Consider the following 65,601-nt stretch of genomic DNA (forward strand, 5'->3'; position numbering starts at 1 on the left):
CCTCACTTAACTTGTTAAATCAAACTAATTACACACTAAACTAGCCTGTGCTTGATCTATGGACTGTTAGACTTCCCTGGGTTTGTCTCCGGGTCAGAGGGCGAGAGGAGGATAAAAACAATGACTGCCGAGGCGATCGCACTTGTTTGGAGGCACGATAATTGTTGTAAAGCAAATGGTTAAACTACACCACCGATGCTGGTTCGTTGGCCACGATGAAAATAAATGACCATAATTACACTCAACTGCAAACATCTGTGTGCAGGAGAGGGGAGAGAGCGGGAGAGAGAGCGGGGGGAGAAAGCACAACTCCATTAGCGTAATGCGCAGTGAAATTTCACTCACAGTGCAGAAAGTCGTTAAGTGCTCTCCATCTGTCTTTCTGAGTCGAGGAAAATTTGAGTACATTTATTATTTAAAATATCCTGGGCCTACCATTATCAAACTCAACTTGCGAGAGCACCTTACTGACTTTTACTCAGTCACGGCTCATTGAAATAGCTTGGACTATATGGGCAGTTAAAACGTGTTGAATTCAAGGGACTGACCTCCGAGCACTGTAATCCCACTGTAGTGTTTAAACCGAGCAGATGCTGTGAAGTCAAGTATTTTTGCTGCAGTTTTCTGTTTTTCCTGAGCTCTATTCATTTGAAAGTTTCAAATAATTCCTCCTAAATTGCGTTCATGCCAGTTCTATATAAAGGGAAATCATCATTTTGGCTTGTTATGCTTCAGGCATTGGTCTCCCAGTGAAGTGTGGTTAAATGAGTCTGAGAGTCTTTATTGCAAACAGAAGGTGTAAATGGGAATTCCTTGTTAGGACAGCAAGTTAAAGACAAAGTCACTTCAATAGCACTTAGCTGCAGAATGCCATCATGTGTACATTCACCACTCAGAGAAGTCAGGAGAGAATTGTAGATGCTTGCACAAACACTTCATTACATAAATAGAAGACATACAGGCATGTACATTTATAGTCAAGTATTTTTGCTGCAGTTTTCTGTTTTTCCTGAGCTCTATTCATTTGAAAGTTTCAAATAATTCCTCCTAAATTGCGTTCATGCCAGTTATTCTACCTGAATGACACCGCATTCTTAACTTAATACAAATACAGATCTTTCAAATCTGCTGTCCTTGAATCAGTCCACATTGTCCAGGACAATCTGCTGTTAGGCGCTTCATCTATATAAAGAACCTATAATATTTTATCTGTGTAGCAGCTGCAGAAAAAACATGCTATGCAGTGTCTGGAAAACCTGGCCAGTGCTACAGTGCATCTGCCCAATCAGCCCATGTGAGTCTGCTGTCTTTCAGCGGCTGCCAGGCAGCATCCTGCCAAATACACCAATGTTGCTATGCAGTGTACAAAGAGGAGTTTATCCACCTTCCGGTTGCATCCTTCAACTTATTAACATTCAGCTGGGGGGCTTAAAGGTCTATGTGATGGATGGATGTCGTTGAGGGGTCTGACAACTGATTAATGCCTTAATTATCTCCAGCGAGGACCTGCCACTCCTCCCAGAGCTGACAGAGTGAGCTGTGTGTGGCCTGACGAGTAACGCCGTGTTCGGGGCTCGCCCACTGCTATCTGCTCTACCAGGGTCACATTCATTTTCTTCCCAAAGAAAAATTTGCCATTTTGTGCTGAAAAGGTGTTTAACAGTGATGAGACAGTGCAGCAAGGTGTTGTGGGAGCTTTGCCACTGCAGTGAGTAAGACAGACAACTTTTCATTCGAATGTCCTCATCTTTCAGAGTCAGAATCAGAAAAAGTTTGTTGATGTCCGCATTGGGTATTGCTTTATTTGAAAGAGGACATACAGTAAATTAGTAAAAACTAGTATAAAATAGTCATAATAATTAAATAAAAGATAAGTAAATAGAAACCATTGCAGAATGCAAATGTGCAAAAGTGCAGGATTCCAGTATGCAAAACAGATTAGCAGTAAAACAACCATAATTTAGTTCAAGTAAACTGAATGTAAAGTGTAATGTGGGCAAACGTGAATTAGCAGTAGTTTAACATCAGTATACTGATGGAGATGTGGAGTACAACATGCATAGGATCCAGCTCCGCCACTGGACTGAGCCGGCCTTATGAATCACTCGGTTGAATCTGTTGGTGTCAGACACCCTCAGGCTATACTTTTTTGTGCATTTCCTTTAACAACGTACATAAATGGCAATACTTGTCATTTGGAGTTGGGAAATTAAACCATATTTAGTATCTAAATGACTTTTATTTTTAAAACATACTGATTTTTGGTTTTAATTGATGGATTCCAAAACATCCAAATTACAATTTATCTTTTAACATGATGTGTGTTCAGCCAAACATGATGAATATATTTTAAAACAGTATTCAAAGTATTCATCATTCGATTGTAAACCTAAAAACCTAAAAGAGAAAATAAGACCGTTCATTGAGGATAAACATTAAACCATCTATCTATCTAGAATTTTAAATTTGACATAACTATAATGTTTGTCAACTAGTCAAATACTGAAGGACCAAGCGCAGACTGGCATTTTAGGGAAATCATCATTTTGGCTTGTTATGCTTCAGGCATTGGTCTCCCAGTGAAGTGTGGTTAAATGAGTCTGAGAGTCTTTATTGCAAACAGAAGGTGTAAATGGGAATTCCTTGTTAGGACAGCAAGTTAAAGACAAAGTCACTTCAATAGCACTTAGCTGCAGAATGCCATCATGTGTACATTCACCACTCAGAGAAGTCAGGAGAGAATTGTAGATGCTTGCACAAACACTTCATTACATAAATAGAAGACATACAGGCATGTACATTTATAGCGACTTCAAAGTTAAGTGTTGCTCTTGACAGCTCTGTACAAATAGCCTATTCAGGAAGAGCTACACTTTCTTTAGAAATAATCTTTTTAAAACATGTATATCTCCAGATGGTATGGAGGCTGAGATTCTGCTTTACCAGGGTACTTCAGAGGAGAGTTGTCTTGTATTTCATCAAGAGCAAATTAGATGTCTTTTGTATGCAGGGTAACAGGTGCTGATACAGTGTGTGTATTGTGTGTGTTTTTTTTGCAGGTGTGTGACTGGTGCAAACATATTCGCCACACTAAGGAGTACCTGGACTTTGGTGCTGGTGAGCGGAGGCTGCAGTTCTGCAGTGCCAAATGCCTGAACCAATATAAGATGGACATTTTCTACAAGGAGACGCAGGCGGCACTGCCTGGTGGACTGTGTAACCCAGGACATGGGCCTGGTGGGGAGGGTAAGCTTGAGTGCGGTGGAGGGGTACAGCTGCTCACTCCAGAATCCTGGGGAACACCATTAACGGACCTACGACGTAAAGCTCCCTCACCAAGCACCAATTCTGGCTTTGCCCCTTGTACCTCTTCTGCCACCTCCCCCTCAGACACTGCTGCTCTCTACTCACCGTCCTCCTCCTCCTCAGCCAAGATCCCCACACCCAGACCCCATGAGAGCCCCACACTCCCCCCTCCACCTGTTCCCACTTTGCACCCACCAGTTGGAGTTCCCTCTGGTAGCCCTCCAATGGTAATGACACCCCGGGGGCCTATGCCCCTGCCTCTGTTCATGGAGCATCAAATGATGCACCAGCTACGTCCTTCGTTTCTTCGCCCCTCTGGCCACCCAGCAGGGCCCCACAGCCCACTTTCAAACCCTATGATCCCTGGTATTGGTCCTTCACTTCCTCCGAGGACCTTTGGTCCAGCATCAGGCCCCATGCACAGGCCCATGCTATCTCCACATGTCCATCCCTCAGCCAATCCCAATCATGGCATGATGCCTCCCTATCCTGGTCTCCACATGCCAGGCATGCCCCCTTTCAACATGATGCCCAATGGACATATACCCATGCCCCCAATGATGAATTTTGGCATGCCATCATTGTCCCCATTGGTTCCCCCACCAACTCTCTTAGTCCCTTATCCTGTTATTGTACCCCTCCCAGTCCCAATACCTATTCCAATCCCAATTCCCATGAACCCCAACACTTACAGGAACCCACCAGAGAGCAATGTCTCTGCGCACAGTGCTCCAGAGTCGTCAGAAGCTTCAGTTTCTGGGCCCTACTCTCCAAGTTCCTCTGGCAGTGACCGAGGGGAGCAGAAAATAGAGCCAGCCAGTGCAGAGCGTCTTTCTCCTGTACCTTCAGAGAGAAGTAGAACTGTGGACTTTACTGTGAAGGCAGAGGAAAATTCAGGCAACCAGTGTCTAACCAGCAGTCATAGACTTATGGATGGTGTTATTGATCTAACTGTGGGCCAGAGGTCATGCCAACAGCAGGTAATTCAGAGGATGCTACCTGAGGTCCGGGTCAAAATAGAAGCAGAGGCTGAATCACAGTCTCCACCCGCTGCTGGGCTGGGGAGGGAAGGGAGGGGCAGTCGTGATGGTGGGGACGGGGGTCTCTCACAGGGTCTCCTCAGTGCTCCACTGCTGGAAGGAGCCACACACACAAACACACTGGAATCATCAGAGCCACCATCCCACAACAACAGCCTTTCTTGCAATGGTGACCATCCAGTGAGCCAGCTAAATCCCTCCAGCTCCATCTCCAGCCTCACCCCACCACCCTTACTCAGCACAGCACGGACCCAGCCCCAAATCCAGACTAACCCTGGTACCCCATGTAATGTCATAGTCAATGGTACAGGGTGGCATCCTCTTCTCACCCCTACCTTTGAGTCTTTCCCTGACCGAAAAAGAGACGGGGTTGCAGGGGAGGTGGAGGAAGAGGATCAGCCAGCCAATGGAGAGCTGGAGCGTGAGGCACTGAAAGAGAACAATTGCTCTGTTGGAGACTGGGAGCCAGGGAAGCGGCGTTTAGCACAAGACGAGATGGTCAACTCAGTAGAGGGAAAGCCAGACCCTGACTCCAACTTGGAGGAGGGCGAGCATGCATATGCCCTGCCACTGCTGTCTGCCGGAGGCTGTGTGGTCATCCAGCCTGTGCCAAAGCCCGGCGCTGACAAGACGGCCATCCTGTCCTGTTCCATCAGTGCACCTTTATCAGCAGCCGGGAGCCCCGACCTGGAACCGCCACTGAAGAGGAGGTGCCTGCGAATCCGCAATCAAAACAAATGAGGTGAGTTCAGCCACAGTGTGCTCCCACACTTACACTTACATTTTGTATTTGCACACTGTACAAATATAAAGTCACACAGATTTATTCAGTAATATGTTTTAATTCCTATTGAGATAACTATACAAAAATTGGTTAGTTTTGATGTTATTGCCATTTAATGTTAAGTCTAGTACATCATGATCATTTTGAAATAGAAATAAAAAGGCTGATCAGAATCTCCCAACGTGATGCGTTATCAGCTTAATTAATATTCAATAAATAATAATGCTTTCCTCTCAAGCTTTAACTCCACATGGACAGGTGTACAGATGAGGTGCCCTGCACTCATATGGGCCGATGTTGAACAGCCTCTTAAAGGGTTACAGTGTTAATACATCCAGATGATGCAGGGGATTTCTAGGATTTCCCCAGCTCTCCTATGCAAGCACAATTGAATGTATCTAAATTGAAATTGAAATTTAAGACTGAAAAGAGATTTTTTTAAATAATTATATGGCTTATACAGCTGTTTCTTTAGCTGTGTGTTACTTTAACTGGTGGAATCCATATGTGAGCTTCAGAAATGGCAGGTCTTTCATGTAAGAGGATTTACTCAACACATTAATGACACATTTAATGATGTACTGATGTTGTTAATTAAATAAAATTGTATTAAAGACCAATTCAAGACCAATTCAAGTTGTGGTAACATGAGGCGAGGACTCTGAATTAGAGTAATTATTCATATCAAAAGAGGGGAAATTGTGAATACTGTTAAAAGAATCCTTGCGGCTGAGATGAACGGATGAATGGGCTGTAACCTTCAGACGCACAATTCCTGATCACTGATACCGGAGAAGGCTAAATCTATTTTCTCTATTTCACCTTGGCTACTTGCCTGCAATAAATCAAGACATTCATTATGAAATATCTAAAATATTATGTAAAATGTATGCAGTTTAATGGTTTAAACCCCTGTTGGTCTGAAGTGAACACCTTGTATCCTGCTTTTACATTTAAAGCTGGGGCTGCCTGCTTCAATTCATGCATCGACTTTGGGGTTGGGGTTGGGGTTGTGTGTGTGTGTTTGTGTGTGTGTGTGTGTGTGTGTGTGTGTGTGTGTGTGTGTGTGTGTGTGTGTGTGTGTGTGTGTGTGTGTGAGTGTGTGCGTGTGTGTGTGTGTGTGTGTGTTTGTGTGTGTGTGTGTGTGTGTGTGTTGGGGGGGGAATTTGCTCACCCACTGACTCAGTCTAAATCTCCTCCCACTCTGTTTCACAGATGGATGCTCTGAGGGATGCAGTGCCATCAATGACACTCACTTGTCCAACCCCACCTCCAAATCCCACCCCTCCCCACTACACCACTGCACACACACACAAACACTCACACACTCTTTGTTCTCGTCCTCACCCATCGTCCAGTCTACCAGCACCACAAATCGCCTTCAACGACTGATGAGAGTCCAACCAAACATGTTGATGTGTATCATAGCAGAGCGAACAGGACTTCTTTTGTCTGTGGGACAAAGACTCTGATGGACTGAACTTACAGATTTGATGTCGTGGCCAGCAGGATCGTTTCACCTTCTGAACTGCAGACTGTGTGTCCCTTGCAACAGGAGGACTTCACCCTGCTGCTTCTCTCCTCATTTGGATTCTCTCAGCCCACACTGTCCCTTATACCTTATACACCCTCCCCTATCAAAGTAGGTGCTCTGTTACACACTATAGTGTACGATATTCAGAGCCACTGTTGGGAAGCTAGTGAGGGAGCCTAGAGAGAGATGTCCATCCTTCTACGATAGGCTCCTTTTTAGGTCTGACCTGATGCCACACCACAGTTAATATCTCCAGCAAGTGTTGTTTATTTACCTCACACAACGTGTCACTAAGGGTAAGTCAAATTTCACAAAGTCAAGACTGTAGAGGCAGAGAGTTGAAAAATATCTATCTAATAATCTTCTCAGCCTGGACTTGTCCACAACCATTAAAGAAGCGTATTTTCCCCCTGGACACTGAGTGTTTGGGGGTAATTCTGATAGGTGGGAAAAAGACACATAAAAGTTAATGCAATGTAATTGAAGGACAATATGAAGAGCTTTCTGAGGCTAGAAAAAGGTCCTTGGACATTAAATCATCAATTGTGTTGAGCGTTGTTCCAACTGAATCAGCAAACTGGAGGATAGAATATTAACCTTCACCAGCAAATGATGGCGTGTGAGTGGAATCATGCGATCTCTGCCATGTTCCTGTGGCATCTACTTGTTTGCTCATAGAAATCACCAAATTTAAATATATATTATTATAGAAGAATGAGACAGAGTTGTCATGATAATCATTCATACTATTTAAATTTTCTCACCCTCTGGAACACAGCTTGTGTACTTAAACGTGAGTGAGTAACAGTAATGTGGGCCCCTGCTGTCTGAGAACATTTCAGTGCTCACTGCTCACCCATAAGAAGTGGGATGGCAGGGCAATGTGGAAACTCTGCCAACCTGCAATAGGTACTTGCTACCCCAGGCTAGTACTTAATCTTTTCTATAATACATTACCAGTGATGTTCCTGTCATGGGTTAGTTTGAGACTGACTGCACTGAATTTAGAGGGGGCAACGGAAAGCCTGCTCTTTCATGAATAATTCCTTTGGGATCTGTAAAAAAAAAGAAGCTGAAATAACACTTGAGAAAATATTTCCACATGTAACACACTGAAGACAGATTCTTTTTTTTCTAATTTGGGAAATCTACACATTGACGCTTGCTTGTCCACTGAACCGACCCTGCCAAATTAAACTTCTTCTCTTGCCAGGTCTTATTTGTTTTGAGCCAAACCTAAAGGCGGTGTTGTCCTCGTTTCAGCGCTGTGCTCTATGTGCAGCTTTAGGGGCAGTTCAGGTAAAAGCATCACAAAGTGTAACTGTCATCAAACCAGATTGATGTGATCCAGTTACACTGTCTCTTAAGCCTGTGAGCCGAGACCCCATCACACAAAGCCAGCCATTTAATTGACACTCCTATGGAGGAGGTGCATTTTACCAATGCGATACTTGGTGTTATCATAAGCCAAAGGCCTGGTGTGTTTAAACAAAACATGTCGTCTAGTTTTCATTAAGATTTCAACCGAAAAATTTGACCAGATAATTTATGGTTGCCAATTTAACAAAGCACTTATTTTTAAACAGGAATATGGAGGAGAGCACAAGTGAATGTCAGAAGCAGTATTACCCTTGTTATTTCTCTGCAAGTAAGGTTTTGGACTAAAAAGATGTAAGAGTTGAGAGAATCAAAATCATGTGTTACATTGGTATAACCTTGTCCTTTCTCACCTGCAGCCTTTGTTTTGCTGCAACCTGTCATGATGAGACACTGATGAGTCATTCTTTGTCCGAATGAAGCCCAACATTCACTCACACACATGCGCTTGTAATAAGAATACACACACACAATGCACATAGTAAATTCGGCTTTGTGTGTATGTGTGTGTGTGGCAGGTGCAAGCAGAAAGCCCAGTTGAGATTACAAAGTGTTGACTCAAAATAAGCAGTGTGCAACTCTATCTGTTGCCTGTTAGTCAGGCATTTAGGCTTAGCCCGCCACTTGCCAAGGCCCAGCTTTGGTGTCACTTTAAGCTTTTTCACGCCATCGCTCAAAGCAAAAGCAGTGAATATGTTCTTTTTTTTTAACAGACGTCTTTTGTCTTCTTTATGTTTTCCTGGTCATAAGTAGAAACACTCCTTTTTGTAGTTCTGTCACGGATTTCCATATGCATCTAATTTCTAAAGACTCGAAATTGAGCGAATGCACCCCTGTTGCAGAATGGCAATTTCTCTATCAAACCTCATCTGTGATCTTGCAAGTGAAAGCACAAAAACCAGGGATGATGTAACTTAGAAAGCTGACACTGTAGCCTCAAGTGTCTGTGCTGCAGAACAAATACATACTGTAACAAAACTAAACCAACACCACCGCCACGACTTTGGAGACCATGAGCCACCCAGCACACCCCACACTATTCTAACCAGAAACCAAAAAAGGTCTCTCATATTTTAACTATTAATATTTGTCATATTGTATTTATTATTGATATGCTTTTTGTACATTTTATTTCTAAAAAAAACAATATGTGTGTAACTTTTAAGAAGATGATTAGTCCCTCCAGGTTGCGAAAAACAATAGTAGCTACATCCCAATACACAACAGCACCACTGGTACAGATGTGTCCTATCTCTGATGGTTAAAAAGATTACAGTTTCCGTGCAGTTAAAAAAGAAAGGTGGAAAACTATCATCTCGGTCGTCCCATCTGTTCGCTGAGGAGAACAAAGTTTTCACAAAATAATCTGTGTCCTGCTTGCTCGTTACTCGGTAGCTCAGAGCCGGCAGCCTGCAGGCATTTTCAAAAAAGACAGAAGGCTGACTGTAACAAAGTTGTTATGATACATTTTTGTCCTGTTTAGTGGCAGAGATGAATGATGGTCTTGCGGGTAGATTGCCATAAAATGTACTGAGCCCGCTGATGTTAATTAGAGCATGAACCCTTTCCAACTCGGCCACTCCATTAGCTTTTCTCTAGCACCACCCTCAGGACAAAATGTCAACTGTACAAATCCAATATCCCAAAGTAATTGTTTAGATTTGACTTTAAGGAAAAGTTCAACATTTTCAGACATGCACGCATTTGCTTTATGCAGAAAATTTGATGAAAAGCTTGATACTACTCTTACATCTGTATGTTGAATATGCCAGCAGCTGGTTTGCTGAGTTTAGCATAAAGACTGGTGGAAAAAGCTATAGCCTGGCTCTTTCCAAAGCTTAAAAATAAATACCAGCATCTCTAAAAGTCTTTAAGTTAAGCTAAGCTAACTGGTTAATAGCTGTAGTTTCATAAATGTAATTCCCAAAATGTGAAAGTACAGTATTCCTTTAAATTTGCAGCCAGGACAAATGCAAGTTGATATGTTGACCTTTTCCTGACCTTTCTTCTGCTTCCATCATTAGGCCAAATTTGCCATTTTAGTCTATTTTATACTACTGGCTGATCTCCCAGTCTTTCTTTTAGTGGGTGAGGAAAGGTTTAGGGGCTTGATTTTAAACAGGAACTATCAGAAATCCATTGTATCTGTTTTTCTCCCTTCTTCGACACCTTTACACACACATACAGACACACACAGATAAAACTACATGCGTAATATGTCTGGTCCTAATGTGCACCATGTTCTGTAGCGTTAAAAAAGGCATGATGTCCATGTCGGAGAAAGATACTGAAGATAGGAAACCATAACTCTCGCGTGGAAATCCTGGACCAGTGAATCAGTCTTTTGAGATGATGAACTGACTCGTGACAAACCTCCAGCATTCCTTTTTTTGATGATAGACTACAGGCACCGGTCAGCAGCCTGAATTATGCAATGACAACTAACTCCAAACCTAATAGAGGCGAGTGGTCCACAGACAAAATAAAACATGACTGGACTTCATGTTACTGTTCAAAAACAACAGAGAAGTTGCCTTAACTCTTGCTTGTATAATCTCCACAGTTAAGACAATGATGCTTGCTTGTAAAGAAGACTCTCCCTTCTTTGTACAAAACGAAATATACCAGAAACAAACAACTTTGTTATCTTGCTTGTGTCAATGTATAGATGATCAGCTTTTTCTGTAACTTGTATGGACTGTCACATTTTTGCTAAGACGAATCCTTCCTCAGAACTTTCTCGTTCCTAAACATCCAATCTGTTCGACGTTTTAACTTGTGGTGGACTGTCAATATTTTTGTGTACATTTTATAATATTATTTATTGTTGACAAGATTTTTGCATTCGCAAATAATAACATGAAGACGGTTTGACCTGAGCATTATGTTTCAATGTAAAGGCCTGGTGATAAGTGAAATGATTTTTTTTTTATTATTGAAATGGAGAAAACGTGATCTTCTGGAGGCGATGATGTTCTGTCTTTTTATTATGACATTGTAACATGTACATAACAGGTGGCCAAAATTGCTTTGGAAAATTATCTTTTTTTGTGTTGTAACAGTATATTTGTTTTATCCAGTGAATTGCTCATGAAGACAAATAAATAAGAGGAACACACAACTCGGTTTCACATGGGTTATATGTATCTGTGCAAATACATTTCGCTCTATGTAAACAAGAAACCTACACATGTACAGATCAGACAGAACATTATGATAAGAGATCATGTTTACTAAAAATGTTATTTTTGCCCTGGTTAATGGGAGATTTGATTCATGATTTTACCACATCATTAACCACCTGCCAGAGTCAGCCGAAACCCGTGACAAATCCTAATCAATAAGTTGCCTGTGAGTTTCAAAGGCATCACATTTCAACAATTAAAATCCTCAATACAAATACAGAGACCAATATAAAGGACATTATTCTGTAAAAGCTGAGACAATTGGGCAAATTGCACACTTTGAAACAGTATAAACTGTTTTCTACAGTGGTCCATATTTGTTTAAACTATACGAACTTGTGAAATTCTGAAAAAAAAAACATTCAAAAAAGCTCCTCAAACACGAGTGACAGAAAACCCACCAGTCTGTACCCATGCTAAAATGTTGTTAATAATTAAAACACAAGCAATTAAGTGTTTAAACACATTTTCGAAACACTGAATCATTCATACTAGTTAAGCTTTGGTTATACTCCTTAAATATTGATGACCAAGACTGAGTGAATTGAAAAAAAAAAGAAACTGCACCAGAAGTAATGACTCCTTACTGAGAATTATCCCAGCAGTGATGCAAGTGATTAAGTCATAATTTACAATTTATATTATGTCCACTGATAAAATTTAACAATATGATGTTATTTATAATGGAATAAGCGATAAATCACCAGAAGACCTAATTTGGTGACAATAAATAGAAATACACTAATTGTAAATGACATGACAGATGTTATTCAACCACTCCAGCTGTTTTGAACTCTGTTAATGTGTTTAATTTGAATGGATTCTGACTGTCTGCAGATAAGGCAAGTGAATTTAATGGTTTACAGCACCATCTTCTGGCTTCTTAATGTATCAGCCCACTGCTTAGTATGGAGTTGTATACGCACTATCCTCTGGTGTTGTAGGACATCATCCAAGAAGACTGTAAGTCGCTTTGGATAAAAGCGGCAGCTAAATGAAATGTAATGTAATTAAAAGATATTTTTCCATCCATCCTTACTGTGGGCTGCCTTCGACAACCACACGTTTCTGTTGCTTTGAATGGCATCAGCTCTTGTCCCACTTTTTCCAAAGGTAGGAGGGGATTGGTGAGAGAGGCGGCGGCGGCGGACACAACAGTCCAAGACGTAGGACAAGTGGGACGAGGAACACATTTGCAGGAAATATCAGTGCGAAGATCGACCTAAGCTCTTCACAGGCGCCCTTTTTGCTACAGGAAGCTCGTCGGTCAGGCCTTTGGTGCTGGCTCAGGCAGACGCTTGTTCACACGCACCCACTTCAGTGGCAGCACCTTCTGCTCTGGTGTTTGAAAGAGAGAGAAATGCAGACAATCTGTCCTGCCAGTGACTGTGACCACATCCTGGACATATGTGACTCATTGGCATGTATTTGGTGCATCCACTTTGGGAGTGTTTGCAGCACGGCCATGATGTATGGGGTGACTTCTCAGCCACTGCTCATCTTGTTCCCCAGTGGGGCTTACAGACAGGGTCAGGTGGTCTTATAGGCCCAGTGCTTTGTGCCTCATGTGTGTGTTCTGCTGCTACATGGACAGCACCTGGGACCTGTGGAAATCCAGCCAGCTGTTTATCTGCTATGGCATGTAAGCTTAGGGGCTCCACTGTCAGCTCAGCATCTTCCTCATTTATGCAATCCACAGGGGGGTATGAGCCCCTCCACTGGGAGGTATAGAGCCGGGGCCTTTAATGCTCATTAAACTAGGGGGGTCGCAGACCTCTACTGCTCTGTTTAGGGGAGTATCACAGTGAATGACATCTGCTTGGTTCTGTCCTGATTGTCCACTTCCACCTTTGGGCAGTCGTCCCTCAGAGACGTGATCACCAGAGTGGTGTTTAATTCAGTGCCTGAGGAGCCGTCTGAGGGGGACGGACAGAAAACCATTAAAAAATGTAAACAATAAAATCCACAATAAATAAATGTGTATTAAATAAAAGAAGTAACAGTGTTAGATGATACATTTTAAAGTTTAAATGCACAGTGGCACCCACCAAGTGGTAACATGGGGTGAAAATGGTGGATGTCTGATCTGTGAAGTAATGCAAACGTGCATCTGCTGCTGTACCATGGTTTGCTTGAGCTTGTGTGTATGACTGGTCTATTACTGTGGCATTTTCTTCACATGCAAACCAACTGTTACAAAGAGAGACCCTGTATATGCATCACTTCCTGAGAGCGAAACCACATTTTACCTTAGATGGAACAAACCACTATGCCAGACCAACTGTATATTGAATAAGACATTTACAGTAAATGGCTACAAGTTGAATGAATCTTGCATTACATCAATAAAAATGACATCAGTAAAACAGCTATGACTGTAAAAATACAAAAGTTCACGATAATAGATCTGAGGGGATTCATCTGTGGTCCAACTGCTCCCTCTGTTGTGTGAAACAGAATACATTACATCTTTGATTACACAGACTCACACATAGACACATATTTGACAGACAAACAGAGTTTTAAGTTAATTAAAATGATCTTCTGAATGATCCCGGTGAACTATTCAAATTATCTTTAATATTATTATCAAACCATGATTTTTTTTATGTTGTATAGTTGGTCAATTTTGCTGAAATACATAGATTCGCACAAAACTGAATTGTAAATCTGGCATTGGGAGTGGAAAATTATCAGTGGTGTTGCAACAGGGAAAAGCAGCAAGTGCCTGGGGGCCCCGAGCTGAGGGGGCCCCCTGAGAACAGCCACATTAGTCCACAGCAACAACAATCGTGTGGGAACCCCTTATGATCAGCTATGTACTATGAACAGCACCATGGGTGGAAACTAGAGTGTGGATATAGGAACTGAGCCTGAAGGAACCTGATGGGACATGACGAGTTGGGCTGAGTTTAGACAAAATGTTTGAGATGATATACAGGTTTGGCACTAAGGCTTTCTACCTGATCTTTCAAGATGCACGTGCCTGAAATCAGGGAAAACATCGTGCTTGGGTCAGGTTCAGGCACAATAAACAGAATGCCTGTCGGGGTCTAGGTTCTCTCAGGCTCGGTCGGGTTCAGACAGAAAATTGCGGCCCGAGCCAGAAAGGCAACAAGGCAACATGCCACTAATTTCTTTTTGGTTTGATGCCTTTGGCCCAGAGAGTCCCTTGAAACGCTCCCACTAATTATTCTGTATTTTAATGTTGCTAATTCTATTATCATACATTTGATGGGTTAGTGAGGTAAATTCTTCTAACTTATGATTTGAATGAACTATGAAGTATTTAATCTGGTTTTATTATTTGATTTATTATCTATTGTGATTAATCAGATGAGCTGTGATGGAGGGCCAGCAAACAAAGGAACATATGGGAGGTGGGCCATCGACACAGTCTTTGATCTCACCTTAGACTATGTTCTGTTAGTTTGTTAGAAGTTACAATAAATGAAGGCAACAGAACCAGCGACCAGCTAAGTCAAGAAGTGGAGCCTCATTAATGTGGCAGAGATAGAAAGAACAGGCCAGGACAAGTGTTAATTTGGAATTCCTTAATAGTATGATACATTTTAAAGCCATGATTACAAAACTATCAGAGCTGGTTACATTTCATCCAAAGCCAAATTTGGTCCACTGAAGAATGGAAGGATGGCACTCAGGTGGTCCGCTCCTGTTTGGCGGTGAAGGTGGCCTCCATATGTTTTGTGCTATTCGCTGCCTTATTTACCATTTAGCATATTGGCCACATTAGGTTTCACATCAGGATAGCAGCACGTTTCCCCGAAAAGGCACACTTTGGTTTTGGGATATTTGGGCCACGTTTGCTTGTTCACAATTGGACCACATCAGGATGACAACCATTGTGTCCAGGCCACAAGAAGTGACCCATCATCGCCTGAGGTGACCCACATCTGTAAACTAGCTGGGAATGATACCAATGAAGAAATTAACTTTATTTTGAAACTGTAACTGAAATTCGTAAAATTGTTTTCTTGGCTTCAATCCTATTATAGTGAATTATTATATGGTGTTTTTATATATGATGTTAGCATGAAGGTATAAACGAGTCAAATACAGGTACAGAGCGAGAGAGGTGCAGGAGAACAGGACAGGACAGGTGGCTTCTGGGTAACGGAGTCCTCGGTGTGTTGCTGTAAGGGGGAGGGAAAAGACTTGAGACTCAGTGTTTGTGTAGATGTGAGTGAACGAGCAGGAATCCAGCCGCTGGAGGACTTTTTCTCTCCGAGCTAAACTCGTGAATGTGCTCTCGCCTGGAGCCTGAGGCGAGGACGGAGAAGAAGAAGAAGAAGAAGAGCAAGGAGGGAGGAGAAGGAGGAGGAGGACAGATGCGAAAATGCGAGAAGAAATCCAGGAAGAGAGCGAGGGCAGCTTATTAAAGATTCAGCGCGGGAGAACAGACGTTGTCGCCCGTCCCGAGCTGCGGCAGCACCGGGGATAGACTCCCGACTCCCCGGCGAATGGGCTGAACCGAAGCGGGCTTTCCTGGAAGAAGCGAGTCCGAAGTGTGTGTGTGTGTGTGTTTTTAAAGCGGAGCCCCAAAGGGAAGGGGAGGAGAGGGGGCGAAGAAAACGCCCTGCCGCCGCTGCCTGTTGCTGCGGTGTCCAAATTCAAACTTTATCGCCGAGTTTGGGGGAAAAAAATGCCTCCTCCATTGAACTGAGGGTGGAATTCAAATGTGAACTTTATTAGCTCAACCGCTGGCGGACAAGAGGGGGCCGCTCACTTTGCCACTTTTCACCGTGTGTGGAGTGTTTCCCTCGCGTTGGGAATCTTTTCATTGTGCACTGTATTCCTGTCGGAGGCGAGTTGGGTGGGCTGCGAGCCCGGGGCTGCTCCGCTAGGCCCACGGCCATTAGCCAGGAACAAAGAGGGTCCACACATGTACAAACTTCATTAAACTACTCCTGTCTCGACGAGGTTGGTGGAAACGAGCGCAGTCATGTCACTGGGCGCCGAGAGGAGGATGGAACCCCGGCTGAAGAAGCTGGAGGGCATGATCCGAGACCCCCGGTGCTCCGTCAACCTGGAAAGTTTGCTGGTAAGTCAAGTGGGGAGACACCTCATCGATTATGGATGATGCCATGTTGTGTAGTCGCTGAAACGCTAGACACGTATGCACACACACACCTCAGTAACGCTACACTGTTGGTATTTACATCCACTTCCCCCCTCTTGTTATTCCCCAGTTGTGACCTGCTGCGAGCTGCTAGCTCGCTTGTTTTCCTCAGGCAGACTGAGACGTGCATTGTAGCATAGTTTACTATTTTCCATCAGATTTCTGCAAGTTATACACCCCCCCCCCCACACTCTCTCTCTCTGTCTTGTATTTGCATGCTTTGCTGTACTGATGCATTGATTTGGAGGATCAGTCACAGTGAGGTCCTCATGGTGGACAGACAGTCTGCAGACAGGACAGGCCTGATGGACAGTGCAGACGGTGCAGCTCTGTGAGGCGAGTCCACAGATTAGGATTAACTAGCAGGGAGAATCCCCCCCACTCACAGTGTTTCTATGGAGACGTATATTTCTAATATATGTTGGGATTACTAACTAATTCAACTCCTGCGTTGGTAACAGTTGGCCCAGCAGACCTGGGTCCTCCCCCGGCCCATGAGATCCTCACACCCACTCAGGTCCCACTGGTCTCCCTGCACTGATAGATGATTAGGAAGTTGGTGTCCACCCACTGTTAAACAGTTGTTTGTGTATTTGAGTAACAAAACAAACTCACATCTGATTTAAAAAAGAAAAAAACCCACGTAATCATATAATCCTAAAATGTGTATTATTATATTACATTTAAAACAGCAAAATCACCGGAAAACATTGCAACAGAGCATGCTATCCATGACATTATTTTTAAAAAAAAATGAATTGGTACACATCTGACCCTGATTTTCGTATATTTGCTTATTTCCTTATCCCTAAAATATGTGTTTACATGTCCTTCCCATAGCTTGCGACCAGCCAATGAACAGTTGCTTGCTTTCACGCTTAAAATGTCTGCTGAGCCCAATGAATTGTCCTAATCTTCCAAATCTAAATGTAATTTTAAAGACCCAAGCAGTATACAGGTCCTGACTGATGTTTGTAGCATGTGAATGGTAGTAGTTGGTGCTTTGTTTTTGGGAATTTGTCCCAATGCAGTGGAAACAGGACTTAGTGCAATACTCTGAACTGTGTACTAAGGAAGTTTAAGGAATGTGCCCTTTGACAGATGTTTTTTGGTAAGTTTAGTGATGACAAAGCTGAATAAGGCGGTGGAAACATTCTTCCATTATACCAGTGTATCTCTTTGACATTGGGTAAAGGTTGGAAAGATGATCTTCTGACACTTCAGATTAACACTTCTTTGCCAAAAAACTAAATTCTGGCGTTGGTTCTGGATATTTTCTCCACAGGAACTAACAAATTTGAATTTAAGATGCAGTGCTTTCCAGAGCAAGCTGGAATCACTAACATTTGAGCTTTTCCCTACGCTGAACACTTTGTACTTTGTGCACCGTTGTAGCCAGCACAGTGTCACAGTGCCTTCTTTAGCTGTAAACTTACATGTGTTAGAGTGGTGGTGTTTGAATTTCTGGGCCCCCTAACTGGATCTGACAGAGGGCAAACACACTGTCAGGTCTATCTTAAAAAGCATCACCTCACCCCTTTTAATGGGCCCCATCTAGCTTGGGGCCCCCCTTGTCCGTCTCCTTCCCGGTTCCCCCTCTACGCTACTTAAGGCTCCCCTATTCTATTGCCTCTTCCAACATTGAGCAGAATATTTGCTAGGAGATCAGTGGTGTTTACTTCCTGCATGCAGGCCAGAGAGAGATAGAGGTGTTGAGTGTTTGAGACAAAAGTTGAGTGGGAAGCATGCGTAGGAGAGAACAGGCTGCAGTTTTCCATTTTTAGCCGCCTCAGCGCTGTCACTGGGATCAAGAAGTTTTGCTTCTCTCGGAGTGATTCAAACACACTTACGCACACACAGACACAGAGGGCTCAGAAATGTGCTTTTTTGCAGGTGGAATAAAAACATGCATATTTCAGGAACCACAATAATTGCAAACAGGCTCATATTTGGTACACACACGTAGCCCCTGCTACTGTGGCATAGCAACAGCGAAAAAACAGAAATAGAACTAGGAGAAGGTGCTTGTTTTGTTTCTGTGTCTTCTCCTATATAACAACTTATTAAGACAAAGTCGGTAATTAATTTCAGGAGCAGTGGGCTGACTAATCTGAGGATAAGAAAAGCTGTCTGGGAGGAATCTGCAGCGTCTATCAAGCAAACTCAGTGACCTTCCTTTGAAAACATTTATGAGCTAGTAAATAAAGCATAGTACTTCTCAGATAATTTGATTCAGGGAGCAGAGGTTTCTCTGTAAATAATGTCGTATTTAAAGACCCTCTAATTTAGTCCTGCTTTCCAGAATAGCTAGAGGAAAAAAATCACATAAATGGAGCTTTAATGCCTCCTTACACTGCAGTCAAAAAAAGCGACAAATCACTATATTGCCTCGATCAGCATTCGATTGGATGTAACCTGAAGTCTCAGCATTCTTCCCCCTTGTGCAAACTGTGGTGATCTGTTTTTGGCAACACGGCACTGCTGACTGAAGTTACTTGGCAGCTCCAAGCACAAGGAGTGATTGTTGAGGGCAAGCAAAAGAAAGGGCATTTTTCGAGATAAAAAAAAAAATACGGACACTTGATTGCAAGTCTCCTAAGTTGCCTTTCTGCCGTCCTAAAGGAAATGACCTCACTGAGTAAATAGTTGGCAGCTATATATGGGGCTCAAAGTCCCTGCGAATGACTGCACTTTCCCCTTTCACTTTTCAGTCTTATCTCTTATTCTCTGGCTCTGGCTCTCCCTCAGCCTACAGGCCAGCCCCTCCTCTCCAGCTTGTTAAACACACTGCAGGTATTTTAACTGTAGCTCAGGTCCAGGGCCTTTTGGATTCAGCTGCAGCCTGGGTACAGCCAGATAACTTCATGCACAGCACTTAAGGGTGAAGGATTATGGAAAGCTAAGAGTTGCTGTGATGTCTTCCAGATCCTCAGTCTGGGGCAGACCCTGTCATACTCTCATGTTCATTCAGTGTAATGCTCTCCATATTCAGAATTGGGGAACAAATCCATTTAGTCATGTAATACACTTATATTGTTTTGCTTAGTGTTAGTTCTCTTTTTCTTTCTCCCAGATTTGTCCACCCATCTCCTACAAGGGGTCGAAATATCTGACGATTTTATACCGGTTTTTGAAAAAGTTCCCAATCTAATGTCCTGCTAGTACTATAACAAAATGATGTGCACCCACGCTATGCTCACAGAACAGAATGATGCTTACTAATGGCTGTGCTAAATTTAAAAATTGTATCATATGCATGACGAGGAGCATCATTGGCAGATTAGGACTCAATGTCAGTGGCTCTACTACTTTTGCGATCATTTTCTACTTGAGTTCTGATTACTTACAACAATCTATCATTGTTGCATATGTTGTGTTATTAATTGACTGCTTATTACATCTTTCCTTAATATTTGAAATAAGTTCAAATCCGGTTTCAATGAGCATTTTGAAAACAATGTCATTAATGTAATATTGTGTTGTAAATAAGTCGGTAGGCTGGTTTGTGTCTGGATGTTCTGGACAGATAAAGATGAAACCAGAGTTCAGATCATGGATTGTTTGTTCATAAAGGTTGTGATTTTTTTTTTTAAGAAGTTGGCCGACCCTTACTCCCACCATCACTCATCCCACCCATCATCTCCTGACTGACTTTTTCCTCAATCCTCTTTGTTCCTTTCCATTCTTCTTATCTTATTGCCTCTCCCCCACCCGCCCACCCTTCCACGTGCAGCTCTTCAGGGAGGTGGGGATACCCCCCCTGTGTCCCTACCCTGATAGTCAACCTGAGTGTCCGATCTGTCTCTGGAGTGCAGTTGAGTTGCTCTCAGGCAAGCAACAGCAGTCCCAGCTTCAGCGTGCTAGCTGGACAGAAACACTGCCTTATAAGGCACTGGGGACGGTGGCCCCAGCCAATTTTTTTTCTGCAAAACAAGCCAGTCTCTCTGCTCCACACCTCCTCTGGTGAGACGGGCTAGTTTTGTTTTTTTGGTGGTTTTTGCTCCAGTCCAGTGAAGAATACCCGTGTCTTCTTGGTCTGGAAGCCCTCCTGGAGTCTGAAAATGAAAATGTCACACTCGACTCAAAAGTTATATATTGTCCAGCCATGTTTATTGGTCAGAACCAGGAAATGTATTAAAGTGCTTTAGTGAGCAGCAAATACTTCGTAAGTGCGTTTCCCTTAAGTTTTTTTCTGCAGGAGCTTTACCTTCTATTACAGTTTATTCTTATTATAGGGTTAGATGAGAAAATTGAGAACTTGACAAATCCTATGTTGATACAGACTGCAGCGTGTTAGTATAGATAGCTCGGACAAAGATTGGAAACCGTTAACCTGGGTCTATCAAAGAGTTGTTCACATTGGGCCTGAACTACTAAAGATTTGCTCATGTAAAACGTGAGATTTACTTTCTCGCAGATACTCTCCCCTATCGAGTTGCTTTGAGTTATATTAATTTCTTTGTTGTAGCTCAACAACACGTTTTTTTTGCCTCTTCTACTAACACCTCCAATTCCATGGCATTCAATTTCTCTTTGCGCTTGCGGTCACTCGGCTCTCATGAATGCTGCATGGCAGAAACCAGTAACGCATGCAAATTACTAATTTTAATACTACTGCCTCCACCATGTTTGCAGCTGTTATCATTTGCGCAATTATTTTTAGTAGATCACCCACAAAACGCCCTCAATCAAAACGTGCAATCTTTTACAATGCACATTCAATTAAGCGCTCTTTATTTGGGATCTTAGTAGATCAGGCCTATAGTGTACATCTGCTCCGTTAAGTTTTGTTTTCACATTGCAATTTACGGAGGGTACTTAAGACTTTTGCCTGCATGCACCGTCATCACCTACGCGAGATGCTTCTACCTTTACTTGACATTCATTTGTTTGTAGACAGGTGTTGTAAATTCGGATATTGTATTTGCTAACTAACAAAGTGAGCGAATACAAGAACCAGTTCACTTAGTTAATTTGGTTGCTTCTGCAATATATATTTTATTTCTACTAGGGATGGGCATAATTAATCGACGATCGATTAATTGATCATAAAGAATTTCGTCCATGACATTATTTTGTCTTCGACGAAATTCTGTTGCGTTCACTGCCAACACTGCAAAGCTATACGTCTCCATGAGCGCATGAGTAGGAGGTCAGAATACCCGAGTTGCCTAAACGCAGCACAGTGTTAGCAGCTGTAGGAAGCAGTCCGGAGTTCTACTCTACAAGCCCCGCTGGGGGACCGGCGGCTGGCCGCTGAGAGCTAGATGGATTTGACGGTTCTCGACCTCTCCGGTTGTTGTCACGTCATCAATCCCGAAACCCCTCACCCAGACCCGGGTCTCTCCGGGTTCCCTTCCCTGTAGACTGAGGGTCCGCGTGCGACATGAAGCCGAGCTCCGCAGCTAGCGGAGGCTAGCTCAAAAGCTAGCCTCTTCGGACCCGGACAGGGCCGGGTCTGGTGGAGGGGTTCCGGGAGTGAGAACGTGACAACAACCAGAGTGAGAGGTCGAGGGCCGCGGAGTCCAGCTAGCTCTCAGCGGCTAACTGCTCGCTCAGCGGGGCTGAAGAGTACAGCAGCGCATATTTACAAGTGTTACCCTTGAACCCGTTTAACTGCCACGAGAGTTGTTCATCTTGTAATAAAGACCTCAATGAGGAAATGCGCTGTGTTTTTTCTATTTTCACTGCATTTTAACAGCCCATAAATAGTGAATTTTAATATAAAAATATTAATGATTAATCGAAAATTCTTCATTAACTCTCCCGACGATCGATTAAGACAATTTAATCGAATGCCCATCCCTAATTTCTACCATCAAAATGAATGTCCTCAGAGTTCAAACATTATATCGTCAGAACTGAAGACCACAGCCAATCCTGTGAGTTCCTTCACTTCTTTTTCTTCTTCTGTTGCTTAATGATTTCTCAGCTTCCTGGAATAGGCCAAGCTATGCAAAAAAAAAGGTTCACACTGCAAATAAAAAGAACCATGGTTATTTGATCGTAACCGAGACAACCTCTTTTGGTCGGCCTAAAGTTTGGTTGTTTGGTGTGGACCTTTCAAACCTGTTAATTTGGTTTGGACTAAACTGAAAAGTCAGAAGGTTTTGGACCAAACAATGTAGTTGTAAGTTGAAGTAATAGTAAATGTTATTTCCCATTTCAAGGAGTTGATATTTTTACATGTGTCTATTTGTCGGTTTATTTTACACATGGCACTCAATTCGGTGGTGAGATTGTAGTTGATCTACTGCTGTCATTACACAGTACAACACACTGCTGTTAACTATTGTACTGGCACATTATGTCTACAATATTTACAAAGTAATGTCTTCAGTGAAAAATCGGGATCCTTGTTATTTTTGCATTAATGGCAAAAGGATTTCCCCATCCTGCAAACAAAAGCTTCATGGCAAACAAAAATCTAAGTACACACACAAAACATATATACACATACTTTACAGCACCTTGATTACACATTATATAAGACCTTGGACAAACAGCACAGGGCATGAGCAGGTCCAAGATCCACCTCTCAGGGATGTGAGATGGAATGTAAAAAATGAGGATGAACTTCTGCTCGAGAAATTAATGGATATGGTGCGTGTCCAGCAAAAACAAAAACATTGCTTAAGCTCAAATTATTATAACTAACGCTATGCCTCAGTTGAGTTGCCCATCTGTTTCAGTTGTATAATGAAACCTTAAATAAACATGTGACATCCACTGTACAAGCAAACCTGGAATAGGATGTCTTTGTGTTTACAGTGGTTCATGGTTGTCGTGTGAAAGCATATGAATACATCCTGAGATCTGTCTTAATCTGGTGGATCTCCATGTCTAGACATGAGGACCGTGGCTGAGGAGCTGGCCGTGCACACAGCAGTACATTCGTGAGCAATGCAGTGTGATTTTAGTAAAACCATTTATGTTAAGAGTGTGAATATAGCATTGGGCAATAAAACAGGACCAAGTGTGGAATCTTTGTGCATAGTTTTTTTTTTTAGAGTGTTTGACTTTTGAAGAACTTTCACTTCCCACATTGATCAAAGTAACGGGGATGTGAACTGTATTATTCAATGTCCACTGCTGTGGACGGTGGCTGCATGTGCAAAATCCTGAATCCTCAAGTCAGTTGTGGTCTTGTGCAAAGTGTTCACTTGGTTGTGTGTGTGCTTGTGTCTAAGAGTTTGATACCTGCATCTTAGGGTATTTTTAGTTCTAAAATGATTGCGTGAGTGAGCAGAGCAGAGAAGAGAAGTCTCCCACACATAATGCATAACTCATCCATCTGGCCTCAGCGAATTATCATTCCATCACAACGTGCTGGTGAAACAACCTCCTCCACACACACACACACACACACACACACACACTTTCTCTCACCCACATATGCACAGTTCTAGTTCTAGTAGTTCATGGACACGCATTTGTATTTATTTTCACAAGCAAACACATTATTCAATTGATCTTAGCAACACACAAGCTGCATCCAGCAGCAACGACAGAACAATAGGACACGTTAACAAACAGTTATGATTGTCTCTGTGTTCATACAGCTTTCATTTCCTTCAACAAACCCAAACAAGAACATTTGTACAGTGTACGTGTGGCAGAGTTTAGATGAGCAGTGTTTTGGACTTGAAGCTGGCAGCTTTAATTCAAATAGTTTGTGCCAGTGCTGAACATTTTTATACAAAGATTTAATCATGTTCTTACCAAAGGATCGAAAATGAAAACAATCTTAATGACATCAACCCTGGGTTATTTTTCACTTGGCTCACTATGACTATTCTGTTCTATGTTCTTTATTGCCCCAGGTCAATAAAGCCTGTGGTAATTTCAATTTACGTAATTAGTCTCCCCAGAAACTTTTTCGATAACTATTTTGATAGTACATTTATTTACAAGCACATTTTACTGAGTCCAGCTTCACAAACTTGAGTATGTTTGTCTTTCCTGCTCTTCTGTGAAAACAAACGGAATATCTGTTGAGTTTGGTCTTTTGGTCAGACAAATTATGACATTTTAATATGTATTTATGGGCTATGGTAACTTCTGATGGGCATTTACTGCAATTTTATGACCTCTTTAAACTTTATGATCAATTGCTTCATTGAGTAAATAATCAGTAGGTTCATCTAGTAGTGCCCAGCCTTTAGTGCTCATGGCTCCCTCGAAATAAGGCTTTTATCCAAATGTGACCCTTCGGCACAGAATTTGACCATTGACTGGAATTATGAGCATAATTAACGAGTGAGTTTTTACTGAATTTTTTTCCCCAACACCTATTATCAGGCAGCTTTAAAAAAATAAACTCCACACAAACCCTCCCCAGCATTTGTACTATATAAACTGATGATATACAGTATCATTTTATTACATACATCAAATCACCTTTTCAACCATTCTGATTTGTTTTGGGACCTTATTAAAAATAGAATTACATATTTTACACCTGATATTGCACAAGTTTTAGGTTGTGTTTGTGTTTATTTGGTAAAATATGGACAATAAACCCAGGACATAAAAGTGCATGGTTGGATGGCAGATAGAGCCGGTATTGATCACTGCCATAATTAATTTTTTCTTCTTTTATCACTTTTTTATTTCCCTCAGTGGAACATTTATTAACTTTTAAACAGCTGATTTAAGTTTAACATGCAGCAGGAGTTTACTGTCTCATTCAGTCCATGGCACATTCCTCACTGTACTTAATAATAAAGCACAGATGCCAAAAAAGCGTATGGCACAGAACATGGGACAGAAATCTGTCAAACACAAGAGTAAGACATAATCTTGTCATTCCCTGTGGAGACATTAGCAGTGCTATTTGTGGGGCCACTGCAGGATTCCTGCTGTTGTGTCGTTCTCGAGGAGTTTACGGGCTCAGCCTGGCACGGCCCCCTCTCTCTGCCTGGCCCACAATTTATCCCCACAACTATTTTTAAAACGGCTGGAATTCAATCAAAACATTAACTTTCTGCTCAATCCTTTTAAAGCCCAGAGCAGTGCTGCTTGTTTCTGTTCCACATGCCTAGTGATGAGAGGGGCATTGGCCTAGTCCTTTTGGGAAAGACTGCAGATGGAGCAGGAGAGGCTTTGAATAGCTGGGTGATTTATTGTGTTTAGCTCCTTTCAGGTTAACATCATCTCATTCCTGAGTGGTGCATCCACGTGGCTTTTTTATAGGGTGATTTAAAAAGTGGAAGCAGGCAAAGGGCGACCGACAGCTCTGTAATGTCAACAGCAGGTTGTGTAAATAAAATGGAAAAGGATAGAATGTGCTTATAAAACTCCTGCCTGCTGCTTCTCTGTAGCTTCAACTCTGTTCAACTCTTTGTATTTTGCAGGAGTTGCTTAGCAACCAGCCATAACCCATTGGCTGGATTGCAGTATAGCAGAGATAACATGCTGGAGTGCAATCTAATAGATACATAACAACTTATACTGATAAGCCTAAGTGGACAAATACTCCTATCAGTCCAGGAAGTAGCTGCAGGAAAAATGTCTTGTGTGTCAAAGTGTTCTATGGAAACTGACATCAGGGATTATAATTATCTAGATCGATTGTTACAAAAACGCTCCTGTTGTCATAATTGAAACTAACATGAGCGTGCACAAGGAAGGGGGGATCAATGGCTGTCTGGAGTAGGTCCAGATATGTCAGATGCATTAAAGTTTAAATTATGGATCGAGCTTTACACTTCCCCAGACACGTGTCTGTTATTTAATATTTATAAATAGCTGAGAAATGTCCTCCAGAGCCTTGTTGCCATTGTTTTTAACAGTAACGCTAATGGAAGTAGATTAGAGCAGCTGCGTCCAACTATCTCTCTGGTGTAACCCCAATGCACTGAACAGCTGAATATGCATGACCCGCGGAATCCCTGCAAACCTGAAATTAAAAAGGTTGTAATGTGGTTTATTAAAGTACTTAAATCGATAATAAAGCATATGGGAATATCTCCTATTTTCAAAAACAGAACGTCCTGCACACTTTGAATAGTACTGTCAGCACAGGCTAAAGGTTTCTGTTGACTTACATCCTCATAAACACAACTCAGACTGCCCCCCTTTTCTGTCTCGATCCATATAATCCAGATATTAAAGTTCAGCTGATCTGCAGAGCAAGCAAAACAAAGCTGTCACAAAGATGAACTAACATCATTCTCTGTCTCTTCTGCAGAGATGTATAGAGCCACCAGTCACCAGGGTAACATGTATTTATTTGTCCTTCCTCCATGCTTGATTTATCTTGTTTAATGTGGAGATATAGAAATGACAGACGGACGGATAAAGTGTCGCCATGAGGGCAAGTTTGCAGACTGGGGAATGTTTTGCTAATGTAGCAAAACATAGTGTAGCAACACAGTGTTTACTATGTAGATGGCAACTGTCAACAAACTTCCTTAGCCCTTTACTTTTTCATGTCCAAAGTTGGAAATTTGTGATTCTGATGCGAGTGCCTGCCATGTTGCTTTGTTGTCGGGATTGTAACACCTACAACCGTAGACTGTAACTATATGTTGATGATAGATTGCTGTTCTTCTTCACATGCTCACATGACCCTTTCCTCTCCATACACACAACACTTCTGAACAGTTTAGCGACACTGGATCTCTGTTTGGTTTAAAAGTGCGTCATACATGTTTTCCTGCCAATGCACTGGACAGAAAAGCAAATGCACCACAGCATCTAATAGACTTTAGCATGGACCCACAGGCTGCTGAGGTTTGGACCATAAATTGTTATGGAACCTTTTATTGAAATGATAATGACAAAGTGAATTTATAATAAACAAACAATCTTTCATTTCTCATAAAATCATAGACCTACATAAAAAGTATACTTACAGTTCAAAGGTGAGTTATTTAGATATACAGGTACAAAGTTATAGCAGCTGTTAAAATACAATCAATAAGAACATGTAAAATAGAGTCCTTACTTTGAGATGAGATAACATTTATTTTTAAAAGGATATACTTATGTTTTTGTAGATCAATTATAATTCGAGTTTACAAAACACACATATTACCATTATAATAAATGCTAAGAGTTTAAAGGTGTTAATAGATTATTTATTTAACTTGTGCTGAGTGCGGGTGTTTGTGTTTGTTTCTCTCGTGTAGCTTCACACAAGTGTTACAGTAATGTTAGTGGCAACTTCAGCAGCATCCCTGACCTCGCTGAGACCTCAGGCGTTTTCAGACACAAACTCCAGAAAATGGAAATTTTCAATGTCTTTCCAAGTTGACATCTTGGTCAGCGTATGTGTATAGCACCTCTATTTCATCCTGAGATGTTTGTATTCTGTTTTTTTTTAATTTTATTTTTCAATATTGCTCCCTTACCCTGCCCTAACCCTCATTGTGAATTCGGTGAATGTTTGCATTCCCACATACAGCCCTCCAGATAATTTCAGGAGAATATCTGGAGTTCAGTGCATGTCTGAAAGTAGCTTTACAGACATCATGGCCTAGAGTTTGCATACGCAGTATACGGCTATGTCTCTGAGGTTGCTTTGAAGAACTTGCAGGTAACAGATGCATTGCACACATAGTCATATCTGCAGCTGCCATGCATGTCCATATTTATTTGGCTGCAGACAAATGAAGTGGCCGTAGCAGAGAATGCAGGCTCAGAGGAAATGACTTGCACACAGGGACCAGCTTCATGACACACCAAAATTATCTGCCAGCCCCGGGGTGGGGTGGATCATTTCCTGTCCCGTCGTGCTCGGAGGGAGATCCTTGTGCGTGTGTGCGTTTTTTGCGTACGTGCACACACACTCTGCAACCCTTCTCCAACCCCCGGCGTGTGTTTTTTTTCCTTAAATAGTAGTTTTGTGTGAGGTCAGTCCTTTAATGGGGAAGTGAAGTTGAGATGATGAAACCGAGGGTGCATCTCACTGCAGACGGACTGCAGCCAAGCGGAGAATGGTGGAGGGAGCAGTAGGAGAGGCAGATAAGACGGAGGGAGAGTTGCAGAAATAGGCAAAAGAGACAGAGAAGGAAACATGAAACAAGTTGTCATGCTATATGTCACTGCAACAATGGGAGAAAGACACCAGTTTACAGAGCTGGGTCCGACTTGGGTTATTGTCTTCTCTGTTGTAACATTTGGCCTGATCTAATGTTCAGAAAGTTCCTCATTGATGGTTGAGGAATGCACAGCTGCCAGATGTTGATAGATGACTTCCTCACGCTTACAGACTGTAACAATTAGGGCTTTGCGTCTGTCTGCCTTTTGCTTATTTAATTGTTTCCCTACATCACCCCAGGTCCATTATAAGACGATTTAATGCTCCAAATAATCAGCTTGTGTCTAGTTAAGTTAACACACTGCTGCAGTGCTGTGGACCAGATCCCAACCGCTGCACCTGGTGGGGCTGCGTATGACACACATTCTGTCTGTGGAGTGAGAACTGGTGACATGTTATACACCTTTGACAGACTTGCTCACAAATCATTGCAATACCCGGAGCAAACCATGGTCTTTTTATATCAGCAACAGTAGAAGGTGCCAAATGCCAGTGGTGTGGTAAATGCAGTTTCTAACTACAGACTCCCCACCTCATATAGAGGTGGGTTCATCTCTCACACCCACTGCCTCATAAAGGTCACACAAACAGTGTGTTCATCATTTGTCAGCAGATGAATATCATCACAGGCAGAATCAAGAAGGCAACTGCAGATGGAAAAATTATTCATCGTGCTTCACTTCCCTCTCGCAGGGAAAGAAATCTGTCAGTTAAAACCATTTTCTTTTCTCTGCATAGAGTTGTTTATGCAATCAGTCAGTCAAGTTGGATGAAGGTGTTTGTTTAAATTCAGACTTTGCTGTGTGCGGTGGTGTGGAACAGTTTTTGTTCTGCACAGTGAAATATACAGAAAATAAACTTTTTAGACAGGCAGTCGGTGGTGTTCCACCCTCATGCTGCTCTCCACTGCCTTTAATGGCAAGGTTTAATGTTTGCCAGTTTTGTGTTATTTAGTATAGAGTATGGACCCTCTCATCAAGATGTTATTCAGAGAGTTTAATACACTGCAACAGAAGAAAACACATGCAAATAGAGGCAAACAACTGATCATTTATCAATACCACTTATGAGTAGCTGTCCTACTTCAAAAGTCACAAATCATTGATAAAGTCTTTGTCTATTTCATTTTGTGTTTGAATTTCCGGTGTAGCTTGGCAGCATCAGACGTTCACACTCTAAAAAATCACGTATACTTTGTCTAGTATTGGGTTACATAAAGCATCGAAAACTTTATTGAAATTGAAAATCATACTTCATCATATTTCACTTTTTGTGCATCTGCGTGTATGGGAGGAGAAGACAAGAATTGGTTGTGTATTTTTTGCACAGTGACTTGCAGTGTGGTGTTTTAAACTTTTATGATCAACACACACCTTTCGACGTAAAAAACACAAATTGTCTTAATTACTTACACTTACTGCTGTTTACTGGAAAGAGGTGATAAGAGCAGCTGATGACTCAGTGGCTCTGTAAAATGCTGTGTGACTGCACACAATCTGCTCTGGTTTATGAGTTTTTATGCTGCATCTGATGTCTTTGCAGAGGAGGAAGATATAGTGACGACAGGCGATTGCTTCCCACTGTTAATTCCCTTTGTTGTGATGTAACTGGTTGCAACTACTTCCTGATACATTACAGCCTTTGTCATGTGTATTTGTTTGCTGATTTTTCATCAAGTAGATGGTCACTACCATTCATGGTTTTAATGAGAACCAGAAACCTGAGATGATGGTGAGATGGCAGACGAGGATGTTAATGACATGAGGTCATGACTGATGATGTTTTTTCGTTCTCTCCATGTAGGACTCCATGAACGCCCTGGTCTTAGACTTGGACTATCCAGCACTACGCAAGAACAAAAACATTGATACCTTCTTAAACAGATGTAAGTAGTTTTTCTGTGCCGCTGAGAATCAGAGAGCAGGGCCGATGATATATAAACCCTCTGTCTTTATTTATTATTGAAAACATTATTAATGGTTTGTTTATTGATCTTCAGATGAGAAAGAAATAGGACAAATTCGTGACCTCCAGATGAAGTCTGAAGACTTTGACAGAGTTAAAGTCATTGGTCGAGGGGCGTTTGGTGAAGTCCATCTGGTGAGTATTAATTTTATTAATCAATCATGTGATGTCGATAATATTTAGTTTTTTATATAAAAAAAGGGAAAATAAACCAAGGCCCTCTTTCAATGGAAAACATTTAGAACCCTTTACTGGTGTCGCTCATCCATAGCAATGATTAAAAATAAATATCCAGACATATTTTAGCCTGAAAGATATCAGAAAATTAGATTGTAGTTGATAATCATAATAGACAACGTACATGACTCAAATTACAGGAAAATAAGCAGTGCAAAAAAAACCACAATAAAAGATCCAGCCAAAATATGAACAGTTGTGTGCACCACAATGTAAATACATATAATACTAAACAAAAAACAAAAAAAATTTGGTAATACCCACACAAATCCGCAAATGTGTATTTAAAGGATAATCGATTTCTTCATTAAGACCTGGATATTCCAATATTTTGGTTTTTATTTTCAGCTCCCTCTAATAGTATACTGGTAACAATGTGAGGGAACATTTCTCTGCCTGGGTTTTCAGGAAAACTACATGCAAATCCTTGTAATTGTGACTTTGTGCATACAATGCACTGCCTCTTCATTTAGTCCAATGAATCTAATACTCTTGTCTTCAACTGCCGATTCTGAGCCCAAAATGTTAATTTAGTGAACAACATTGATTGGATGTGGCATCCTGTGTTAGGATGAAACATCCTGACAGTAATGGCAGTCACTGACTACTCTCCCCATGTAACTTCATCAAAATGTTTTTCAAGGTGTTTTAATGTGAATCCTAATTTATAATTATTGTTATTGCCACAATGCAGGTCAGACATAAAGTCTCTCAGAAGGTTTATGCCATGAAGCTGCTGAGCAAGTTTGAGATGATCAAGCGCTCAGACTCCGCCTTTTTTTGGGAGGAGAGGGACATAATGGCGTTCGCCAACAGTCCATGGGTTGTGCAGGTATGATATTTCATAATTCACTACTCGGCTCTATGTTTTCAGATTGCGACAAATTTGTCTTTTTTTTTACCTTGATCCTCAAATTATATACAGGATAATAGTTCTGTGCAGACTGCTACATGTATATCTTGAATTTACATTTTATTATGTGTAATAAAATGTAATGAGAGCTTGTGCTTGCCCTGTACAGTTGTGCTGTGCCTTCCAAGATGAGCACTACCTCTACATGGTGATGGAGTACATGCCAGGGGGGGACTTGGTCAATCTCACCAGCACCTACGACGTGCCAGAGAAGTGGGCCAAGTTCTACACAGCGGAGGTGGTGATGGCCCTGGATGCCATTCACTCAATGGGCTTCATCCACCGTGACGTCAAGCCGGACAACATGCTGCTAGATGGACACGGACACCTCAAGCTGGCCGACTTTGGGACGTGCATGAAGATGGACGCTGTGAGTTAAAGCAGCATGGCAGGCTTCTGAAAATAAGTTGATTTCTACTGCTGCCTTTTTCAGGGCTTAATCAAAACATTTCCCCCACTGAAGAGTCTCAATAACATCATGATATGGGATTGTTTACAGACAGATTTGAATACTTAGCACCTTTGTTACTAGATTGCTCACTTTTTAGACCTGTTTAATTATTTTTTAAAGCACTGACCTGTGATCGAGAAGCATGTTGCTACCTAGGCTGAGACTGTGCAGTATCTGAGAGACGAAATAAGAAACATGTTCTGTTGCGTATAATTCTATTACAAGTAGATATAGCTAAAAAGTTCCACTTCTGTTGAAATTTCATCCTCGTGTCTTAAGGTTGTCTCACTTGAACTACTGGCTACACTGCCCCCTATGATTTCTGGTGGTATTGCTCTGTTTTGACTGTTTCAGCCGTGTCCAGAATGCTCCTTCCATTATATATTCTGTATACATATCCCAAGTCGAGCATAAATGAGCCTTTTAAGAGGTTGTGTTTCCTACTTGTACTGTAACAGCTGCATGATTTTCATTTGCAGAAATGCAAATGAGATCAGTTTTACCAGAAATTCTGTTAACTGAGTAGGAGAGAAGCAAACAGATAAAGTGCTGAAACCTGACTCATATTAGGATGTGAATGCGATATAATGACATAACTGGTATCCTAATCAGCATATTAAGCCATCTAGTGACATTTAGCAAGTTTTGGATCATGATTTAGCTTCTTTCCAGCCTGATGTGAGACTATAATATCACATTGGGAGTTTCTGATTTATACTGATTCCTGGCTTTGCTCTGCAGACCGGCATGGTGCACTGTGACACAGCAGTCGGGACTCCAGACTACATCTCTCCTGAGGTGCTCAAGTCCCAGGGTGGAGATGGTTATTATGGGAGAGAATGCGACTGGTGGTCTGTTGGGGTCTTCATCTTCGAGATGCTGGTTGGTCAGTAAACACCTCATGAAGTCCTATTGACTGGACCAAACCAGAATACAGAAATAGTTTTTTATTGAGTAGTTTCTACTGCTCACTTTCTGTAACTGCTTTTAGGTGACACACCGTTCTACGCTGACTCTCTGGTGGGAACGTACAGTAAGATCATGGACCATAAGAACTCTTTAAACTTCCCTGATGATGTGGAGATCTCCAAAGACGCCAAGAATATCATATGCGCCTTCTTGACTGACAGGTATGAAGAGTTCCAGGGTTAGCACACTAATGTTTATGGCGGGTTTGGTTTGTGATGTTTGAGTTTTAGTTTGGTCACTTTCAGAAAAGACTGTTGTTCATGTTTTCCTGACACCACAACAAAAGGACGTGTTGCTCACTGCTCACTGCTCAACAACTCATTTACTGTCTTTGTCTTGAGGGAGGTGCGATTGGGCAGGAACGGCGTGGAGGAAATCAAGCGACACCCTTTCTTCAAGAACGACCAGTGGACCTTTGACACCATCAGAGACAGTATGAAAATACAATTAACCCGATCCCGTAAAATTAGCCTTTTTGCATGACTCAGATACAAACTCCACATGAACAGAAGAAAAAAACAAGATAATTTATTAGTCCTCTCAGAGTTTTATTACACAGCACTTCCCTTTTCCAGCATTTCCCCCCTTACCCTCTTTCTTTCTCTGTCTGTCTCTCGCTCTCTCTCTCTCCAGCGGTTGCTCCTGTGGTCCCAGAGCTGAGCAGTGACATAGACACCAGCAACTTTGATGAGATTGAAGATGACAAAGGCGATGTAGAAACTTTTCCCACACCTAAAGCCTTTGTTGGAAATCAGTTACCCTTTGTTGGCTTTACCTACTTCAAAGAAGATCAGTGAGTCGTCAGTTTTTCCAGCCGTCCCCAGTCATCTTTGGCACCGCAACACTTCCACATACATCAAAAGATAGATTATAGATTTTTTTTATTCTCAGCTGTGGTCCTGACTTTGCGTTGATTTTGTTCATTTCCTTCTTCAGATTACTAAATGCCTCCAACAATTCCTCAGTGGCCCACGAGACTTCGAAAGGAGAGGTAGGTACTTTCACTTCCAAAGCAGCTGCAGCAGTAATACAGGCCGGCCCGAGCTTCTTAGGAAATAAGGCAGGCATCAGTTTACTTCGTCGCACTGAGAGGCATTAAGGATTATGAGGGAAATGACTCAGAAGAGGATTTCTTTCCCTGATCCCATGATTTATTAATACTTTTGTAGTATTTCTTCTGTTCTTAGCCGCATACAAAGACTTGAGCAGAAGTCAGTGTAAGTGGTTGAGCTAAAAGCTAATCTGGGGAATTTACTGTTTTACGTACTGATTTGAGTCGTAATAGACGGCCACCCACCACAGTTAGAGATCCAAGTTTTATTATAAATTCACTCTTGATCCACTTTCATTGCAAAACTGGCTTTGTTGTTAATGTGGTCTATGGAATCAAGAATTCAATTTCCTTTTTATAAAGTTAAGATCTGCAGAAATTGGCAACATGTGTGTCCCAAACAGTATTGTATTTATTTTGAGGGTTAATGGTTTTCTTGTCTCGTCTCCAGAAGTCGCGTTTTTTTCAAGTCAGAATCACAACTCCAAAAGAATGCTAATGGCGGCTCAGTGTCTGCTTGCTGCATACATAGGCAGCCCAAATAATCAGTTAAAAACATTAAAAGAAGCATCTAAGAGATGACTGGAGTGACAGAACCCGGTAGGGACCTCGGTTGACTGTTTTAAATCCCATCGTTTCCACTATGGTTATGTGTTACTGCTGCAAAATGTCCACCACCACTGCTTCAGGATCAGGGCAGAAGCACATTTGGCCCAGTCACCTTCGACGGTGCAGTAGTATCCTGTCAGTGTGTCCTCCCTCCCACTTCCCCACTGGCCCGCGCTCACTTTACACCTTCATAAAAAACACCAACACAAATAGAAGTTATCCGGACCTGTCCAAAGTTGTGTTTGTTTGATTCGCTCTACAATATATGAGGTTTTTCTGGTAAACCCACAAAAAGGAGTCCAGCATTTTGTGGACATTGTTCACCTGCCACACACAACGAGGGAGGCACAGACAGAATATGAGGGATAAAGTGGACCAAAACAAAACGGATTAATCATCCGACACCGTCAATTAGTAACTGAATAAATGTGATTGTCAGTTTGAAAATGTGTTGTGTCTGCTTGTTGTAATTGATTGATTTTTTTTTTCTTTTTAGTCGGTAGCATTGCAGAAGAAACTTCGCCACCTCGAGGTTCAGCTGAATAATGAAAAGCAGGTCAAAGACGAACTGGATCACAAATTCAGGTGCGGTAGCTGCTGCACTAACAACACAGTCAGAGAACGGTGTCTCTATAGTCAAGCGTCTTATAAATGTCCTGTTTACTTCCTGCAGAGTTGCCACCAGTCGTCTGGACAAAATCTCTAAAGAACATGACGACGAGGTAAATTAATGATGAAAGAAAATCTTAAGAGCCGACTCCGACCACTTGAATATTTTTGGCTTTGTTCTACTAATATATCCTTGAGCAACAACCCAGATTCTACAGTTGGATAATATATAGTTTACATCTTCTTCATCCTTTCTTATGGCCTTTCCTAAACAACAGTCTTTAAGTCGGAATGATGATTTCTAGTTATCCACACTTTAACATGTTTCGGTTAAATACCAATGTGTCATATCCAGTGAGGATCAGTTGGAGCGTTTGCAGAATTCTAATAGCCACATTAAAATGTCTGTCTGGTTTGGGATTAGTGTTAAACCCCAGTTGGATTCTCAGGAACAGTTGCTCATAAAGTTGTGAAATCACAGCACCGTGAAAACCAACCCTTACAGGACATGTTGAACAGGGTTTCTTGAACGATTTTAGGTGAGCGGGAGAAAGAACCTGGAGTCGAGTCTGAGGCAGCTGGAGAGAGAAAAGGCCCTGCTGCAGCACAAGAGCCTGGAGAGTCACCGAAAGGCCGAGAGCGAGGCGGACAGGAAACGCTGCCTGGAGAATGAAGGTGAGACAACCAGATAATGAAACTAAATGATTTATCAATCCAATGGTATTTAGTTTTTAATTACCTTTCGTTTTTTTAGTTCCTAATATGAGACCTTACAGTCTCTTTGCTGCAGGTTTAAAGGCAATAACCATATTAGTTGTATTAGTTATAGTCTGACAAGATGCCATACACTAATATGTGTAATACTAATAATGTGACGCAGCAAATTAGTTATCCTAAAATTAAATGAATTTTGGAAGCAGATTTTATGCTTTCTACAATTAATGTGTTGACAGGTTTTTGTTTAAACAGGATACTGTACAAAGTTGGCTTCTTGTGTGAATATAATACACTTATGTTATCTTTTGGTAATAGAAAATACATTATACTATATAAAATACTTTTATGACTGAGATACTGTGGATAACACTGCCATCACCTGGTCAGAAGGAATTGGGGAAACAATGGAACCAGAGGATAAGGGGAAACTCTGTTTTGTCCATCAGTTTACTTTCCTTTGCTGATATTCTGCAGTGATGATTTATTACATTTTTATTTGACTGTTGTCCTGTTCCATGATACTCAGACGCTTAAAGGACCTGTGTGATTTAGTAGCATTAAGGAGTGAGGTTGCTGATAGAGACCACTTAAACGTACACACCAGTCCAATAATGAAGGATTAATATCAGAATTGACTTTGCTAGAATTATGCATCCATGCTCTTTTCAAATGTTGGTGACTAGGTATACACATTTTAAACTTCTCAACTGAAGTCTCTGTTGTACATCTTAAATAAGTAACTTGGTGCATGCATGAGCTTTACCTAGAGACTTCATGAAAGCAGGGTTCATGTGTTGGTCTGTGTTCTTCTGTGTCACACAGTCAACAGCCTACGAGATCAGCTGGACGACATGAAGAGAAGAAACCAGAATTCACACATTTCCAATGAGACGAACATCCACCTACAGAAACAGGTCAGTGCTGCTCAGTGTTGGGTACTCAACGGGGAAGTTAAATGTCAAGAAATCTGTTCTTTTGTATCTATTTAATATATTTGTTGAAGTTTTTTCTTTGCAAATATTTCAATTTAAATGTTACTATATAAAGGAAGATAAGATTATATGTTGTTTCACTGGTACAAAATAGAGATATTTTGGAATAAAGCCTTGATATAAACAGAAATTAAAGGTAAAGAAGAAAATGCATCTGAACAGGGTCTTCTAAGAATGTGTTTTATATATGGCACTGGGCCCCCCCCCCCCATTAAAATATTATATCTGAAATATGTACACGTGTCACAACATACCATAAATGTTAACAGAGACCAAAAAAAGAGAAGAGGAGTAACTAAATGAAATACTTCTAACATTTTTCTTTCGTTCTTCTTCTATCAGCTGGAAGAGGCCAACACGCTGCTGCGGGCCGAGTCCGAGGCGGCGACGAGGCTCCGTAAAGCCCAGACGGAGAACAGCAAGCAGCTGCAGCAGCTGGAGGCTAACGTACGCGAGCTGCAGGACAAAGGCTGCGTGCTGGAGCGCAGCAAGCTGAGTCTGGAGAAGGAATGCATCAGCCTGCAGGCGGCTCTGGAGACGGAGAGGAGGGAGCACAGCCAGGGCTCCGAGACCATCAGTGACCTCATGGGTGGGTTAAACACACAGTTTCTAGCTGATCTAAGACATGCGCTGAGCTTTTTCCAGACGTTTTCCAGAGGGGCTGTATGTGAGAATGCAAATGACTGAGTCAGTTGCTACTGACATTTTCCAGAAAACTTTTCCTACCAGCCAGTAAAATATGAGAATATAGCAGGAAAATTACCATAAAACGCACTGGACAAAGTAATGCATATATTTTAGGAGGAAAAAGAGGTGTCTTACACGTAGAAACAATTGACAAACAACAATATTTAAAAGCTTTTGGTGGTAAGAACAGACTCCGGTGATGATGTGCTGGAAACAAAAGCCTGATCACCACAGTGGAATTTATACCTTATATCCTGCTTCCTGCATGTTCTCCCCTCTCTGGGCATTTCCCTGTTGTTGTCCGTCCCTAACAGTCTCCTGCTGCATTCTTCATTGTTCATTATGGTAAAGGCAAACTCAAAAAGATTTAACAATTACAAAAAAAGTCTTTGTTTGTTAATGGCTTGAATGATAGTATAGGATATTTTAAGACTAAATATATAATTTTTTAATTACCTTATTTTGACCAGAGTGCTACAAACTTAATTCCCAAGCACCTAAAAACAATAAACTAACAACAGTAGCAACCATATATGAATGTGAATGATCAGAACAACCTTGGTAATGAATATTTGGAATAAGCTTATGATCGCAGCCTTGCAGGCTGAAAATTGCACAGAAGCCTCAGCACCTCAGTGTATAAAATGCTATTTTGAGGTATTGCTGATTTGGTTTCTTGTATTTTTATGAGGTGGAAATTCTATTACACGATTCGTGCAGAAATCTCTGCCACTTTCATTTTCAAGTAATTTTCCTTCTGCCGGCCAGCTTATGTGGCAAATTTATGAGAGCAGCTAGGTTAGAGAAAGCAACACGCCACACAAACACTGAGGGCACCAAAGAGGCTTTCCAGGCCTTAAGTAAGAGTTTGCACTGCAGAGATGCTGTCATCAGAATCCATTCATCAAACAAACACATTTCCTGTGTGTGTGTGTGTGTGTGTGTGTGTGTGTGTGTGTGTGTGTGTGTGTGTGTGTGTGTGTGTGTGTGTGTGTGTGTGTGTGTGTGTGTGTGTGTGTGTGTGTGTGTGTGTGTGTGTGTGTGTGTGTGTGTGTGTGTGTGTGTGTGTGTGTGTGTGTGTGTGTGTGTGTGTGTGTGTGCGCAAGATTGATTTGAATGTTTTTGTTAGAGCCTTTATTAAAAGCCGATTGTCTGGAGGTTCTGCACAGAGCCACAGACAATGAGTCCAGATGTAAACAAGAACAATACTTCTAATAATTACAGATACAAGACTTAAGCCACTCTCCAAAGCTGTCGAGTGACCTAATGACCAGTGGCTCCGTTGCAGTGGGACAATGTGAGACAGCAGCAGACTGTGGTTGTCCCAGTCAGCTCCCAGGATGCATTCGTGTAATCTTTTCAGGGAGTTTGTTTACGTCAGGGCTAATAATTCATCCATGATCTGATTACAGCAGCTCTCAGGCCATTTAAACTGTCATATGAACATTTTTATCAGATTGTGTAAATTAAATTGAGGTCAAACAGAGCTCAGTTCTCACACCCAGGTCTCTGCGCACTCTGTGTTTGTTGGAGCGTGAAACTGCGGCAGTCAGCTTTCGTTTAGCTTCTGTCTGCTGCTGTAATATAATCTGCAATGAACAGCTCTGTCCAATGAACCGGGATTTTGGAGAAGAAAACATTTCATTTTAACAATGTAAACATTCAGAATCAAAATATTGCTTTAAGCTGATTTGTTTGTATAATTAGGGTATTGTGTTTGTATATAAACAAATAATAAAGACAGCTGTCTGGGGATTTGATTGGGTGGAAACTTGTTTTGCAAGCTATTTTGTTAGTTTAGTTTAATAGACTTGTGTTGGATGTTTTTTCTTATTTTGGAAATGTGCTTCTGACGATTATTCTTTTGAATTCATTTTTCAGGACGAATCTCTGGTCTGGAGGATGAGGCTCGTCAGCAGAGACAGAATCTGTCCAAAACTGAGTCTGAGAAGAGGCAACTTCAGGAGAAACTCACTGATCTGGAGAAGGTAAATCAAACAATCTGAGTGGAAATGACAACACGATTCAATACATTCAAATACATTCTGTATTGATTTGTGAATTTATTAGTCTTTATTATTTAGCATTTTAAGGAAGGAATGCTGGTGTTTCCTTTACACCAGCATTAAAAATAACATTATAGTATATGTTGTTTTCGTGATTTTCCCAACTAATTTTTTTAATTTTCGAGAAACTGCTTAGATAACACAATCACTATATTACATTACATTACATTCCAATTGTTTTTTATTCACCAAACCATTTTAGTTATTTAGCATCAATGGAAAACTCTTTTATTGAAGCATTCTGGCCTGTGTGGTTTGTCCTTATGATGTGTTTTACTACAAAGTTCCCTAAAGACTTTAATCTACACAATGATTCGATGATTGAAATCTCATTCTTTAGATATTATAGAAAGAGTGATGACATAATTACTATATAACTTGAAAAAAATAATCGTTGCCGTACTTTTAAGTCTATTGTTACTTTAGGAAACGCACATTAATAATAGGCTTTACTTGTATTGTACTTAAAAAACATGTTAACAAAGTGCTCCACAGACTAAAAATACATGCAGTGCCTACAAATTTAAACAGATTAATTTAAGACAAAGGGCAAAATAAAGCAACAAACAAACCGATGTTCCAAAGCTACTGGTAGTTTCTTTCGCTGAACAATTCAAGTTGCCTTTTTATCGCATTATAACATAGTTCACTAACGTTATAGATAAGATAAGGCCATTAAAATATTTACCATATACACTATAATAATAAAATATGATAACAACGTGATGTCAGGAATTCCAGAGCTTCTGAATGCCTCTGTGTGTGTTTTTGTGATGCCCAGATAAATTGCTCCCGGAGTGTCATTGAGTTCATCTCATCATGTCTCCTTGTTATGTCTCTGTCCAGGAGAAGAGCAACAAAGAGATTGATTTGACCTACAAGCTAAAGGTGCTGCAGCAGGAGCTGGAGCAGGAGGGGACGTCTCATAAGGCCACCAGGGCAATGCTGGCCGACAAGAGCAAGATCAAAGTTACCATCGAAGGAGCCAAGTCAGAGTCCATGAAGGGTGAGGGCGCTGACCTTTTGTTTCCTGGATGATGTTCTCTTCTTCACTTCATCAGTGTGTTGATGGCAACAGGCAATATATCTTGTGAAGGAGACCAATTCAGTAATTAATCAAACTTCCTGAAATTATCCCTCACTTTGTGCAAAAAGGGAACGTTTTAAATACTCGTCTCTTAATTCTGTACTTTGATATAATTAAGTAATGCTATGAGGCTGGCCATCCACTGGGCATTTGGTTATTGAAATTATGATATTAATATATATTTAACTAGGCGACCAGTAGAGCGCATACCTCCAACAAGGCGCAATAGTCTCCTTAAATTCAATCAAGCTGCACCAATTTTCGCAAACTCAGAAATATCAGTACCATTATATGTCCGATTTTTTTTTAAGATCCATGAATTATTTCCTGGGAAAATGTTGACAGACAATAATAGAACATCATTTTTTTAATAGTGTGAATAGTTGTAACATACTTTTTTGTGTACTTAGTATGACTTTATTGTTGACATATACATATATTGAACCTTTTATTGGACCTGTTGATGCGAAATCCCATCAATACAAGAAAATACATTTAAGAAAATGTTGCAAATGCAATATCTTCCAATGTTTAAGAAAGTGAAAAAAGAATTTCTGTCTCTACACCAAAATCAAGTGCGTTCTTTTCTGACCAACAATGCATCCTTTCACTAATAATAATATGTTCAGTTGTTTTTGTGGGATGTTTGCTTACAAATAAAACACAGACAGGTATATATATTTATATATTATCTTTTGCTGGTCTTAAAGGCTGCATTACATTATTTTCCCAGCATGTCTGCGTTCCTGATGTCCATTAGTCACATTGTAAAAACCTTAAATGAAACTCTGTGTCTTCCTCCCATCCTTATCATCTTCTCTTGTCTTTAACCCTGATGCAGAGATGGAGCAGAAGCTGGCGGAGGAGCGATCAGCCAAACTGCGTCTGGAAAACAGAATCCTGGAGCTGGAGAAACACAGCAGCATGATGGACTGTGACTATAAACAGGCTTTACAGAAACTAGATGAGCTGCGAAGACATAAAGACCGTCTCACTGAGGAGGTGCGTGTTTATGTTCTGTGCTACAGACCAGTGGAGTCTATGTTTAGATATTAAATGCCAGCTACAGAAAACAAATCTGACATCTTATGTAACAGCTTGTCAATTCTTAGGTTGAGAGGAATAACTGTTGTAGGTTAAAATGTAATTTATAAAAAAAAGTATTTTCAGTATTCTAAACAAAAACATTCCTTCAGGTAAAGAATTTGACCCTGAAGATCGAGCAGGAAACCCAGAAGAGAACCCTGACTCAGAACGACTTGAAGTCTCAGAACCAGCAGCTGAATGCTCTGAAAACCTCAGAGAAACAGCTCAAACAGGAGTCCAACCACCTGCTGGACATTAAACGCAGTTTGGAGAAACAGAACCAAGAGCTGCGCAAGTCAGTTTACATTCTACTTTTCTCTTTGTTCGCACTTCTCTCTATTCAAGCCATCATAGTCACATGCTGTGACCATCATGCTGCCCGAGCGAGGATGGTGAATAATGATTTGGTTTTGGTTTACAGAGAACGACAGGACACGGACGGGCAAATGAAGGAGTTACAGGACCAGTTAGAAGCCGAACAGTATTTTTCTGTGAGTCTTTACTCTACTCTGTAATTACCAATGTCAAATGAAAAAGAGCAGCTCCATCATGGTTCGGCATCTAACGTTAAGTGTGTGTGCTGCAATGTGCCATCAGAATGATGCTCCTTTTACTTCAGTAGCTAATGCACGTTGTCATGTGGATTGAACACATATTTTGTGAATTAAGCCACGTTTCAGCCGAAAATGCGTGAAAATTTTAATCTGAGACTAAATACTGGAACACGCTGCATCAGGCATCTTCAGCGTTGAAAGACCCACCCCAAAGATTCCTTTTTGATTTCAAAATTGCAAACTGAGATGTATAGAAACAATGACGTAGACTCTCGCAACCGCTTGCTGATTGGCTCTTTTCACCTGTGACGTAGCCTTTGCAAATTCATCAGGGTCCTATAACTTCTCGAGGAAAACAACCAGCATTTTGCCCGGCTACCAAATTAAAATATTGTAGTATGGATGAAGGTTGCCTCATTTCCCTTTTTCTTCAGATTTCTTAGTTTATCAACTTACCTGTGACTTTGCCTTTGTATTTATTCATTAATATTCAGGAACAACATGAATGCATTTAAGAAACTCTTCCTTCTCTTATTGTGGTGAATGTTCAGTGACTGCCATTGCAGACATCTGTGTAATAATATGTTACTGTAATATCTGAGTTTGAGGTGTATTTGATCGGTTTCCTGTGTTTCTCAGACATTGTATAAGACCCAGGTGCGTGAACTGAAGGAAGATTGTGAAGAGAGGAACAAACTCCACAAAGATGTCCAGCAGTCTGTGCAAGAGTTTCAAGAGGAGAGGTGCTTTAACTGTCTGTTAAATCGATTTTAAACAAATAAGACAATCCAATTTACTTAAATAGTTCATTTACAGCTCTGAATGAGAAGTTTATTTTCTCTGTTAGTGATTAGTAATTTTCCAGTTGTTGATTTTGTCAAATCATTTTCGATTTCTTCCAGGGACTCGTTGGCGGCTCAGCTTGAGATCACTCTGACAAAAGCGGACTCAGAGCAACTGGCGCGCTCCATCGCCGAGGAGCAGTACTCCGACCTGGAGAAGGAGAAAATAATGAAGGAGCTGGAACTGAAGGAAATGATGGCCCGGCATCGTCAAGAGCTCGGCGAGAAGGACATCACCATCAGTTCGGTGAGTCACATTAACCTCTGACTCGCGTAGGTAGATGCATGCTCAAGCTTTATGAAGACACAGTGGAAACGGAAATAAGTTCTCGTGTTGTGCTTGGACAGATAGCAGTGGCAGACAGTGTATATGTGGCTCATAATTCATTTCTCGCCCGTTGCTGCAGTTGGAGGAGGCCAATCGCACCCTGACCAGTGACGTCGCCAACCTCGCTAACGAGAAGAACGAGATGAACAACAAACTGACGGAGGCAATAGAAGGTGTTTACAATGTTTCAACTTTGTATATTACGCAAGCTAATTCTTTTTTGTCAAGGTTGACATCCATTTCTGTATCTTGGTTTCTTCAGAGTCAGATAAGGCAAAAGACTGGGAGCACCTGATCTGCCAGAATAAGAACATGTTTGAGAAGCAGCTGCAGTCTGAGAGGACGCTGAAAACTCAGGTAAGTCTCTTTTAACACCACAAGTCGCTGATGATGCAGGGGTGATTAAATCATCGGGAGGGGGGGGGACTGAGCTGAGAGCAGTAACAGAGAAGTTGACCAAGACTTTGAAAGTTGCCCTTCTAAAAAGTGCGAGAAAAATTAACCCTACACCTTCAAAATGCAGAGCATTTGATGTAGTTTCAGTAAAAGGTGAAACTGCAAAGACAGTGATGTTCTTATATGTCTAGGATAAGGCTTTTTATTTCAAATAGGTGTATATTACCTGATGTTTTATCAGTTTTACAATTATTTATTTACATGTATGACTTGCATTTACATTTTCAAATTCAGAAATTCTACGTAGCGTGTAGATTTGTGCATTTTTGGGTCCAATATGTCAAAGTATAAAAAACTATTGTCTGGTCATATCGGCAATGTTGTGCTGACAGAAAGTTACTAAACAATGACACAGGGAATATTTTTATGTGGTACAAAAAGGCTTATTCAAAAGAATGCATGTGATTTACTTTCAGTGTCTTATATACAGAACAACTTAATCGAGAAATTAATAGCTAACTTTAGGGTTCTGGATGCATTTTATTTCTCTGGGAAACACCTTCACCAGGTCCTGAAGCTCTTAACTACTTAACTTTAAAAAAAAAATTGAAAATGTCCTACTCGTTTCCATCTACAGGCCGTCAACAAGCTGGCAGAGATCATGAATAGGAAGGAGGTCCGTGGTGGAGGCAGTCGCCGTGGTAATGACACAGACATGCGGCGAAAGGAGAAGGAGAACAGGAAGCTGCAGCTGGAGCTGAGGTCGGAGAAGGAGAAGCTCAACAGCACCATCATCAAATACCAGAGAGAGATCAATGAGGTGCAAGCGGTAGGTAGCACAGCCACAGCCGGTCTTCCCACAAACTTTGAGCCTGTGCAGCACAGTGTCTCCTGTCCTCTCCTGTGTCTTTGACTGGAACTTGTGTCTGAGTCTGTTTTTTGATTTTGCAGCAACTGGCCGATGAGAGCCAGATGCGTATCGAGCTGCAGATGGCCCTGGACAGTAAGGACAGCGATATCGAGCAGCTGCGGAACCTCCTGCAGTCACTCAGTGTTCAATCAATGGACTCCGCCAGTGTCAGCAGTGGACCGGAGTTTGATACTGATGATGCATACGGAGGTAAGAGCTTTCCCAAAGATGTCAATCCATAAAGCCAACTTCATACCGTGTATGCTAAATGGATTTGCGTGTATGCTAAAATGAAACAGAAATCTATATATGTTTTAAGTTAGAGCCTTGGGCTTGTGAAGAAACAAAAAAATAGTTTGTGTGTTTATGATTATTTTACTGCGGCTAGTTTACTGACCTTCAGCTAAGATTTTTTTCAGTATCTGATTTGGTAGTTTAATACAAAAATGCAATGATATTTTTCCTATTTTTAGTGGAATATCAAGCAGCACTGTTGTAAACTGCTAATTTCTTCAGCAGGGGTTAGCAGGACATGTTGATGTGATATAGTAAACAAGCCAAGTTATCTCTAACAATGCTAACAACACATTGGAAATGCGCAACAAATTTCTGCCAACAATAAATGTCAAACCTTAGTTAGAGACTGTTGTATTGAATTTGCTCTCTCAGACTGACTCTGGGTCCAGGCTCCACAGCTGCCTGTACCTGTTGCAGACATCCTAGTATAATGATGCTCCACACTGTATACTGACTGATTTAAAACAGACACTAAGACCCGTTTTGGCCGGTTTTTACAGGTGAGAACTTACCAAAATGCATCAATGCGTTAAGATCGGATCACTCAAACCAAATCGGGAGGTGGTCTCAGACGTATGTGGCTACTTTCGTTTCGCTTTGTGAACTACAAAGTGCCTACTCTGCTGTCGTCCTTTGACCCGAAAACACAGTGACATGGGAAACTTCTACAAACTCAGACTGGGGAAAAACCAAATAATTTGGTCTTTGTAAACAAATGACATTAGTGAGTATTTGCATATAGAGCGGGGAAGTGAGATCAGATCACAAGTGGTAGCAGGCGATTCATTCAGGATGCTTTTTAATGTCAGGTGTGAACCATGCAGTCTATGGTGTGAACAGACCTTCTTAGCGCTGGCCACCTGTGATTGGATTTCTCAGGATGGATGTTAATCCCATTCCTCTGAGGGGTGTCCGACTGAAATTGACTTTCAGGGGGCAGCCCTAATATACAGGTTTAGATCCATGTAGGTACAAAGCATTACACAGGACCGCAAACGACCAGTTCACTCCTATGATGTGAAAGTCGAGCTCCCATTCAATTACAAAAACAGCAATAAAGGCAGTTAACCTCTTTGCCTTACTAATTTACAGTGAAACTGGCAGATCAATGTGCTTCAATACGATATTTCACATCTCGCACTCTCTCTTCTTTCTGTCACTAAGAATCGAGACTTGAAGGTTGGCTCTCTCTCCCTGTGAGAAACAACACCAAGAAGTTTGGATGGGTGAAAAAGGTACGGATGAAGATAAGCAAGCAGCTTGTTGTTGTATAACAGAGCTTGTCCTTGAGACACATGTTTTCTTACAATACCTGTTCTGTCTCTAGTACGTTGTCGTGAGCAGCAAGAAGATTCTCTTCTACAACAGCGAGCAGGACCGAGAGCAGTCCATCCCCTACATGGTGCTGGATATAGAGTGAGTGTGACACCTGACTTATCACCACTTTCCCTTTATGCATTGAAGTGATGTTGAGTGTTGGATTAAGATGCTGCAGTTTGTTGTGTGATGTTTTGATAAGAAGATATAACAAGACTATTTTCCATCACACAGCAAACTCTTCCATGTGAGGCCTGTCACTCAAACCGATGTGTACCGTGCAGACGCCAAAGAGATCCCCAGGATATTCCAGGTCAGTCAAAGCTCTGCTTTAGTAAAGTCACCTTTTAATAAATATTATGTATTATTTACCAAACTTCTGAACATCAATTGACGTTTGATTGATTTTTTAGTGTCAAACCCTTCCATCCTCTTCTACATTCTCCAGATTCTTTACGCCAATGAAGGGGAGTGCAAAAAGGAGCCCGAGTTTCCTGTGGAGCCGCTGCCCATCGGAGAGAAGTCCAGCTACATCTGCCACAAGGGCCACGAGTTCATCCCCACGCTCTACCACTTCCCCACCAACTGCGAGGCGTGCACCAAGCCGCTGTGGAACATGTTCAAGCCGCCTCCTGCTCTGGAGTGCCGGCGCTGCCACATCAAGTGCCACAAAGACCACATGGACAAGAAGGAGGAGATCATTGCTCCCTGCAAAGGTAAGATTTGCACAGATATGCAACCAAAGGAATTGCTTTAAAGTAAAATTGGAGCTGCATTAGTGCAGCTTTAACATTTTATCTCATGTTGCCCCCAAATTTACCTTTGGGGGCAACAATCAAGCAAACAAGTATTTTTGGGGCTTCCTGTGAAGTCATGGGATATCCGGGTCTGTGTAGATTATTTAAGAACACATTTTAAACCTTTCATTACACAAAGACATTTTGTTGCTGGTATAGGTCCAGGCAACATTTAAGATAATCTCTAGTGGCAGAAACTTGGACTATGGGCAGAAAAGGTCTCTGGTTCGTCTCTGGTTCGACTCCACGGATAAACAACAAAAAGACCAACCTGGATTGATCTGTCCAAAAATCCAAGAGGATTCTCCCTACCCTGTCTAGTGCCCCTGAGCAAGGCACCTTACTCACCAAACATCTGCTCCCCGGGCGCTGTACACAGCTGCCCACTGCTCTGTGTGTCCTGCACCAGATGGGTTAAAAGCAGTGGTTAAATTTCCCCTTGCATGAGTGTGCTTGTGCATGTGTGTGGGATAAATAAATGTATCTTAATCTTAATCTTAACAACTATCTTCAAATTAATACAGATGAAATAGAAAGCCGGTAGCCGATGCAGTTTGATCAATGTGTTCGGCCTCTTTTGCTCTCCACACAGATCTTTACTGGTGGGCAACCAAAGCCTACTCAAATGTGATTGGGCAAACTAGAAACACAAACCAGAAGGCTCCCAGCCTTTAAGTCTTTGTGTACACATGCAGAATCTGTTTATAGTGATTAATCTGATACTAAAGGTAACAGAAAATTCCTCTCCTTAGTAAACTACGATGTGTCAACGGCCAAAAACCTGCTGCTGCTCGCCGTGACCCAGGAGGAGCAGCAGAAGTGGGTGAGCCGGCTGGTCAAGAAGATTCCCAAGAAGCCTCCGCCGCCAGAGCAGTTTGCACGCTCCTCGCCACGCGCCTCCATGAAGGTGCAGCCCAGCCAGTCCATGAGGAGGCCCAGTCGACAGCTCCCCACCAGCAAGAGCAGGTAGACGTGCAGAGGGGAGAGTGGGACTGGATGACTGTGACATAAATAAATACAATTTTAAAATAAAAATGTATTCTTAGTGACATTCACCAGATTGATATTGGTCCTTTATGCATTTATGTCAGATTACACATGGGGTCAGTAGTGAGCCAAGAATATGTTTTCTCATCTAATACACACTAATTCGAAAATACTACAAAATGGAATCATCTTTCAGGGTGTAATGGTGCAGGGGTCACGTATTTGCTTCTTAGTTAAAGACATATAAATTATGTCAATGATCAGTGTTACATTTGTTGGCTTTGAGAGACTTGTTGGTGTAATGTGCCATTATCTATTATTGATTTCTCTGGAGTTATATCCTCTGGTCAAGGTAAATTCTACTCTGGCACCTCTGGCTCCAATTGTCCTTTTTTGGCCACTATTAGCCTTCGGCCATTTCAAAAATGCCTCCTGGCCTGATTCGCCGACCCCTAATAACATCCCATCTTCAGTGCATCCACTTACCAGAAAGGTCAAACGTTCCCTAAAGCAGTGTTCGTGTCGCCATAATTTTTCAAGTTATGAATATGATGAGTTGTTTTTTTTCTTTTCTGCGTGTGCATGATGTTTTCTTCACACGTCCACGGGCCAGTGTTGTTGTGTCCCTCAGGAGCATCCTTTACGTGACATTAGAGCGGCTGCCAGTATCTAGTGGGTTTACAGATAATGCAGTGATTGTTACCTGGCCATCAGAACTCATCTCCCCTTTCAGATTGGACGCCTTTGGTCTCCAGGACTGGCACTGGGCACTGGATGATATCGATGATGACTGTTCCTCAATTCATTTCTGATGACCACATGTGGTAACACCGTGTGCAGTGTGGTGCAGTGGTTTCAGTTTCAGTGGAGTTCAGTGTTTAAAGACCCCCTGCTGCTTATGCTACATTCACACTATTACTTTTTCATTCGAAAATGCATCAACTCTGCTACAGATACGCCTGGAGACATTTGGAATTGGTGCTGGTCCCTTTATAGTGTGAAAACTTTGGGGCAGCACTTTTGTCAGCACTGACAGAAACGATGGCATAGACAATTATAACCACTTGCTGATTGGGTCTTTTGAGTCACAACGTAACCTTATGATAACATGACCCTCTTCTAGAAGAAAACAATTGGCATTATCCTTGGCTACAAGTGAAGAACGTAACATGGATAATCAATTACCAGCGTTGCTGACCCTGATGTCTTTGTGAACACTGCTTACACGTGAGGAGATGAGCTACTGGACCAACCTGTTGACACTCGCATGGCAAGTGTTTGTGAGTGGACTGGTGATGAGTTTTCAGGTGTTTTAGTAAGGGATTAAAACTGATACATAGCCCAAAAACTTGCGTTTACAGAGATCGTTTTAGTTTGGAAACGCCATTTTTCAAATGGAAACCTAATATTGATGTAGCCTGGTTTCCTTACATGAGATCCATAAAAGTGATGTGTCTTCGGGGTGATGTCTGTCCACAGCAGCTACAGAAACATACATCTTATATTTTTCTGAAGCTGCTTGGTACCAATTGGCTCTTCCCTGGTCACATTATCCTGTTGACTTGCTTAAAAACGCCTCTCCGATGTGACCTTGCGTTCTCTGACCTCGGCCCTCGCAGGTCAAACGGCTTGAAAACGAGCCGAGGAGAATCCAACACTGGACACTGGTACAAATGACGACTTCCCCTTTCTTTTGCTTCCTTAGCCACACGTTTTCCTGTAAACAACTTGTTTCCTGAGAAAAGGTGTTTTTCTGTGAATGTGGGGACACAGTCCTGGTTGTCTGTCTGTTTGTGGTGGTGGTGTTTTCTCACTTACTGTACGTTTGACCCAGTGCATGTTACTTACATGTGAAGGAAACATTTGGCTGCTCACATGATAACTGGGGTCACTTCACTACTGGTTGTTGAAAGGGAAGCATTTTCCTCTGGGTGAGATTGAATTCACTGTTGCACTGTTTTATAGGTTAATTTATCAATTATTTTTTGTTTTTTTTGCACATGCACTTATGCGACTTATTACATCTTCTCAGAATTTTAAAATGTTGTTACTTAATTATTTACAATAAAATTGATTAAAATAAAATATTCTATAATTTGTCCTATTGCGCCAGAGCCTGATATATCTGTGGTTTTAGATTGTTGCAAATGTGTTTGCTGATATGTTTGTGAAGAGCTGTAGTTTTCAAATTTAACTTGATTAACTGTTCTTTTAGAAAATTTAAAGGATATCTACCAACAAAAATGTTAAAACAGATTTCAGCCAATATATTAAGATTTTGCTCATATGATATTTATATTACAAGTCTCAAATATGATTAATGGCCTATAGAAACCCAGAATTGGTTGGGCTGTACTTGATATCTAAAAAGTGTCAGAAGCGTGGAATTTTATCATGGCCAGAAACAGAATCTCTCACACAATTCACAGTTGTTATTGAGTTGGTATCTATGAAAAAAAGAGGGCTTTGTGGTTTCATATTGACAGGTGTGGATGTGTTAGGTCTGTGAATAAACCAGGGAATCCTGCAACGATTAACTGTAGAAGGTCTGAAGAACGATGAAAGGGAGAACGAGTGATGCAGTATTCTTCAGTTGATGTCATTTAAATCTTCAATCTTCTTGTCTTCTCGTTCAGGATTTGCTCGTACTAACCCTGCATCTGTTTGTCTCTCCTCTTCCAGTTAACCTTGCTTGGGAGTGTGGTGCATCTTCGAGGTGGTGGGATGTGTTTCCTCCTAAATCAAAGACTGTGTATACAAAGCTCTGTTTGCAGATCAGCACACTGAACTCCACATCACTTCTACACAACCCCCACCCCCCTGTCCTGCTTCAGCCTGTGACAGTCACAAAGTCTGTTTTTCCCATTTCGTCGAACTTCAGCCGTTGAATTGGGAGCTGAAGTCTTCTCCCAGGCCTGAGACGAGGAAAAATCGGTGTCTCTAAAGGGAGGAGGCTGGAGGAGCCCACGCAACACGAGAGAGCTCTTATAAACTCGACTAGGGCTGACAAGAAGGGGATATTCTTACCTCAACACTTCTCACCAAGACACGCTGCCTGAGTTAAGGACCCAACAGGAAGACTCTTGATTCCACCTTATGGAAATCTCGTGGCCAAATAAGAAACAAGGACATTTTTGTGTGTTAAATGATAAAGGTTTTAATGGGGGAACACTACACTCAGAAGATAGTAAATTCTGTATTAAGTTGACCCTACAGTTGAACTTGATCCTAGATACAGTATCTGTACTTATTCAAACTCTTTAACATTGATTGTAGCTTCCTGCTTCTCACCATTCTGCTTTCAGGGGCGTGTCCACACTGGGTCGCAGAAACTTGAATGAGGTACTTTAAGCGAACAAGCTGTGACTTCTGGGAAAGTCAGTGAGGCGGGGGAAGGAGTGTGAGATTCCTCGCGGATTCCTCGCAGACAACTCCTGGAGTGCCCCTCATTCAGATTTCTGATTGTGGCGCGCTCTGAATCACTGGATTGCTGTCGTTTGTCGTGACTCCAGTAACGGTTACAAGTGAACACAATCCTGCTCTGAATGGCATTAGATGGAGATCCTCACAATCCCATAATCAAACCTGCACTGTGGGTTTTGAGGGTTGTTGTTTACTGAATTCTGGGGGGGGGGGTGCACCGTTCATGCTTCTCTGATCCGAGCTCGGCGCCGTTGTTTTTTTGAATGTACATCTGGGCTTTTACCAGAGATGACACACAGGCATTGTATTACTTCCAAATATACTTGACTGAAGCCTCCTTTCATCACCAACTGCTCTGAGTGAACCTGCATGTGTTTTGCCTTTTCAGGCCTCACACTTGAGAGCTGTCACCCACAGGCCTCCACCTGTTACACCTTGTTTTTAAGTCATTCCTCACAGTGAGAAACAAGGGGCATTTATCAATGAGAAGCAGAAACATTGAAGGTATGCAAACATGTCCCATCAGTCCAAATACTGAGCAGCACTATTCCATTGAAAGTTTTTTTTTAAGTGTTTGTCCTGATATTTTTGTATTAAAAATAACCAAACTCTGAGTTTGGGCACATTGTTGTGTGTATGTGGGTTATATAGCAGCTGGAGAGTAACCTGAGTTTGTGTGTGTGTGTGTGAGAGTATGTCTGTGTGTTTGTGTGCGGAGTGCTCTCCTTTAACCAAGAAGCATGTTTTATACCTATAAATATACACAGTATATATTTTACATGCCATACAGTGCACATGATATTATTTATACAGCCTTGTCCACTTTGTATTTAAGGGCTCTACATCCAGATTGCATGTTTGCTACCAAACAGCTCTTTAATAATAACCACTTCAACAATAAAGACATGGATGTGCTTTTTGGTTTCAGATTATTTCTCCCGGATTTTCAAGTATGACCAGTGTAAGACGTTGAAATGTTGGATTTATTAAAAATAGTTCAGAAATGAACTTCACATTTGTAAAAACTATTTAAAATACAGTATTTCTTGTCCCGAGAAGGAAGATCTCAGATATTCTTTGCTCTTGCTGATCTAGTAATTAACACTTGCAGTAAGAATCATTGGTCTCTGCTCCCAAAGATAACTAGTCACTGGAATGTTAAGAAAGACATGTGCAGGCTCAACACTGGGATAAAAAGTTAAAAAAGTTTAAAAAGCACATGTATGGGAAAGAATTCCAAAACAATGCTACACGACTGATGTGACCCGTCCGTGTCATGTCTGTCGATGCAGGCCTCATTCCAAAGTCACCCTGAATAAACTCTGGATCCAGCTCAGTCGTCTTTCTTGGCGCTGCGGCTGTGCCTCTGGTAGTAGAGCACGGTGAGCAGCACCCACAGGTTCAGCAGCGTCATGACGATGAACCGCACCAGAACTGTGACAAAGGCAGAGAGTAAATCAGAAATAAGAAGATGAGAACTGTTCACTGTGAAACATCCATGTGGAGTATCTAAACTGTACTGATCAATGAAGGATCTGTGAGTTAAGAGCTGCTGACGTGACTGTTCCTGCCTCTGGTAAAAGCTTAACATGGTCCCTGGGTTTCAGTTAAAGAATGTTGTGCAGAGGTTTTTATAAACAATCGTTGGTTCAGAGTGAAGTTGGAAAACTTTGTGTTCATCCTACCTGGTTTATCTGCAGTGAAGATTTTATAGTCAAAGCTTTTCATACAATGAAACTGAATTTGCGTCACTACTGTTCACATGAGGGGTTTGTGTACAAGTTTGAGTTATTGTTCTTAAATGCTGTTATTTTGTATCATAGTGAATCAACAAGATTCAGACCCGAGTTCACAACTTTTCAAAATAAAAGCTTGATATGAAGCATTGCAGCAACAAAACATATTGCTAAAGAGGAATGTTGCTGCCATTAAAGAGATGTCTGAGTCAAATTGTCTGACCCAGTTGCTGACTGCTGCTGTAGTTTACATAAAACCTGTTCAACTCGTTCCGCAGTGTGAAGCTACACTGCCCCGCCCTCACTGACCGATACAGATCACCTGTGTATTCTGTCTGTATTAATATCCAAAGGATCGCATTGGCTAATCATACCAAACTTGCACCTCCATTTCTTGGGCCCTTAACAATACACATGGCAGGTTTGAAGCTGATAAGATGAAGGGTTTGCGATATATTCTCACGTACAGACAGGTTTGTGGAACTAGTAGGTAGATATTAATGCTTTCAGTCGCTCCATTAAATCATGAGATTGTCCTCTGCAGCAAGTACAGGCTCCACAAATTGAAGAAGCCAAAGTTTTTACATCTCGTACTGTTTTGAGAAGTGGCCGTTAGAACCTCTGCTCACATTCTTGACCTAGTTGTCCATCTTTTACTCTTCTTCCTGTGTATTCCCACAGGAAGTACTGCACTGCACTGGGCATGCAAAGAATTCCTTTGGCCTTAATCAATATCAAGGTTTCAATTCAGCAGCACTTTTTTCACGTTGTACAAAAATGCCTTTTATGAAAATCTAAGCTTTCCACCTGAACACAGAAACACCTATCTTGAATAAAATCCTACTTCTTATTTGACACTGCAGATTACTGCATTTCCCCCCCTGAAAATATGTAGAAGCTACAAACTTTTTTGTAAAAAAAATCATTCAAATCTAAAATTTACCTCAGGCAAAGGCATGAATTCTGACTGAACGTGGTCGATAGTACAGACCGAGCGCTCAGAAGCTGCTGCCTTCTTATAAAACTTCACTCCTGCTCTTTTTCTTCAGAAGCAAAACACCAGAACCACGTGATATGAAAAAAAACCTTTACCTCCTGTAAAATGATGTTCATAAATATTTAGAGAACTAATCTTTTTCAAGAGACTATTTAGGATCCTTATGTGGGATGCGTCCGATCCCACAGTCGTTTGTAATTCAGTCTCTTACCCTGCATGTCTCCAGTTGTCACCATGGTGGTGTAGATCCGTGCTGTAACAAAGAGGCAGCCGAGTTAATGACTTCCTAATTATCCAAGAGAGCGTCTGATATTTTATTAATGAAGTGTTGAATTGCTAATTTATTAAATTAGAAGCTGAGTAAATAGTTTAATACATATTCATGAACTTAAACATCACAGCAACAGAACTCGAGGGAGAAGGAGGCAAACGTCTCATAAATTGATAAAGCGCCTGTGTAAAGCATCCCATGACTTTTATTATCTTCACAGGTTTCAGTAATTAACTTTCCAGACTTGCCAAATAATTAAGTTCCATGACATTAAATCAGAAAATCTAAAGCTGCTGTAAGAATATTTCTGCAGCCTTTCTCTGCCTGGCCTACCAGCAGTGGTGGTTGGTTAATACTGGGCGCTGGGGCGCTACGGCTCCTCCAACATCCTGAGAAAAGCCTGTATAATAATTGCTCAACAAATTATATAATAATATTTTCCTCCTTAAATGCTCCTGGTAGACTGTAAGCACTTTAAATACATAATACTTCCTGGTGTGGGGCACCAGCCAAGTGGATGTGCTGCTCTTCAATTGGTTGTTGCAGATTTTCCACAGGATGCAGCTGTCTGCGCCCAGCAGTTCCACTTTTATTTACTTATAAGCTTTAGAAAAATCATGTATGCCACCTGTCTGTCAGCAGCCAACATCTACAACTAGCTGCTGATTATAGTGGAGCATCTAGCAGCTAATGAGATGCTTCCTTCAGGAGCTGTGAACCAAAGCGAATGAAAACATCTTAATTGATAACATAATGTTGGATATTACACATTCAGATATCTGCACAGCTCATTTCTGTTTCCATCTAGTGTCCAACAATATGTTCATGCAGGTTAAAAGAGTGTCCATAGATAAATGTTTCTGAGATTCCACAGGAATAAGGTATAGGGCAAGGTCAACACCCCCACAGGATAAAAAATGTTACAGCAGCATTAACTTGAGAAATGCTTCTTTGAAAACAGCTTCATCATGATGATAGAAGGGCTACAGTCCAGAGTCTGGACAGGGAAGGAATGTGCAGCAAAAGATAAACTCACTGGGGACTAGTGGGTTTTTTTTTCACTCACCCATGCACGTGTAGGTGGCCATACTCCAGGAGAGGGCGCTAACCTGCCCCGCGTCCTTGGATTTCCACAGACACTGCAGTTGTGCAAATTTACTGGCTCCACTGATGAATGTGCACAGGCTCTGAGGGAGGGGGGGAGAGAGAGAGAGAGGGAGAGGGTCAATGTGAAAAATTTAAGAGGCTGCAAACAACTGTATTTAAAAACTGGATGGCATTACAGCTCCCCAAAAGTGAAGCCAAAGTGTCTCAATCGCCACCTGGTGGTTTGGCTGCATTATAGGTCATTTATCCTGCTTCCTCCATTTTACTTCATGGGGCTTGGGTCAAACTAAAAAGTCAAATGAATTTAGTTTCTGTCATTTTAGGTAGTTCTTATGACTGAAACAAAAAAATCAAGTTCAAGGAATTTGACGTGACAAGCAATTTGTTTGAATAAGTTTGTTGTTGCGCTTGTCGGTAGATCCTCCTCCACTGCCTCTTTTGTATGGAAAGCCAACAGGTGAGCCCACAGAGTGCATGGTTCAAAGTGGACAAACAGCCTCTGGGGTGAAACGCCATGATTGACTCGATTTGAATGAATGCATACATCAGTGGGACCTCAATACTGAGGCTCCATTCCCTGATCGACTCTGGCTCCAGAATTAATCATTTGCACCGTTTGTAGGATATTTCGGCTTCACTTTTGGATGGTGGGAGAAAGTGGAGACATGTCGTCCATCTTTATATACAGTCTTGAGAAAAGAGTCTCAGGGGCCTTCAGGTAACAAAACTGTGAAAAGACCTCGTCGAAGCCACTGTTCGGTGTGTCTGTAACCTCATTCTAATGTAAGGATTCATAGTTTCATGTGATTATACACTAATGAAAACATAATGTATATCATATTCCATTCCTGCTCATAGATCCTCCAGAATCCTTCACACTAGACCGTTAACTGATGTCTCAGTAAAATGCGACCCGCAGGCCTTTAGTTGAGCCTGATCTCTAAAACTTTCTGGAGCTTCTACAAACTTGGAGGAGAATTAAGTGTTGTGGGATCACTGCTCTCACTGACATGTAGAAAGGCCTCCAGACTTCCTGTCACCGAGCAACAGGACTACTTGGCATTTCTACGGTCTGGGCGTCTCCCTGGGACACAGCAGGTGCAATGATGTCTGGGTAACTTTTTGCTCAAGCCTCGACCTCCTTCCTCCCTCTGCTCACTCTCTGACATGCTGACTTATGACTGATGTTGCACAGATTTATTACCATAGCCAGGTCAATGATCCACTTCTCCACGGTGAGGAGCCTCCAGCCTCCGACAAACCTGCACACATTACGTTAAGGCAATAACACGTGGCGTAGCAAAATCAGCACAGGCCGAGGGTTCATCGATTTTCTTCAATGATCACTTATTAGGGAAGTGCAACAGTGCGGTGGAAGGATACACCAGAGTGTAGAGGAGGCTCTGCTGCAGACTGCCGCTGTAGTGAAGAATAAGGAGCAGGAGGATGGCGTCTGAGGACACAGGACAGGTTAGAACACGGCCTGAGCTCTTCAGGGCTAATGACGACGGACTGCATGCTTCACAGGGCTGGCTTTGATTTTCTCGTTCACGGATCACTGATAAACTGTTATATGATTTCACTGCCTCATTAAACAAATCCAGAGTTGAGATGTCAGAGATGTGGGGTTGATATAAACTGAGCTCTGGAAGATTTTCTCTTACTGTGGTTCTCCTTGTTACTTCATTACCTCCTTCTACGCATAGTTTCTATACATATGACTATGGCGTTCTCACATCATATCAGTTATTGATCATATCAGCCATGCACATTATCTACTGATTTATTGTCACCTGTATACTAAAATTAACAATTGGCATAGAACTGGCACTTTTTCTAAATAAAGTCTTTCTAAATGTTTAAATTTGTGTCTGGTTGTTCTTTATTATAAATAACAAAAACTTGTACCTAGGAATAACACAAATCTATTAAAAACAGTTCAAATCATTCCAATTTAAGATCAATCTTTCATCAATAGTAGATCAATAGTAATCTATCGTAACACAACAGGTGTTCTGGATGTATAAGGGGGTAGGCGGAGGCTTTTGTTTTACTTAAAGAGCTATTTAAGTAACTTGGTTAACAATTTTCTTTGCTGGCCAAAGGATAAACAATGTTAGTAAATTTGAAAACAGGAGGGTTAACGAAATACATTCCATGTTTGGGGGTATGTGTCATCAGGCAGTGGGTGTTTGTCGTGCATGTGGATGTCGCACAATACTGTGAAAAACTATATGATGTGTGTGTTTAATATTTAAACACTAAACAAAGGTTGGAATACTCCACATGTCTTAATTTGATTATTTCTTATTCTGACTTTTACCTTATTCAGGTGAAGATAATCAGAAAAGGCTGTTTACATGATAAAGTCTCAGACTATTGACTTAATCGGGTTGATATCAGAATACTGGTGTTCATGTAAACGTGTCTAATAGACAAGTGCTGTAGAGAGAAGTTTATGACATTCAACACAATCAAGGAGAAAAGACGATCTGCAGAGATTGATATTTTGCATGTATGTAAGTTGCCTGTATTTCATAAAAGTGACAATAAATCTGATTCTGAAAAGTTGCCGTAAAATCTAAAACCTATTTTCCAGCCGAACCCTTTTGAAGGACATCCCATAACGTCGGAGGACTCACCCTGAGAGATGAGGATGGGATACTCCAGGTATGTTGGAGGAGGGTAGTCATAGTACATCTGGTACGTTACAAATACAATGTACCTGTGAAGAACAGAACATGCTGTCAGGTTATTGTTCAGCACTGATTGAAATTAAACACAGGAGCCACGTTCAAAAGCAAACACATACACAATGAGTAATGTAGTGGAGAGGATTTTCACTGCTGAAGCTCAGGTGTCATCTAACTGATAGACTGCTTGGTAACCAAACACATTAAACAAACTGGGGAAGGAGCTTTCTTCAGCCAGGTCTTTTATCGTCCTTGAGCGAAACAACTTCAGAGACTCCCAGTAGAAGATCCTGTTTACCAAGCTAACGTACAGCTGGATGCATGTGCTTACAGGCTGTGTGTGTAGGTTTCTATGAGCAGGCATGGTGAAAGGCTCTGAAACAGATGCAAGGTGAAGCTGCCATGATGCTCAACAATCAAACGTGTCATTTGAGAGGAAAGCTGAACATGTTAGAAGTAGAAGTGGCTTTTACACAATTCCCCTAACATCCTGGAAAAAAGTTTAAAAAAAATAAGTTCTCTCTCACCGACTGCAGCTCAGGAGACAGATTTGAGTTTTACACCGACATGGATCATTAAGTCAGCTATGAATTTTATCAGGGGTTTTATCCGAACAAAGACTCGTAACATTACCAGAAGCACAGTCGATGGTGGCACTTTGCCATCATTTAGATTCAGCTTTTTTGCTCTCAGACAGGCTGGATAATGAAGAGGTCTGAATGCGAAAGCTGCAAATCTCAAGCAGCCAGTGGAATAATTTCACAGTCAGACGTGTTGATCGATAAAAGTAGACTGCCCGCTGATTTAATCTGGGCTTTTATTTTGTTCGGAGCAAGAACACATGATTTACTGCAGCTTCACTATGTGGTCATAGACTGTAAATCCAGATTCGTCCCACAATGTGACGATGCCTAATACCAGAGATCCATTAGAGATGACAAGGGTGAATATATGTTTAGCCAGGAATTTTTTTTTCCCTCTGGACTACAGACTTGCTTTGTAATTTATATCAAGAAAATAAAAGCACTGCTGCATAAACGTCTCTCCCAGTGCAGCTTTGATAAGGCTTGGCTCTTTCCCTGTAGCATGCACGATGACGGCAGCCTATCGCTCACCAACATAGTGGAGACGCTGAGTTCGGAGCAGCTGCTGCCAGGCACAGAGGAGAGAGAGGACACTGAGACATTACACAGGCGGGAGACACAAATATGCTTAGTCCTAAACTACAAATAATCCTGGTGACAAGTGGACGCATATGCTTTGGAGAAAAACACTGATTTAACATCACGCTACACAGTGGGCTCATCCAGATGTTGGGACCAACATGGAGACAGTTTCTTTCTCCTCATGAAGTCTTCAGATCATAAAAACAACAGTTATTTAATGGCCTTCACAGTGATTTGTATTGTGGATTTGTATTATTGTGGATTTGTATTCTTTATTAAAGGGGCAGCTTTTGAGTTGTGTGCCTTAAATGTCAGTGAGTGAGCAAACAGGAGACAATCTGCTCGTGTCCTATTTAGAACTTAATCTACCCAAAAAAATGAATGAGCTGAAGGGATTTGCATGACGCAAGCAGAGGGGCGGGGAGGATGGTGGGGCTTAAATATAGTTCTAACGTTTTATTAGAATGTTAAAAAACTGGTGGTGGATCAGATCTATGCCGATATCCCCTCCATGTACTAGGGTTCAGTGTTTGGTTACAAATCACAGTTAGGAGGATGTACACCCTAACAAAAACAAAAAGGAAACGATAAATTGGACAGATTTTAAAAGGAGTCTGGCTGTGTGGTTTTCTGCACATGGGATACACACTCTGGTGAACAGGAAGACAACGTAATAACATTATTTAATCATCTGCACAGGGATCCCACTGAACCCAGGGTTGTGATGACCAACCCTAACACGCACACACACACGCACGCGCACACACACACACACAAACACACACACACACACACACACATTGTCCTACCCGGTGAGCTCCAGCAGCAGGCTGGGGAGACTCACTCCGCTGGAGGACTTGTTCCTGATCAGCACGAAGATCTGCGGGAACTTCAGCACCATGCACACGAACAACGTGCTGACGTTAGCAACATGCAACAGCGCGTCCGGCTGCATCTTCCGCTCCGTTCACACCTTCTGCTTCCAGGCGGATCTCTGAGGACTTTCCCTCCACCTACAGCCAGATGTGCTGCTACTATCACTGCTACTAGTGCCGCTGCTGATGGTGATGCACTGTCAGCAGTGATTAATAACATCATTCACAAACAACTTTCCTTTTAAACTTTCAAAATAAAAGCAGGTAACCCTGAAATGGGATATCGTGACTCAGTTGCGATAAATGTGTACGGTTAAAAGTGCAAAGGTTGAAAAAAGTGAAATAACAAATCAAAATGGGGTTGGAGACAATTGCGGATAATCACGGGAAATCACGAATGAGATAGAAGAAAAGTATTTTATTTTGAAGGCAGTCTTCTTTGCTTCCCTTTGTTCTATTTCCTGCCAGCTGGTATCCTCTCTCACTTCCGCATACATCCGCTGAAAGCTGATTCATGCATGTGATTGGCTCTTTGTGCACAGTTTGAAACCGTGGGGTGTGCTGTTCCTCTCTTCCTGTCCTTTAATGTTGAAACCATCGTTGAAACGTTGCAACTACACCATGAGAACAAAGTGACACATAATCTGTCACATTATCAACTCTCAACATAGAATCATTCTACATTCTGCCTTTAGATTGAAGTTTAAATAAACTATGACAAATGGGGGCAGGAATCAATAAGTATTAACTTAATTTTGGTCATTATTTATTTTTGTGTTGTCAAAGTTCACTTGTTTGTATACCTTTTTTCTTATTTGCTTGTACATTTTTTTATTTTAAACATAAAAAGCAAACTAAGCCTAATTAGCATATTGCATCATATTGTATTATCTAACCCTTTCTCTCCTCAGGGGTTGTGTTGTGTCTTCAGCAAACAGTCTTGAGGTAGGATGCTCTTATTAGTTAGTTAATGTGATTAAAGTAATATTCTTTATCTATTAACAAGTTATAAATGAAATATACTTTTGGTTGTTTCTCCATTTTTGGCAAAATGATCAGGATAGCCTTTATATTTCCTCTCTTTGTCCACTGCATGGCTCAGCCTTGCTTGCTTTCCAGCAGGTGCTACAGGCAGAACAGAAGGTGAACTGTCACACTCTGTTCATCTGTTGTTCACACCGGCAGCGTGGCTCACAGAGCTCTGCGTGTTTTTCAGCCTCCACAATAAGTTTTGTGTCATCAATCGTTCATCCAGCAGCACCCCTGCTCTCGGGTCTGATCACCCTTCGGTGGGTCGGCCTCAGGAGAAGGTGTTTTGTGAGTAAAAGGCCGAAACACCCAGAGACACTGAGGAACACAACACAATGGAAGATGTGTCCCATGCAGCCTGACATCATCTGGGGGCCAACCTGTTGCCCTTTATCAGGATGTGGGAGCTGTAACACACAGTCCTATACTAACCAATCTGCTGCACTCATTAAACCTGTTTTATTTTTTATAGCTTTTATCCACTATTACCATGAATAAAATCCATCCAGTACAACCAGTTTCCTTAACAGAGCAAAATCTTTATTCCAATGAGATGTTGACTTTGATCATCTGAAGATCATAGCAGACAACAACATTTTCATTAAAATTTAGACAAAGGAGCAATGATTAACAACAACATTACATCAGCATGGTGGTTTTTCAGGCAACAGTGCAAACACAAGAGGTAAGCTGCCTGTCCTGTAAAGTACAGTTGGATGCACTACATTCTTTGAAAATCGACAAAATAAAATCATTGAAGTTCCATGGCTTAGGTCCTGAAGTTCAATGGCTTAGGTCCTGAAAAACACATAACTGCTGTTTGTATTACCAAAATAAAATATATTCCAACAGCATCAGTAAACATATGATTCAAATGTTAATTTGATTGATGGCGCTGTTGTTAAACTATATGCTATGTTCTACAGCTCTACATCCACTTGCACACTTTTCGTTCTCTATTGTGTTCTTTGTTTTGTTTTGCTCATCCAAGTTTCATCAGGTCTCATGTTGAATTATCAAGTATCTGGTTAAATAGTTGATGGAGCTCAGATGACACGAATCTGATCTGCCGACCTCTTGGCTTCTCATCTGTCTTTATCTGGTGAGTGAAAATCTTTAACACAATACTTTACATAAACACAACATGCATTAACTCAAATATGATCAATGTATGATTGACTTATCTGGAAAATTAGCTGATGTAGGACAGCAAATATGGCTTCTAACAACATGTCTATACTTGACTTTAACTTGGTGAGTGTCACATATTTGTGAAGTTTGCAGAGTCCTGGCTAAGATAAAACCTGATGTTCAGAGATCCTGATGTAAAGTGAACTGACTCGTCTGCAGAGCGGTCTAGCTGGGCAGCATCTCTGGATCCCGCTTGCTCTTGTGAGAGCTCCCAGACCAGAGCAGCAGCCGGTCCAGTCTGACCAGTTCTCTTCCCAGTGGAGTGGACAGATTGCTGCTGAACATCTGGGTGGTGGTGTTGGGGACGCGATCAGAGAAGAGCGACACGTAGCTGGGTAACGGCTCCTCTGACTTCAGCTGTCCCTGCAGAGACACAGGGGTCCGAGCTTAAGAAAGAATTCACCGGGCAAATTAATCTTATTTAGACGTGTTTACTGCAGGTTTCTGAGAGTATTGTTTAAGATTCAGGCTGCAGCATTAACCCATCTGTAGATATTAAATCATTTTGCTTCTCTAAAGACAAGACAACACAGCATGGTTGTTGCAAAAAGGATGTTCCTCTGTCAATACCTGGTTAGAAGCCATCTCTAATTTCTTTCATATGGAGAGGGTCAGTTTCTCTCAGCTCTACAACCTTTCACATAAAGTGGCAAACTTTTTGGTCTTATCTGTCGAGAACTAAAATGTGAAACAGTTGATACTTCAAATACCATCACGTAGATATGTGGATAATAGATATATTGATTTTTATTGTACATGTTTCTGTTGGTTACTGTGACATATTGCAAATATTTAATCAGTTTGGTGCTGATTGCTGTACAGATTAAAACCCAATATGAGTACAGCTTTGCTTGTTGATGCTTCTTTTTTGTCTCTGTTCTTTTTGTAGTGGTTGTTTATTTCCTGTGTAGCACGAATGAATCAGAGACAAGAATAACAACATGAATTGTCAGATATATTTTCTGTTTTCAGTCCATTTTTGTTGTTAATTTCAGCTTGAAATATCTCAACAACATTTGAGCAACACATGTAGTTTACATTTGTCTTACCAGCTGATCATAGTTCCTGAGAAAGCTCCAGTTCTTCTCCCTGTGGACCACAATTTATTTGTTAGGATGAGTCCTGTAATCTTTTGGCTGGTCATCAAGACGAAAATATTCACATCAGTTGATGTTGACAGTTATTGGATAAATGTGATATTATTATTGTTTATCAAGTTTAAAGACTGAAATCAAACAGTTGATAAACAGCAAATCCTTTTACACAACCAAGGTAGATCATTAAAACAGTATATACCTCTTCTCTGTGCTGCACAAAGCAAAGCCATGCAGTTTATCAATATATAGTGAACATTTGAGATCTGCTTAAAATAAACTTGACTTTAGATTCTTAGCAACAACACGTGTTAAAAACAAGTCTGCACCTACCATTCCCTCAGGCCTCTCCTCTCACTCCACACCAGCTCCCTCCACAGCTGGTCCCGGGTCGCAGGATCTCTTCTGTCCGGACTCTGCTCCACACACACCGGGTCTCCTCCTCTGGCGCGCCGCGTCCTGTCCGCTGGAGGCTGCGTTGTTGTCGGCCTGTCTCCGGTGGATCTCTCCGGTAAGCGGTATCCTGCAGAGGAGGCACGTCTCACGTTGTTCAGGTCCATGGTCGCTAAGTAGATACGTCTGATCGATAAGTCAGATATATACTTAGAGTTGGTTATTGCGCATAAAGGAGTTCAAGTCAACCGGGGGTTTCATGCGTCAGTGATCAGAGACACAATCACTGCAGGAGTTGTGTTGCACGTTTCCATGGAGACGGTGTTCGAACCACAGACATCACACTGTGTTCTTCATCAGCTGATTGACACTTTCACAATAAAGCAGACCACACAGGTTACATTTGAAACCTGCATTATCCATACATCCATTTAGTTATTTATTTATACGAAAGTTTATACAATAATTTCTGTATTCATTTATTTATACATGCCAACAATTATTTATAATGGATGTATTTATAAATGTATTCATTAGTGTTAACATACATTTCTATAATTTTTTATTTATCTCTACATTTATGTATAAAATCAGTAGGGCAATAATCAGCAGCGATTATCAGCTGTAGGAACTCACAAGATATAACTCATAAATGCACAGTGCATCCGAATAAGTAGCTTCTCTTCAGGAATTTGTTTATTGTTCTTGTTCTCTTCCTTCTTTTCATGATTGGTAATGAAAAAAGGCAGGGAGGTATTTTGTAGTCTGGCCTTACAGGTTTATAATGGTGGCTGAACACACACAGTTATTTTTGATGCAGCATGCACTACCTTTTTTCAGTTGCCATATTTCCAAACCAGACAGTTATTGCAAAGGTAAGGATGCTCTCCACTGCTGCAGGGGAAAATGCATCAAGCCTTTGCTGAAAACACCCCATTTTTCAACTGTCTCAAAATGAAAAGTCTGTGGTGTGCTTTCTTTCAGAACAGTGGTGTTGTTGTAGCAACTGTTTTAAAAAAAATATTAAGCCCAGGTAAAGGCATCATTGAATTGCTGGTTACATATTGTGTTTATTTTTGGTCTCATGTCCAGAGTTCTCAGTCATCTTTGCATAATTTGAGGAGACCTTTCATCAGCATCATCATATCCATTGCTCTGTTGATTGTTGACATAAAGGCACTTCTGCCCTGGATAGCCAGAAAAGCAGACAGGTGCTGAAGGAAAGAATGAATATGCTCTGACTGCTTGCACCAGTGAGATTAATGTCAACCAGAGGACGAGACAGAGGCCGCCACATGTGCTGCAGGCTCTTCAGGTTGAATGAACACCGGTATCTATCAGTGGTGC

The 65,601-nt window shown here is 41.4% G+C and overlaps 4 protein-coding genes across 5 annotated transcripts in view; 2 read left to right on the plus strand and 2 right to left on the minus strand.

Annotated features, from left to right (window-relative positions):
* The window catches only part of sobpa (sine oculis binding protein homolog (Drosophila) a), a 36,425-nt gene extending 31,338 nt beyond the window's left edge, over positions 1-5,087 (plus strand). The window contains exon 7 of the mRNA XM_061083444.1: positions 3,060-5,087. Within this exon, the coding sequence (XP_060939427.1) occupies positions 3,060-5,087 (2,028 nt within the window). The remainder of the gene's footprint in view (positions 1-3,059) is intronic.
* Positions 5,088-15,427: 10,340 nt separating this feature from the next.
* rock2a (rho-associated, coiled-coil containing protein kinase 2a) lies at positions 15,428-52,617 on the plus strand. Of its 2 annotated transcripts, none has more exons than XM_061083363.1 (32): positions 15,428-16,288; positions 30,216-30,297; positions 30,412-30,512; positions 31,309-31,446; positions 31,637-31,897; positions 32,720-32,864; positions 32,970-33,108; positions 33,289-33,380; positions 33,581-33,740; positions 33,884-33,938; positions 35,104-35,192; positions 35,281-35,329; positions 35,756-35,891; positions 36,756-36,847; positions 37,268-37,514; positions 39,494-39,600; positions 40,525-40,684; positions 41,607-41,767; positions 41,962-42,146; positions 42,273-42,342; positions 43,045-43,148; positions 43,308-43,494; positions 43,655-43,748; positions 43,838-43,932; positions 44,609-44,800; positions 44,923-45,091; positions 46,343-46,413; positions 46,506-46,594; positions 46,730-46,808; positions 46,944-47,211; positions 48,045-48,258; positions 50,962-52,617. In XM_061083363.1, exons 1-32 carry the CDS (start codon positions 16,190-16,192, stop codon positions 50,963-50,965), a joined length of 4,134 nt encoding a protein of 1,377 aa, XP_060939346.1. In that variant the 5' UTR covers positions 15,428-16,189; the 3' UTR covers positions 50,966-52,617. The 2 variants fall into 2 exon arrangements, with proteins under 2 accessions (XP_060939346.1, XP_060939347.1); XM_061083364.1 differs by lacking the exon at positions 50,962-52,617 and adding an exon at positions 49,889-50,314 and having other exon boundaries at positions 48,045-48,257.
* Positions 52,618-52,667: 50 nt separating this feature from the next.
* On the minus strand, positions 52,668-60,740 carry slc66a3 (solute carrier family 66 member 3). The gene is made up of 7 exons (XM_061083365.1): positions 60,482-60,740; positions 58,456-58,538; positions 57,197-57,266; positions 57,018-57,075; positions 55,773-55,893; positions 54,647-54,688; positions 52,668-53,136 (listed from the first exon to the last, which is right to left on the minus strand). The coding sequence occupies exons 1-7, from the start codon at positions 60,625-60,627 to the stop codon at positions 53,036-53,038; spliced, it is 621 nt and encodes a 206-aa protein (XP_060939348.1). The 5' UTR covers positions 60,628-60,740; the 3' UTR covers positions 52,668-53,035.
* A 2,192-nt stretch (positions 60,741-62,932) lies between these two features.
* Positions 62,933-64,421, minus strand: c12h2orf50 (chromosome 12 C2orf50 homolog). Its single transcript, XM_061082963.1, has 3 exons — positions 64,195-64,421; positions 63,817-63,856; positions 62,933-63,130 (listed from the first exon to the last, which is right to left on the minus strand). Exons 1-3 carry the CDS (start codon positions 64,419-64,421, stop codon positions 62,933-62,935), a joined length of 465 nt encoding a protein of 154 aa, XP_060938946.1.
* Between the last annotated feature and the right edge of the window lie 1,180 nt (positions 64,422-65,601).

The sequence above is a fragment of the Limanda limanda genome, chromosome 12, assembly GCF_963576545.1.
Source record: "Limanda limanda chromosome 12, fLimLim1.1, whole genome shotgun sequence".
Taxonomy (NCBI): domain Eukaryota; kingdom Metazoa; phylum Chordata; class Actinopteri; order Pleuronectiformes; family Pleuronectidae; genus Limanda; species Limanda limanda.

What these genes read in the sequence shown, in the direction of transcription:
- rock2a (XM_061083364.1), top strand. Translation starts at nt 16,190, where the DNA reads ATGTCACTGGGCGCCGAGAGGAGGATGGAACCCCGGCTGAAGAAGCTG. An exon ending in ACAGTCCATGGGTTGTGCAG is followed by an intron (nt 31,447 to 31,636) that starts GTATGATATTTC and finishes TGCCCTGTACAG; the next exon opens with TTGTGCTGTGCCTTCCAAGA. An exon ending in AGTTTGGATGGGTGAAAAAG is followed by an intron (nt 46,414 to 46,505) that starts GTACGGATGAAG and finishes TTCTGTCTCTAG; the next exon opens with TACGTTGTCGTGAGCAGCAA.
- slc66a3 (XM_061083365.1), bottom strand. Translation starts at nt 60,627, where the DNA reads ATGCAGCCGGACGCGCTGTTGCATGTTGCTAACGTCAGCACGTTGTTC. An exon ending in CTGCTGCTGGAGCTCACCGG is followed by an intron (nt 58,539 to 60,481) that starts GTAGGACAATGT and finishes TGTTCTTCACAG; the next exon opens with GTACATTGTATTTGTAACGT. An exon ending in AGCCTCCTCTACACTCTGGT is followed by an intron (nt 57,076 to 57,196) that starts GTATCCTTCCAC and finishes TAATGTGTGCAG; the next exon opens with GTTTGTCGGAGGCTGGAGGC.
- c12h2orf50 (XM_061082963.1), bottom strand. Translation starts at nt 64,421, where the DNA reads ATGGACCTGAACAACGTGAGACGTGCCTCCTCTGCAGGATACCGCTTA. An exon ending in AGGAGAGGCCTGAGGGAATG is followed by an intron (nt 63,857 to 64,194) that starts GTAGGTGCAGAC and finishes TGTGGTCCACAG; the next exon opens with GGAGAAGAACTGGAGCTTTC. An exon ending in TCAGGAACTATGATCAGCTG is followed by an intron (nt 63,131 to 63,816) that starts GTAAGACAAATG and finishes GTGTCTCTGCAG; the next exon opens with GGACAGCTGAAGTCAGAGGA.